At 55.6% G+C, this 69191-nt stretch overlaps 2 protein-coding genes across 3 annotated transcripts; one reads left to right on the top strand and one right to left on the bottom strand.

Annotated features, from left to right (window-relative positions):
* Positions 1–19947: 19947 nt before the first annotated feature.
* Positions 19948–56921, top strand: ACAN (aggrecan). Its single transcript, XM_054713329.1, has 19 exons — positions 19948–20020; positions 22272–22655; positions 24150–24324; positions 25827–25954; positions 27253–27546; positions 29220–29618; positions 30201–30375; positions 31492–31619; positions 33713–34006; positions 36901–37116; positions 37903–38403; positions 38479–38526; positions 38896–41514; positions 47953–48066; positions 51948–52106; positions 53005–53087; positions 54134–54278; positions 55785–55967; positions 56821–56921. The coding sequence occupies exons 1-19, from the start codon at positions 19948–19950 to the stop codon at positions 56919–56921; spliced, it is 6219 nt and encodes a 2072-aa protein (XP_054569304.1).
* Positions 56922–59628: 2707 nt separating this feature from the next.
* Positions 59629–67475, bottom strand: HAPLN3 (hyaluronan and proteoglycan link protein 3). 2 transcript variants are annotated; one of them, XM_054713306.1, is made up of 6 exons: positions 67249–67475; positions 65931–66050; positions 65548–65704; positions 63040–63408; positions 61029–61331; positions 59629–60072 (listed from the first exon to the last, which is right to left on the bottom strand). In XM_054713306.1, exons 3-6 carry the CDS (start codon positions 65672–65674, stop codon positions 59783–59785), a joined length of 1089 nt encoding a protein of 362 aa, XP_054569281.1. In that variant the 5' UTR covers positions 65675–65704; positions 65931–66050; positions 67249–67475; the 3' UTR covers positions 59629–59782. The 2 variants fall into 2 exon arrangements, with proteins under 2 accessions (XP_054569281.1, XP_054569282.1); XM_054713307.1 differs by having other exon boundaries at positions 67360–67475.
* Positions 67476–69191: the final 1716 nt, after the last annotated feature.

Genomic DNA, 69191 nt, shown 5'->3' with positions numbered 1-69191 from the left:
CTGAAACATACCATGTCCATGGAAACCATTCATTCATTCATTCAACTTTCAGCAACACTTGCTACATGCCAGGCACTGTACTAGGTGTGGATAACACAGCAGTGAATCAAGCAATTCTCTCTTCCTGCCCTTTAGCTGTTCCCACTCTCATGGGACAGGCTGTAATCAACTTGACCCTGACCCCTCATTTCTATAAAGCGCTGATTCTCAGCTAGGGAGCTGTTCGCCCCACTCAAGGAACATTTGGCCATGTGTAGAGATATTTTTATTGTCACCAGGCGAGAGGGGCGATACTACTGGCATCTTGTGGGTAGAAACCAGGGATGCTGCTAAATATTTATAATGCATGGCACAGCACCTTCCCCCCCACCACCACCACCACCAACTCTAGAGAATCAGTTGGCCCCAAATGTCAATAATGCCAAGTTGAGAAATCCTGCTTCAAACCTTCATTTAGTTATTGGGCCAGGTCACACAGCAAAGAGTGGGCCACCCAGAAAGAAGAAAAAAAAGCTACCCGGTCTGGGTTGGTTCAGTGGATAGAGCGTCGGCCTGCGGACTGAAGGGTCCCGGGCGTGATTCCGATCAAGGGCACATGCCTGGGTTGTGGGCTCGATCCCCAGTGTGGGGCGTGCAGGAGGCAGCTTATCCATGATTCTCTCATCATTGATGTTTTCTCTCTCTCTCTCTCCCTCTCCCTTCCTCTCTGAAATCAATAAAAATATTTTTAAGAAAGAAAGAAAAAGGCTGACATGACAGTGGTAAAGTAGAAAGACCTTGGACTCTGGCAGGCCCAGATATAGACTGAAATCCCAGCTGTGAGCTCTTGGGCAAGTCATGTACCCTCCCTGAACCTCGGTGTCTCTTCATCTACAAAACGGGGCTCGTGGGATGAGGGAGAGGGTTCAAGATAAAGCAGAGGAAGGACCTGGCAGAAAGTAAGCCTACCAGGAAATAGCAGGGATGACTATTTTTGAAGCTTTTAAAGGTCTCGCGGCGGAAAATTACAGCATCAGCAGGTGTGGACCTGCGATCACAAGGCCAAGGAAGGTTGCTGTCTGGGGCATGGTTGCCATAGCCACGCCATCTGTTTGGGAGGGTGCAGGTCAGCATCTCCTCAGACACACAGCTCCCAGCAAGGGGGTGAGAAGAGGGGGAAGGGTTTGCTCAATGTGTATGCACTGGGAGGAGCACTGGACTTGGAGCCGCATGAGCTGGGCACTGGCTGCTGTGTGACCTGGGGAAGTTGCTGTCCTTCTCTGAGCCTTGGGTTCCTTAGCTGTAAGATGGAGGTGCTCAGGTGAGCCCTCCCAGGTCAAGATCCAGTAGGAAATGACTGTCCGGGAAGGTGCCTTGTGGAGGCATCCATGGAGACTAAGCAGGGACCTTTTGTATCTAGTATGCCCCATACCTAATCCAGTATGTGGCATATACAGTGAATGAATGAATGAATGAATGGTTTCTCTGGGAACTTCATCTGTCATGAATGAATGAATGAATGAATGACCAAATGAATGGGCAAACGAATGGACCGTCACACTATACATTACTTCCTATTCTTGACAAGGGGAGTTCCAACAATACCCAGATGGGCAGTTCTCCACGTTGCCCCTCCTCCAGCACAAGCAAGCCAGAAGAAGCCAGGACCTACCTCTGTGTGTGCCCAGGCCAGGTTACAGCACCAGGCAACAGCACCCTCTACAGGTCACTGCAGACACAGCAGTTACGTTATGACAGCCCCCAAGGTGGGGTCCCCGGGGAGTAAGAGGCACAGGTAGGAGATCAGAACCAAGGAAGGCCAAGCTGCTGAAAAGAGGACCAAATCAGGATCAGGAACCCAAAGACGTATCTCAGTGGAGGCACGTCCTCAGACACCTCCATTTTCCTATCTGTAAAATGGGCCCTTTGCTCCATCACATGGAGGCCTAACTGAAAGCCACTAGCCAAAGGGTTGGATTTGGGAAATTGGTTCTAATTTCCTTAGAATCATGAAGCATTGGAGCAGAAAGGGTCACATTCAGACCAGTAAAAGGACACACCAGGCCTGGCCGGTGGTGCTCAGTGGTTGAGCATTGCCCTGTGAACCAGGAGGTCAGGGTTCCATTCCCGGTCAGGGAACATGCCTGGGTTGCGAGCTCGATCCCCAGTGTGGGGGCGTGCAGGAGGCAGTCAATCAATGATTCTCTCTCATCATTGATGTTTCTCTCTCTCCCTTCCTCTCTGAAATTAATCCTATCTAATAAAGAGAGAATATGCTAATTGACCCTCACTCCGTTGCAAAGATGGAGGCACCCACAGCCAATAAGGAGGGAATATGCTAATTGACTGCCATGCCCTCAAAGATGGCGGCGCCCACAGCCAATAAGGAGGGGAATATGCTAATTGACCACCATGCCCTCAAAGATGACAGTGCCCAGTCCCCTTTGCCATGCACCTGCTTCCGGAGTCCCCCAGTCCTCTCAGCCCCCCAGCCGCCCAGGGCTGGCCGAGGCTTGCGCTGCTGGCAGTGGCAGCAGCAGAGGTGTGATGGGGGTGTCACCTTCCCCTGATCGCCGGGTCACCTCCTGCCCCTGAGGGCTCCCAGAATGTGAGAGAGGGCAGGCCGGACTGAGGGACCCCCCCACTCCAGTGCATGAATTTTCATGCACCGGGCCTCTAGTACAAATATAATTTAAAAACAAAAAAAAACACACCAGATCACTGTGCCATCCCATCAGAACAACTGTGGCTAACCCACTGCCCACCCTGGGCCACCTTCTAGCTCTGTTCCTTCCAGTTCCTTGCTGGTTTGGGGGCTGATTTGGGTAAGAAATCCCTTTATAAGAAAAACATCCAAGGCAAGGGGGAAGCCAGCGTCCCATCTCCCTCAGAAAACTATGGTTTCCGCCCTAACCGGTTTGGCTCAGTGGATAGAGCATTGGCCTGCAGACTCAAGGGTCCCAGGTTCGATTCCAGTCAAGGGCATGTACCTTGGTTGCGGGCACATACCCAGTAGGGGGTGTGCAGGAGGCAGTTGATTGATGTTTCTCTCCCATCGATGTTTCTGACTCTCTCTCCCTCTCCCCTCCTCTCTGTGAAAAATCAATAAAGTATATTTTTTTAAAAAAAAACACAAAACTAGGGCTTCCTTGTCCCGGCCTCCACTCTGGGTCAGATGTAAGGGCCTTTTAACCACCAAAACCTAGACCTTGGTCTGACCTTCCACCATCACTTCCTTCCCCAACCAGGTACTCCCTTCCTCCTCCATCCAATCCCGTCACTTTGACCTCATATCCGGACAGCTCAGGGCAACACCTGGATTTTAGGGTGACTCGGCGATACAGTGGGTGTTGGTTAGCTTTCCAAGACGGAAAAGGGAGCCTGGAGGCCATCATCCCGGGTACCCTTCCGTCCCTAGAACCAGAAGCATGTGAGGAGCTTTTGAAAAGCAGGGGTGCCTGAGCCCAAATGTGCCCCCCCAGGGTGCTTGATTGGGGGCAGGGGTGGGACTCGGCATTCGGAACACCCCAGGTGTTTCAAATGCAGTTCCCTTTCTGAACCCCTCATTGAAAAGCCCAAAGCTATTCCTCTGGGTGCGATTGGTCCTAAGCCCCTCCCTCTAGCCCTGCCTCGGTGGGTCACGCGCCACGTTTCCCTGCAAGCAGAACTCCAGCCACCACCACCAGTGTGTCCTTTTCAGGGAGTGAGAAGGTCAAGCGTCCCTATCTCCTCTCTCCGGCCTGAGACAGGGCTCCTGCTTCCTGAATTAGAGTCGTCCTGGACCCTGGATTCAAGTTCGTTTGTCCCAAGAGGCAGATGAAGCCAGGCCAGGGTTCCCCAACGTGGGTGCGACAGAACATTCCTCGAAGAGACAGGGTCCATAGGCAGGACATGACAAAAGGGTCTCATCCCCAAGGAATAAAACAGGTCCCGTTTCTAGAGGGCGTCTCAGGATGCTGATGGGTATCTATAGCTCCCTCAAGCGTCTCGCATTGAACTTGACCAGGGGACTCCCCTTCCCTAGAGCAGAGTGAGGGGCTCCCTGACCCTAGAGAGATGCCATTCGAGGCAATCAGCCAGATCTGATCCTGCAGCAGGGAGGAGGCTCTGCACCAGGGCCCATGAGCCCTTCAGGGGAAGAGGGACTCCACCAGGTAGGGCTTAAAACCCCACCTCTCAAGCACAGTCACTGCCCCAGCAAGCTCTCACCCTCCCAGTGCAAGGCTGGGCCCAGCCGTTCCTTTTCCACCTCCGACCTGCCCCCTTCCCTTTCAAGGTTGGCCTGCTGGATGCAGGGGGCCTGGGGCCTGACCCCATGTGTTCCATTGTTTCCTGGGTTTCTTTTTTAAGTTTTCTTTTTTTAATTATATTTTATTGATTTCAGAGAGGAAAGGAGAGGGAGGGAGAGATAGAAACATATATATATATAAAAGGCTAATATGCAAAGTGTCCCTGCGGGAGTTCGACCAGGAGACCGAGAGTTCCATCTCTCACTATGACACGTGCTGACCACCAGGGGGGCGACGTGGAATGAAGGAAGGCCCCAGCCGGCAGCCGGAAGGCCCCGATTGGCCCGGATCGCCAGCCAGGCCTAGGGACCCTACCCGTGCATGAATTTTATGCACTGGGCCTCTCTCTAGTCAATGATAAGAGAGAATCATTGATTGGCTGCCTCCTGCACGCCCCCTACTGGGGATCAAGCCCACAACCCTGGGCATGTGCCCTGATTAGGAATCGAACCGTGACCTCCTGGTTCATAGGTCGATGCTCAACCGCTGAGCCACACCGCCCGGGTTCCTGGATATTTTTTTAGTGGGGAGACGGGGAGCACTCTGTGTGGTTTGTGGGGGTGGGGAGTGCTCCTCAGCTGAGTCCTGCCTCTGGACAAGGTCTCTCTCCAAGCCTGGCTACACCCGACCACCCCCACCGCACAACCCTCCACACCCTGCAGAAGGCCTGGGTCCTGACCCATGTGCTCTCCTTGTGCTGGTCCCTGGAAGTCCGTATGAATGGCACACCGTGGGGTGAAGGCCGCCCCCAGAGCTGGGCAAAGAGGTGCCCTGTCTACGCTTGTCTCTGTGCTACCTCCTCAGCACTCCATCCAGGGGCATCACACACCCTCCACCCCGAGGTGCACACAGCCAGCCTGGAGCTTCCTTCATCCCTCCCCTCGGGCCATCCATTCTCCCTGAGGCAGCCTCCCCGGGGGATTCCATCGCTTCCTGAGCCCACGCTGCAGCGGCTTCTGCTGTCAGTTGCTGCGTTCGTGTTTGAGCAGAACAGGTCCCCGTGCCGTGGGGAAGCTGATCGCTTCGATTGTCTTCACATCCACTCCTGAGGGAGAGGGGTGCTGGGTAGAGCCACGGTTGGGGTGGGAGCCGCTTCGTTAGCCGGGGAAGGTCCTAGCACTGGCTTAGCGCCTCGGCCCCCTTCGCCCACCTAGGTCTTCCCACCCACTCTCCTCTCTGCTCACGTCACCTGTCATGGATTTAAGATGGTAAATTTTGCCCAGCCAGCGTGGCTCAGTGGCTGAGCGTTGACCTAGGAACCAGGAGGTCACGGTTCGATTCCCGGTCAGGGCACACGCCCGGGGTTGTGGGCTCCATCCCCAGTGTGGGGTGGGCTGGAGGCAGCCGATCAAGGATTCTTCTCTCCCTCTCCCTTCCTCTCTAAAATCAATTAAAAATATATTTTTTGAAAAAGATGGTAAATTTTGTTATGTCTATTTTACCACAATTTTTTTATTGATTGATTTGAGAGAGAGAGAGAGAGAGAGAGAGAGAGAGAGAGAAACATTGATTTGTTGTTCCACTCATTTATGCACTCATTGGTTGATTCCTGTAACATAAAGGAGCCTCAGGGGTGCCGGGCAGGGGGCAGGGAGTCCCCCATAGGGGTCAGTAAGACTTGTCCCACTATCCTTTCTCCCTGCAAGTACGAACTATGTAGAATGACCAGCCCTGTGACATGCGGCCATCAATGAAGGCCATCTACATCTCCCTTCTCAGCCCTCTGGGACTGCAGAGATAGCGTCCTGGACTCTTAGAATAAAGCCCCGTCCCCTTCATTGGCCCCCAGCCCTCAGGAGCTGGTCTCCCCTGCCCTCAGCACCCATAGTCCACCCTCCCCTCCCCCACCACCCTCAGCCACTGGCTTTCCACTGCATCCCCCCCACCCCCCTCAGGGCCTCACCGGCCAGCATGCTCCTCCCACAGGGCTAGGGCTCTGCATGGCTGGCTCGCTCTGGTCCTTCAGGTCCAGATGTCACCTCCAGGGAGGCAGCTGATCCATGATTCTCTGTTGTCATGGATGTTCCTATCTCTCTTTCCCTCTTCCTTCCTCGCTCTGAAATCAATAAATATATATTTTTTAATAGATTTTATTGATTTTTTTTACAGAGAGGAAGGGAGAGGGATAGAGAGTTAGAAACATCGATGAGAGAGAAACATCGATCAGCTGCCTCCTGCACACGCCCTACTGGGGATGTGCCCGAAACCAAGGTACATGCCCTTGACCGGAATCGAACCTGGGACCCTTGAGTCCGCAGGCCGACGCTCTATCCACTGAGCCAAACCGGCCAGGGCTAAATATATATATATTTATATTTTTTTTTTTTTTTAAAGTTCAAATGTCACCTCCTGGGGAAGGCCTTTCTTGACCACCCAATTTTAAAGAAGATAAACGCCCCAGCGTCCATGGCCCAGCAGCATTTTGTTGCATTTTCTTTGTAGCTTGTCACTCTCTCTCTTTTTTATTATTATTGATTGATTGATTTGAGAGCGAGAGAGAGAGAGAGAAACATCAATTTTGTTGTTCCACTTATTTATGCATTCATTAGTTGATTCTTGTGTGTGCCCGGACTGGGAATTGAACCCGTACCCTTGGCATGGCGGGACAGATCTCTAACCAGCTGAGATACCTGGCCAGGGCTTCCAAAGCTCATTTCATTTCAGATGTTGTGTCCTTGGGATTTACACAGCTTTGGACTTCACTTTGCAAATAGATTCAATCTTGAGATTTTATTTTATTTTTCCCTGGGAAATTTTTTTAATATATATTGATTTTTTACAGAGAGGAAGGGAGAGGGAGAGAGAGTTAGAAACATCGATGAGAGAAACATGGATCAGCTGCCTCCTGCACGCCCCCTACTGGGGATGTGCCCGCAACCAAGGTACATGCCCTTGACCGGAATCGAACCTGGGACCCTTCAGTCCGCAGGCCGACGCTCTGTCCACTGAGCCAAACCGGTTAGGGCTTTCCCTGGGAATTTGATTGAATGGGATTCATATTCAAATATGGGGCACCTTTGCCCAGCCAGTGTGGCTCAGTGGTTGGGTGTCAACCTATGAACCAGGAGGTCACGGTATAATTCCTGGGTCAGGGCATATGCCCAGGTTGTGGGCCCGATCCCCAGTGTGGGGCATGCAGGAGGCAGCCGATCCGAGATTCTCTCTCATCATTGACGTTTCTATCTCCCTCACCCTTTCCCTTCCTCTCTGAAATCAATAAAAATTATATTTTTTTAAAAATGGGGCGCCTTTGGTCAATAAATAAATAAATACAAAAATAATTTCTGCGTCGAAATCAAATGGTCTCATAAAGATGCCCCATACATAGCCCTAGCCGGTTTGGCTCAGTGGATAGAGCGTCGGCCTGCGGACTGAAGGGTCCTGGGTTTGATTCTGGCCAAGGGCACATGCCTGAGCTATGGGCTTGGTCCCCAGTAGGGGGCGTGCAGGAGGCAGCCAATCAATGATTCCCTCTCATCATTGATGTTTCTCTCTATTCCTCTCCCTTCCTCTCTGAAATCAATAAAAATATATTTTTTAAAAAAAGATGCCCCATCTAGTACAGGACAGCGAGCCCAGCCTCCCTTAGCCCCTGGTGCTTCCCCGGGTCATCATGGAGGAGCAGCTGCTCTGAGGAATAAATGTCTATTTTTAGGGTCTCCCACTCTGGGAACCTCAAGTCCTACCCCTTGAGTTCTATCGAGTTCTGGCTCTTCTGGCGTCTGGGAGTGGCTGTCTGTCTTCGGCGCCCTGGGCTGCCGCTGCCTCACGCTGACCTCTGCCTCCATCGTCACCCCGCGTTCTCCCCGAGCGGCCGTGTGTGCACGGGGCTGTCCTTCCGCTCTTCCAGGGACGCCGGTCAGACTGAGGGAAGGGCCCATCCTCCTGGCCTCACCTTCACTTGGTTACATCTGCAGAAGCCCTCTTGCCCAGGAAGGTCCCATTCACAGGAGCTGGGGGTTAGGGCTTCAGCGCATCTTTTGTGAGGGACACAGCTGAACGCATAAACCCTTTGTTGACCGACTACTGTGTTCCAGCCCCAGGCTTCATCTGTGAGATACGCAGCAAATATCTCTACCGGGGGCACAAATGAAATAAATGATGTGTTCCCTCGTGTCAGTGTTTTCATGCTAACCAGGGATAGAATAAGATGGTAAATATTGTTACGTCTATTTTACCACTATTTTTTAATTTATTGATTTGAGGGAGAGAGAGAGAGAAACACTGATTTGTTGATCCACTCATGTATGCATTCATTGGTTGATTCTTTTTTTTTTTAATATATTTTTATTGATTTCAGAGGGGCAGGGAGAGGGAGAGAGAGATAGAAACATCAATGGTGAGAAAGAATCATCATTGATTGGTTGCCTCCTGCACAGCCCCCACTGGGGATCGAGCCCGCAACCCGGGCATGTGCCCTGACCGGGAATCGAACCGTGACCTCCTGGTTCATAGGTGGATGCTCAACCACGGAGCCACACCGGCCGGGCTTAACCCTCATTCTTTTGACCCTAGTTTGCATGTCCTGATCCCAGATATGGGAGAGACGTCCTAGAGAACATCCACTCAGCAACCTCTGGGTCAGGCTTCTCTTTGAGAGCCAATGGGACATACTTGGGGGACCCTGGGCCACGCTGGGAAGTCTGTGTAACAGTGTGATGTAAGGTGTGGGTCATGTGGCAGGATCCTGACCTCTGGAGGCACTGGACTCTGTCAGCCACGTCTGTGTGAGCAGCCCTCCTCACCCCCCGTGAAAACCCTGGCCTGCACGGCTCCGGCGAGCTTCCCGATGACCAGTCCTCTGTGTGTGCTGTAACACCAGGAAGCGCTGTCCTCAGTGCTCCCCTGGGAAAGTAGAACTGGGGGCTCCCGGCCTGGGACCTCCCGGCTTTGCCCTACGCACCTCTTTCCTTGGCAGAGTTTGAGCTGCGTGTCTTTACTGTCATGGACTGTAGCGGTGAGTAGAGCGGCCTTGCTGAGTTCTGTGAGTCCTACAAATGACTGAGCCAGAGGTGGGGCCTGGAGGTGACATGGCACCCTCCCTGCTCTCTCCGCTCAGCTTGTCCTGCCCGGGACGGCTCGGTGCCAGAGGACGGCACGACCTCTTCCCCCTGTGGGCATCCTGCAGGGACGCTGCCTCCCCTGTTGGGCGCTCCCTTCTGGCCTTCATGGGGCGGGAATGACGGCCTCTCATCCCTCCTTTCCTTCCTCCCTCCTTTCCTCTGTCCAAAACCCACCACCACGTGGGAAACGCTGCAGTAGGTGTGGGAAGGATCCATGGATGGGCCCCTGTGATCCACCCTGCGGCTCACGTTGTGGGACAGGCGCTGAGATGCGTGAGTAAATCCTACACCCCCCCCCCCAGAGGGAGGGCCTCTGTCCGTGACAGGATCCCCGAAGGCGAGAGGATGCAGAGTGGCTCCTGTTTGGGGGCACCTGGGAGAGCTTCGAAGAGGAGGTGGCATTTGATCTGAGCCTTGGCAGACAGGGACACGCTGGGCGTTCTGGGAGCAAGGGGTCGCATGAACAGAGGCAGGGAGGAAGGAGCAGATCCCACCCGGGGTAGGATCCAATAAAGGGCAGACTCGGAGCTGGGCCCGATTCTGAGGGGCCCCCACGATTAGGCTAAGGCCGTGGTCGGCAAACTGCGGCTCGCGGGCCACGTGCGGCTCTTTGGCCCCTGGAGGGTGGCTCTTCCACAAAATACCACGGCCTGGGCGAGTCTGTGTTGAAGAAGTGGCGTGAGAAGAAGTTGAAGTTTAAAAAACGTGGCTCTCCAAAGAAATGTCAATCGTTGTCCTGTTGGTATTTGGCTCTGTGGATGAATGAGTTTGCCGACCACTGCCCTAGACGAAGCTCCCGGAGCCTGACCATCTGCCCCCCAAAAGTGTAAGAGACGGGGCCAGTCCCCCCTTGTTGGTTCTCAGTTGCATCCCAGGCGCCTGGCTTCTCCACTTTGCCCAGGAATTCAGCCGTGACCCTGAGCACCCGATGGCCCTTTCTGGCAAATGGTGGTTTCCACCGGGACTCTTAACTCCCAGAAACCTTTGCCAAAGATTGTTTTGTTTTTGTTTTTTTTATTTATTTTAGAGAGAGTGGAAGGGCGGGGGAGAGACAGAGAAAGAGAAACATCGATACATAGATTGGTTGCCCCCTCCCCAATCAACACCCCCACACACACTGAGGTACATGCCCTTGGCCAGAATCGAACCCGGGACCCTTCAGGTCTATGGGCCGACGCTCTATCCACTGAGCCAAACCAGCTAGGGCGCCAAAGGTCATCTTTGAAGCCAGGGAGGCCCCCGAGGAGTCCCGCTGGGTCCCCAGCCCCTTCCCGAATCCCTGCAGGAAGGAGCTCTCTGCCCGGCTGGGCCGGCGGTCAGCGCCGAGTAGGAGAACTCGGCTCTTGGCCCAGGATCCCCGCCCCGGGAAAGGTGCTTGCGCCTGATGGAAAGTTTGGGCTGAAAGACACTCGTTTCCAGAATCCCAGGTCCAATATTTACACAACGTCTGAAATTAATTCGAGAAAATCTCCAAGTGCCCGGGGCTGGCACGGAAGGCTGGGAACAGGAAGGGGCCGGTCCCAGGACCACGGTTTTTTCCACAAAGAGAGCCGGGCAAAGCTAACGTCCCTGGTGAGTGACTCAGGAGCCATTCATCGTGCCACGTAGCCCTCCGCTTTTATTTTTTTATTATTTTTTTTTCTTTTTAAAAATATATTTTATTGATTTTTTTTTACAGAGAGGAAGGGAGAGGGATAGAGAGTTAGAAACATCGATGAGAGAGAAACATCGATCAGCTGCCTCCTGCATGCCCCCTACTTGGGATGTGCCCGCAACCAAGAATCGAACCCAGGGCCTTTCTTTCTGTTTTTTTTTTTAATATATTTTATTGATTTTTTACAGAGAGGAAGGGAGAGGGATAGAGAGCTAGAAACATCGATGCAAGAGAAACATCGACCAGCTGCCTCCTGCACACCCCCTACCGGGGATGTGCCCGCAACCAAGGTACATGCCCTTGACCGGAATCGAACCTGGGACCCTTCAGTCTGCAGACCGATGCTCTATCCACTGAGCCAAACCGGTTTCGACCGAACCCAGGACCTTTCAGTCCGCAGGCTGACGCTCTATCCACTGAGCCAAAGCGGTTTCGGCTATCATATTTTTCTTGATTTCAGAGAGGAAGGGAGAGGGAGAGAGAAATAGACGAGAGAGAATCATGGATCGGCTGCCTCCTGCACGCCCCACACTGGGGATCGAGCCCGCCACCCTGGCCTATGCCCCGACTGGGAATCGAACCGTGACCTCGTGGTTCATAGGTCAGCGCTCAACCACTGAGCCACACCGGCCAGGCCGTCTCTCTCTCTCTCCACTTTAAACTGGTTTTACTGGGAATTTGCCATTGAGAGAAGGGAGAGGTGGGGTTCGTGGCAAAAGGCTGGTGATTTTGAGCTGAATTCCCACCCTGAGGAAGTACTGCCCATGGTTAGCCCGTCGTCCCAGCTCCTGGACTCACCTCACTCACTCCCAGCCCCTTGGACCTGCATCCTTCCTCAGGGGCCAGCATGGCTCTGAGTCTGTGTGGCCCCTGGACGCTGGCTCTGGAGGTACCTACCGCTCCCTGCTCTGCCCATCCTGCCCCCTCCTGGCCCCTGAAACCACGGTAGTAAAGTTTATTCTGGTGGTAAGATGCTCCCTGTTGCCAAAGGGTAGCGCGGGGGTGGCTGTCCACACTCAGGGACAGGAGAGACACTCCGAGAGGGACAGGCTTGTGTCACTGGAAAGGTCAGGGGTTATCACCAGGATCTTACCTTCCAGGCCCCAATTTTATTTGAACCCACGTGCTATGTACACGCAGTCTTGGGGGGCAGGTGCCAAAGTGAGCCCTAGGTTAGCCAAGGTGGGGGTGCTGGTTGTTTGCTATTCTTACAGAGCAAACGACCATCCATGGGGGGCAGCATTTAAATTAGATCTAGGAGATTTATAAGTGTCGAACAGACGGTCAAACCTCAGAGGGAAGGCAGGTGTGGGGGGGGGGGGTAAGAGATCAACCAAAGGACTTGTATGCATGCATATAAGCATAACCCATGGATTGGGACTTTCGGGGGTGAGGCCTGTGGTGGGGCTCTGAAGCCGGCTGGGAGAGGTCATTGGGGGGAAAAGGAGACATTGTAATACTTTCAACAGGAAAGAACTAGTAAATAAACAAGTAAATAATTTTTTAAATAAATAAATTAGATCTAGGAGCCATTAGCCTGGCTGGTATGGCTCAGTGGTTGAGTGTCGACCCATGAACCAAGAGGTCACCAGTTCGAATCCCTGTCAGGGCACCTACCCTGGTTTTGGGCTTAATCCTTAGTAGGGGGCATGCAGGAGGCAGCTAATCAATGTTTATCTCTCATTGATGTTTCTATCTCTCTCTCTCTTCCTCTTCCTTGCTCTCTCTCTCTCTCTCTAAAAAAAAAAAAAATCAACAAAAACATATTTTAAAAAATTAGATCTAGGAGCAATTAATAAAATAGGAGTAAGGAAATCAATTCTATGAAAACAGACACAGAGAGAGGGGAGTGATAAGAGGAGGAAGACCCTAGCCGGTTTGGCTCAGTGGATAGAGCATCAGTCTACGGACTGAAGGGTCCCGGGTTCAATTCCAGTCAAGGGCACATGCCCAGGCTGTGGGCTCGATCCCCAGTAGGGGGCGTGCGGGAGGCAGCCAGTCAATGATTCTTACTCATCATTGATGTTTCTGTATCTCTCTCTCCCTCTCCCTTCCTCTCTGAAATCAATAAAATATATATATTATAAAAAAAAAAAGAGGAGCAAGGGAGAGAGAAGAGAAAGGGGAGGAAATAGAAAAAAGAGGATTGGCATCCATAGAACGGACCTTCACTCTTTTCTTGGGGGGTGAAGCTGCATTATGGTTCCATTTTACAGATGGGAAAACTGAGGGCTTCCATGAGTACCCCTGTGAGCTAGGACAGAGAGAGGATTGGAATCAGCTTCCCGGCTCCCCCTTTCCACACCATCCCACCCTGTCTGCTGAGAACACGTGGAAAGTCACCAGGTGCTGTTGGGGCCACTCTGGCCAGCTGTGCCCTTGATGGGATTTCGTGCGCCCTTCCCTGTGCTGGATTCCAAACCCCATCTCAGGTGCCTAGGCCGCGGCTTTCATGCACAGATGTAGGATGGCCTTGTCTCTGAGACACGAGAGGAGAGACATGTCTGGGAGCGTGGCCGGCAGAGAAGGGACGTGCCGACGGCTGGCGCTGGGGGAATGGGGGACCTTGGTCCTTTCCAATCCCTGCCCCCAAAACTGAAGTCACGGACACAGAGCCACTGGCTACTGGCAAGTCTTACTGGTCGACCAGTCCCAAGCTCCGCCCACTCATCCAATGCATAGATGTCTAATCCCATTTTTTTGTTGTTGTTCCTGGCAAGATGTTGTTCCATGTAAATTAACACAGAAGGGTTTGGGTTTTTCTTCTTCAACTTAAGGCTTAACTTCCAGCTGTAAGGAGGTCACGTCCACATGGCGAAGCTAGCTTATGTTAAACAATAGGCCGTAGCCCTAGCCCAGTGGTCGGCAAACCGCGGCTCTTTGGCCCTTGAGTGTGGCTCTTCCACAAAATACCACGTACCCTAATTAAGTTCATAACAACGTACCTACCTATATAGTTTAAGTTTAAAAAAATGTGGCTCTCAAAAGAAATTTCAACCGTTGTCCTGTTGATATTTGGCTCTGTTGACTAATGAGTTTGCCGGCCACTGCCCTAGGCGGTTTGGCGCAGTAGATACAGCATCAGTCTGCAGACTGAAGGGTCCCGGGTTCGGTTCCAGTCAAGGGCACATGCCCAGGTTCTGGGCTCCATCCCCAGTAGGGGGCGTGCAGGAGGCCCCGATGGTTGATTCGATGATTCGCTTCATCATGGATGTTTCTGTCTCTCTCTCTCTCCCTCTCCCTTCCTCTCTGAAATCAATGGAAATATGTTTAAAAAGAAAACAATAGATGGTAGAAGCATTCAGAACCCAGAGGCAGGACCTGCTAAGGACACAGGAGCCCTGCAGGGTCAGGGCAGGGGGGCGCGGGGGGACACTTCTGTTCACTTCCCGGCAAACATTGGCTGCGTCTGCACTGCCGGGCCGAGTGTGACCTGGAGGCCAACATGGCCCTGCCCTGCCCGGCTCTGAGACGAGCAAACCGGCCTTGGCTTCAGGGTCAGCCTCAGTGACCCCTGGGACTCGTGTAAGACAGCACAGCCACTGGAAAGGGAGGCTGCGTCGCACAGAAAAAGCGGGGTCCCCGGGGCCCTTCCCCCCGGCTTTTTCTTTACTTAGTGCTACTTCCTCCCCGTCGTGCACGGTAAGCCACGGCGTGCGGCTTACCACGGAGCTACATGGTCTGGGCTGAGGTCGCCCCTTCTCGTGTCGCATTCAATCCATCTCAGCTAGAGATGCAAGTCTCTACCGCTTGCTTGGGACGCGGTGCACGGCTGTGTGGACGCGTGCCAGCGCGCCAGCCCCGCACGTGACTGTGCAGCCTCCTGGTGTGACAACCGGGATCCTCCCTTCCCAGGTCCCCAGCACCAAAGGTGTGTGGTGGCTGGTTTGTACCGGCTCTCCAGGGCCCATTTTATTTTATTTTTATGTTATTTATTTTATTTTATTATTTTATTTTACTTTATATTTTATTTTATTTATTTTATTTTATTTTATTTATTATATTATTTTATTTTATATTATATTTTATTTTATTTATTTTATTTAATATTTTATTTATTTTATTTTATCTTATTTTTTATTTTTTTATTTTATTTTTTATTTTTTTATTTTATTTTATTTTTTTTATTTTATTATTTTATTTTATATTTTATTTTATTTATTTTATTTTTTTATTTTATTTATTTTTTATTTTATTTAATATTTTATTTTATTTATTTTATTTTATCTTATTTTTTATTTTTTTATTTCATTTATTTTATTTTTTTTATTTTTTTATTTTTTTTTATTTTATTTTAGTACTAGAGGCCCGGTGCACATTTGTGCACTGCGGGGAGGGGGCCCTCAGCCCGGCCTGCGCCCTCTCACAGTGTGGGACCCCTTGGAGGATGTCCGCCTGCCGGCTTAGGCCCGCTCCCCACAGTCGGACATCCCTCGAGGGGTCCTTAGCGCTGCCGCGGAGGCCAAAGAGGCTCCAGCCACTGCTGCTGCGCTCGCCAGCCGTGAGCCTGACTCCTGGCTGAGTGGCTCTCCTCCCCCTGTGGGAGCGCACTGACCACCAGGGGAAGCTGCTGCGTTGAGCGTTTGCCCCCTGGTGGTCAGTGCGCGTCATAGCGACCAGTCATTCTGCCGTTCGGTCGATTTGCATATTAGCCTTTTATTATATAGGATTTTAAGATATCTTTTCATGGATTCAGAGAGGATGGGAGAGAGAAACATCAGTGTTGAGAGGGAACCATGGATCGGCTGCCACCTACGGGGGATCAAGCCCACAACCCGAGCATATGCCCTGACCTGGAATCGAGCTGTGACCTCCTGGTTCATAGGTGGACGCTCAACCATGAGCCACGCCGGCCGGGCGATCTTGGAAAACCTTGAGAACAGTGAGAGCTGCCCAGCCATGGCACAGGCCACCTTGGGAAGGAATGAACACCTTCCTCTCAATCAGAGGGTGAAGACCTCGGCCACATGGGCAGGATCCCTGGCAGGGAGGTCGTGACTGTGAAACCCCATAGTCATCACTTCTGGAGGAACAGGAAAAAAGCCATTTAGCCCTGGCCAGTGTGGCTCCGTGGATAGAGAGTGGGCCTGCGGACCGAAGAGTCCTGGGTTCGATTCCGGTCAAGTGCACATACCTCGGTTGCAGGCTCCTCCCCGACCCGGGCCCTGGTCAGGGCATGTGCAGGAGGCAACCCATCGATGTGTTTCTCTCCCATCGATGTTTCTCTCTGTCTCTCCCTCTCTCTTCCACTCTCCCTAAAAATCAATGGGAAAATATCCTCGGGTGAGGATTTAAAAAATAAAAAAAACAAAGTCATTGGATCCACTGTGTTACTTGGGAAAAGCAAACGGGACCCCAACAGGTGACAGCTCCATAAAACACAGGCGAATGCCGTTGGAAAGGGGGTTGGGGGCTATGGTGATAAGTGCTCTCTGTTCCGCGATGTTGTTTCTGAAGCAAAGGCTGTTTGCTTCTTTATGGAAAGAACCTAGTCCGGCCCTCATCCCGGGACAAGGAGCCTCCGGACAGCCGCTCACCTCTCTCTCGGTCCCCACCTTCTGAGAGACAAGGCCCCCCCAGGCCTGACATCAGGGAGCGGGGAGGAACCGGGCACTGAGGGGTGCCTGCTGAGCATCAGACCCCCTACGCTGGGGACCGAGCCAGACACAGTCCCTGCCCTCAAGGAGGGCCCCTGACTGCACAGTATCTCACTCAGCCTTTGGGGGTGGGTTCTGGGTCATTAAAGCATCGAGTGGCCCAGCCTGCGCGGCTCAGTGGTTGAGCATTGACCGATGAACCAGGAGCTCACGGTTCGATTCCCGGTCAGGGCACATGCCTAGGTTGGGGGCTCAATCCCCCGGCAGCAGGGGCATGCAGGAGGCAGCCAATCAGTGATTGTCTCATCATTGATGTTTCTATGTTTCTCTCTCTCTCTCTCTCTCTCTCTCTCTCTCTCCCTCTCCTTTTCTCTCCAAAATCAATAAAAAATATATTTTAAAAAGAAAAAATAAAACAGTGAGTGGCTGAGCCAAAACCAGGACCCAGGTCTGGGGGTCTCCCCTGCCCTTTGAGAGGGATTCAATGCAAGTGGGTAAGCCACCCATTCAGTCCCATCATTTTTTTTAACAATCCACAACAAATACATTTATTTGTTTATTTGCTTGTTTTGGGGTTGATTTTTTTAGAGAGAGTAGAAGGGAGGGGGAGAGAGAGAGAGAGAAATATCGATGTGAGACAGATCACTTGGCTGCCTACCCCACATGCCTGGACCAGGGCCAGGGGTGGGGCCCACAACCGAGGTCTGTGCCCTTGACCGGAATTGAACCCGGGACCCTTCAGTCCACGGGCCGACGCTCTATCCGCTGGGCCATACTGGCCAGGTCCAGTCCCATAATTTGATGGAATGAAAGCCAAGTCTCAGGCCAGGTTGGCCATATGGCACAGAGTCTACTGATGAGGTGGGAAAGGGTTTCCCTGTTTCTAACTATGGGTCTCTCTCTCTCTCTCTTCCCCCCTCCCAACAGCCTTCACGCAGCAGCATTCCCTTCCTGCCCCCCAAGCCCTTCTTTCACTTCATTTCAGGCACCCCCTTACCCCTTCCTCCGCCCCAGGTGCACCTTCCCCCCCCCCCACCTCCCGCGGAGAACGGCCTCCCTGTTGGTGGCCTGGCAGAGTCCACGTCCTCCCGTAAAAGCCCGAGTGAGTGAGTCCTGGTGACACTTGGAACCCGGACAGAATGGAATGTCTCCCTATTTTCCTTACAGCGAAGAAAACACACACACAAACACAGGAGCATAGTTAATGGTGATATTTCTATCCCAAAGTTTGTCTTTTAAAAAAAAAAGAAGAAATAAAATTAGTTTTACTGCCCACTCCACACACACACACACACACACACACCCAAATCCCCACCCTTTTCATTGCTGGTCGAGGAGACCGGGGAGGGACACAGAGCGGGCCCAAGGCCCCCCGAGAACCACAGCATCCCGGACAATGCCGGGTTTGTTGGGGGAGAGGGGGGAGAGACACAGCTCCGAAAACATACTCGCCGCGGCCCAGGGAAGGGTGTTCCGAGGGAGGACGGACAGGCGGCCCTTGTGTCTGGCTGGACACGGATCCCTGAGGCTCGGGGAAGGCGGGAGCCCACACGTCTCGCCCCCTCCCCAGCGTGGAGGGGACACCTTACCCTTGGAGCCCCCGGGGGGCTGTTTCCCAGCCGTGACTGGTCACACGGGGCCTGAAGGAGACCACGGTGGCCCCTCACGGAGCCAGAACCTGGAGCCCCAGTTTTTTTGTGTTTTTGTTTTTTTTTTGTGTTTTTTTTTAGGGCAGCATCTAAGGAATAAAGTCCCGAGGAGGAGTGAGGGGCTGTTTCTTAGGCCTTTGGGATTTTCCAGACGTTCCTGCCGTGTGAGGGAGACACACCCCCCGCATCCATCTCAGTGCCCCCCAGAGTACCCGGACCATGAAGGGAAAATCACTCAAACAACAGGCCCGCCTCGCTGGTTGTGCTCAGTGGTTAGCGTAGACCTATGAACCAGGAGGTCATGGTTCGATTCCCAGTCAGAGCACAGGCCCAGGTTGCAGGCTCCATCCCCAGTAGGGGGCGTACAGAAAGCAGCCGACCCATGATTCTCTCTCATCATAGATGTTTCTATCTCTTTCTCTCCCTCTCCTTTCCTCTCTGAAATCAATAAAAATATTTTTTATTTAAAAAAAAAAGCCCTAACCGGTTTGGCTCAGTGGATAGAGCATCAGCCTCAGACTGAAGGGTCCCGGACTCGATTTCCAGTCAATGGCATGTACCTTGGTTGCAGCCTCGATCCCCAGTAGGGGGCGTGCAGGAGGCAGCCGATCCTCTCTCATCACTGATGCTTCTACCTCCCTCTCCCTTCCTCTGAAACCAATAAAAATATTTTTTGAAAAACTAAAAATAAATTTTTAAAAAAAACAGGCCAGACAGGTCGACACCCAAGAAGGTCCCTCAGAGTCCTGTGCCCTGCCCACCACTCCCTGATACGTTCCTGGGATGGGCACCCAGGCTAGATGGGAACCCACCCAGCCCCAGCGGATAGTGGCTGAGCCAACAGCGCCACCTGCTGGGCCCTCAGATTCTGACGGGGAAGCAGGGGCCACAGGCTCAGCTGGGTGTTACTCCATCCTTGTCTTTAGCTGCAGACCGGCCATCCCCTCCAAGGCTTCCTCCCTCCTCCCTGTGGATTGTCTGTGATGCAAACATGTCTGTTTTTTCTAATACACTGAGTGGCCAGATGATGATGATCTCTGAACGCATAATAATCTGGCCACTCAGTGTGTATCCTATATAATAAAAGGCTAATATGCAAATTGTCCCCTCGACCAGGAGTTCGACCAGCAGGCAGGCCAACCGCCCATGTCCCCTCCCCCTGGCCAGGCTGGCCGGACCCCACCCAGGCACGAATTCATGCACCGGGCCTCTAATATATATATACACATACACACTGAGTGGCCAGATTATTATGCGTTCAGAGATCATAATAATCTGGCCACTTAGTGTATATTTTTATTGATTTCAGAGAGGAAGAGAGAGAGAGAGAGAGAAACATCAATGATGAGAGAGAATCATGGATCGGCGGCCTCCTGCATGCCCCCTACTGGGGACTGAGCCCACAACCCCGGCATGTGCCCTTAACCGGAATCAAACCCAGGACCCTTCGGTCCGCAGGCCGACGCTCTATCCACTGAGCCACACCAGCCCGGGCATGTGATGCAAACACGTCTTAAACCGAGACCAACCGCTCACGGACTGGAGAGGAGGGCGGGGCAGGTGCCCACGCGGGTCCGTGCGAGGGGGTGACCAGCAGACAGCCTCGGGCACATGGGAAGTTTCCCATCGTGTGTCCTGCGTCCCGGGACCCTCCTCGGCCTCACTGCGTCTGAACCCCCCCAGTAACGCTCCCGCCTCCCCTCTTGCAGGTGAACTATGACCACTTTACTCCTCGTGTTGGTGACTCTGAGGGTCATCGCCGCCGCCGCCATCTCCATAGAAGTCTCAGGTGAGGACGTGCGCACGCCGGTCCCGTTCCTCCAGCGGGACCGGAGCCTGGGCTCTGGGTCCTGAACCCGGTGCTGCTGGTCCCAGGGACAGAGCCTCCCGCGTCCTGGCCTTTTCCCCGGCCCTCCCCCTTTTCTGTGGAAATTGAGCCTAACCCAGTGGTCGGCAAACTCATTCGTCCACAGAGCCAAATACCAACAGTGCAACGATTGACATTTCTTTGGAGAGCCACATTTTTTAAACTTAAACTTCTTCTAACGCCACTTCTTCAACATAGACTCTCCCAGGCCGTGGTATTTTGTGGAAGAGCCACTCCCAAGGGACCAAAGAGCCGCCTGTGGCTCGCGAGCCGCGGTTTGCCGACCAACTGCACTAAGGAATCCGAGAATTCTGCACTGGAATTCCGGCTTTTCCTTGTGAAATGTGTCCTTGTCCCCTAGGAAGCTAGAACGCGTTCTGTTGAGCGATCTGTCAGCTTGACTTACAATTCTTAAATACTTAGACCTAGGGTCTCCCCGTGTCCTCTTGCTCTGAGGCCCACAGAGACGCAGCCCCTGGCGGGAACCTGCGGGGGGGGGGGGGGGGGGGGCTGCCCACACAGGCCCACGCCCGTTCCCTGGGGGCGGTGGAGAGCTTTCAAAAGGGCCGAGCTGGGCACCACGCTCCTTCTCAGCCTTGCCCCTCTCAAACCACGCTGTGTTGTGGAGCCTTCAAAGGGAGGTTTGTGCGGAGGGGCCTGGTGGTGACGACCCAGGACACGCAACCGTTAGGGCTGGACCCCAAACATTCCTGGCTCCCCCGTTGCTTGCCCTGGTATGTACCTATCACCCACAAGTATCTGAAGCATTTTTACGTTCACCCTGTAGCCTGTGCTGGGGGAGAGGTCCCCTAAAGCGGGGATTCGCCATGAAAGGGGCCGTTTTTCCGAAAGCTGTTTGCAGTCCTGTTCCAGGATGACCTTGACTTCTAACAGGATTTGGTGAACCACAGCAGCTTCCCTAGGAATTCTCTCTATGATTTTTTTAAATATGTTTTTCTTGATTTTAGACAGAGAGAGAGAGAGAGAGAGAGAGAGAGAATGAATCAGTTGCCTCCTTCACGCCCCCTACTGGGGATGGAGCCCGAAACCCAGGCTTGTACCCTGACTGGGAATCGAACCGGCGACCTCTCAGTGCATATGGGATGACGCTCAACCGTCTCAGGCACATGGTCCAGGGCTCTGATTTTTTATGGAGTCCGGTCAGAGCTCACCCCGACCCCCGCCTGCCTCTTTGCAGACCTAAACGTCTGATCTTCTCTGATGCTTCCCCAACAGCAGAAGGGAATGAGTTGCCGGCCGGCAAAGCCGGGACAAAGCCCAAGGCAGGCCTCATCCTGGGAGGCACATCTCTGAAGTTTTGTGGGGGTTTTTTTTTTTTCTTCCCCGTAATAATGTTTCTACCCCCAAATAACTTTTCCCCGAGTCTTGGAGTCAAGCTGTCACTCCAGGAAGTTGGTTCCCGTTTATCCGGTGGCTTGGAATCCCCTAAGGCAGGCGTCCTCAAACGCCTACGGCCCGCGGGGCACATGCGGGTGTTTTTGCCGTTTTGTTTTTTTACTTCAAAATAAGATATGTGCAGTGTGCATAGGAATTTGTTCATAGTTTTTTTTTTTAAACTATAGTCCGGCCCTCCAACCGTCTGAGGGACAGTGAACTGGCCCCCTGTTTAAAAAGTTTGAGGACCCCTGCCCTAAGGCACCTTAGTTTGAGAAACAGAGAGGTGGTCTTTTTTTTTTTTTTTTTTAATATACTTTTATTGATTTCAGAGAGGAAGGGCGAGGGAGAGAGAGATAGAAACATCAATGATGAGAGAGAATCGTGGATCGGCTGCCTCCTGCACGCCCCACACTGGGGATCAAGCCCGCAACCCAGGCATGTGCCCTTGACCGGAATCGAACCCGGGCCCTTCAGTCCACAGGCTGACGCTCTATCCACTGAGCCACACCGGCCGGGTCGGAGAGGCGGTCTTGACCCTGAAGTCGTCCCCCCTTGCCCTCCACGGCAACCCCTTTTCTGGCTCCCTAGTTCCTGTCCTGAGGTGCAGACACCAGGGGTCTTGAGGGATGCTGCTCTGGGAAGGGTGTTGCAAGGATTTCTGGGAATTCCGTATGGCACAGGTGTGTCCCCAACACGGACACACGGGCTCCCTGGGTTCTGCCGGGGAGGCTGGGCGGTCCTGTGTGAGCACTAACCGGTCTGTCTCCCCCCACAGTCCCTGACAACTCGCTGAGTGTCAGCATCCCCGAGCCGTCCCCACTGCGGGTCCTCCTGGGGACCTCCCTCACCATCCCCTGCTACTTCATCGACCCCATGCACCCCGTCACCACCGCCCCCGCCACCGCCCCCCTCACCCCGAGAATCAAGTGGAGCCGCATCTCCAAGGAGAAGGAGACGGTCCTGCTGGTGGCCACGGACGGGCAGGTGCGGGTGCACAGCGCCTACCAGGACAAGGTCTCGCTGCCCAACTACCCGGCCATCCCCAGCGACGCCACCTTGGAAATTCAGAACGTGCGCTCCAACGACTCCGGGATCTACCGCTGTGAGGTCATGCACGGCATCGAGGACAGCGAGGCCACCGTGGAGGTCGTGGTGAAAGGTGAGAGTCCTCCCCTCTGGTCTCCCCTCCCCCCCCACCGACCCCAGGGATCCTGGTTCACCTGCAAAGAGAACCACCTACTGTCCTCCCCACGTGGACCCAGACAGGCTGGCTCTCAAATCCCAGCTCCTCCCCCCGCCCGTTTGCACCTCAGTCAGCTGGACTTGGAGGGGAGTCACCACTTCCTGGCTACAGTCGCATGGAAACGGCCGTTGGTGCTTTGCCACGATCCTGTGATGCCGTGGGCCGTGGGTTCGTACCCATTGTACAGACGGGCTAACTGAGGTTGAGAGACGTGCCTCATGTCTCCCTGGACGTGAGCCAGAGCAGACTCCTGGCTCTTCATCCAGCCGTCTTCTCCCTCCCCCACTGCCCCACCCAGACCCCGACTCTCAGTCCCAGAAGCCAAAGAAAGGGATGAAGATGCCCCGGTGCCCGGTCTCTCCGTGGCCCAGGGAGCATGGTCGTGTCCTTGGTTGGCTTTGATTGGCACCAGGTTTTTCCTGTTGGGAGGCCCTGTCAAAGACAGTCCACTCTCGGGGGGTATCACACACAGGATTCCCACCAGGAATCCGCTGGGCTGAGGGTACCTGGGCCCTAAGAGTCCCTTTCCCCGAAGCAAATGTGGGGCAGGGGGAATATAAGGAGACAGCTTTTAGTTTCATGTAAAGAACTTTCTAGATGACGTCACTAGTCAGCTGAAGCAGACTAAAGTGTGTATGTGCATATAAAATGTAAGTAATCTTAACCCCATTGTGCAGTGCCTTTTAGATGTTCCCCTTTCTATAAAGTCTTCAAATTTTTGCATATGTATTATCTATCTACACTAATAAAAGAGTAAGATGCAAATTGACCGTACCGTCATGACGCCCACCAGCCAATCAGGAGTGAGTATGCAAATTGACCCAACAAAGATGGTGGGTTAATTTGCATAAGCAGGCCCCAGCCGCTCCAGGCCTCTGGGCAGCATGGGAAGGTGGAAAGGCGGCTCTGGGCTGGAGCAAAAAGGCGTCTGGAGTGAAGGCGGTGCCGGCAGCCAGGGGAAGGCAGGCCCATTCTTGCACAAATCTTCGTGCATCGGGCCTCTAGTATGATATAATGCTATGGAAATATATGTATATTATACATGTTTTTCAAGGTGTATCTGATAGCTCTGTATTTTGTTATTGCTGTTGAAAGAAAAAAAAAGTATTTTCCCTCAGAAATGAAAGTTACATAAAAAAAATACTTTTAAAAAATAAAAATGTAAAACAAAGAACTTTCTGATGATCAGAATTATCATAGGTATTCGTAGGTGTGAGGTAGTGAGTTCCCCGTGGCAGGAGGCGTCCCAGCAGAGGCAGAAAGACCACATGTGGAAGGGGGAGTCACGCATCAGCCAGAGGCTGGACCGGCTGACTGTGAGGCCCCTTGGACCACGGCCGTCCTTCTGGGAGGGCTTCGGTTTGGGGAAGCTGTGCCTGACCTGCTCTCCGGCCCCCGTCTGTCCCGCAGGCATCGTGTTCCATTACAGAGCCATCTCCACGCGCTACACCCTGGACTTCGACAGGGCGCAGCGGGCCTGCCTGCAGAACAGCGCCATCATTGCCACGCCCGAGCAGCTGCAGGCCGCCTATGAGGACGGCTTCCACCAGTGCGACGCTGGCTGGCTGGCCGACCAGACTGTCAGGTGAGCCCCCCGCGGAGTGGGGTAGACGATGGGCTGGAACAGTGACCAGCCCCGAGCTGGCGCCCGTGCAACACCATGGCCAGCCGAGGGTGGGGGTGCCTTGGCCAACTCGGCAGCAAGCAGCCGAGGATCAATCCCAGGTCTTCGTTACTGTGTCCTGCGTGGAGGGAGTGGCTGCGAGCAGCTTAGCCCTATAGGAGCATTCTCTCCAAGCAAATGACGTGCACATCATCATCCCTCCAGAACTTAAACTACACTGAGTGGCCAGATGATGATGATCTCTGAACACATAATAATCTGGCCACTCAGTGTCTATCCTATATGATAAAAGGCTAATATGCAAATTGTCCCTTCAACCAGAAGTTCGACCAGCAGGCAGGCCAGCCAACCGCCCATGTCCCCTCCCCCTGGCCAGGCTGGCCGGACCCCACCCGTGCACGAATTCATGCACCGGGCCTCTAATATATATACATACACTGAGTGGCCAGATTATTATGCGTTCAGAGATCATCATAATCTGGCCACTCAGTGTATTTGGCCCGGCCGGTGTGGCTCAGTGTGGAGCACTGACCCATGAACCGAGAGGTCACCGGCTCGATTGCTGGTCAGGACACATGCCCAGGTTGCTGGCTTGATCCCCAGGAGGGGCCGTGCAGGAGGCAACCAGTCGATATTTCTATCCCTCTCCCTTCCCTCTCTTTCTAAAATCAATCAAAGTATTTTTTTTCCCTAGCTGCTTTGGTTCCGTGGCTAGAGCATCAGCCTGCGGACTGAAGGGTCCTGGGTTTGATTCCAGTCAAGGGCACATGCCCGGGTTACGGGCTCGATCCCTAGTGTGGGGCGTGCAGGAGGCAGCCGGTCCATGATTCTTTCTCATCATTGATGTTTCTATCTCTCCCTCTCCCTTCCTCTCAGAAATCAATAAAAATATATTTTTTAAATAATAAAATTAAATGAAATAAAAATCTTTTTTTTTTTAATTTAAAATATTTGCTCTCTGGCCTTTTACAGAAAAGCTTTGCAGGCCCCTGGTAGAATGCGTTTGGTGTCCATAAATATTCAGTAAAGGGGCTGAATCTAATCACCAATAGCTATGAAAATACATAGTTCGGTAAAGTGGACAAAAAACCTATAAAAACAGCCCTGACCGGTTTGGCTCAGTGGTTAGAGCGTCGGACTGCGGACTGAAGGGTCCCAGGTTCGATTCCGGTCAAGGGCATGTGCCTTGGTTGTGGGCACATCCCCAGTGGGGAGTGTGCAGGAGACAGCTGATCGATGTTTCTCTCTCATCGATGTTTCTAACTCTCTATTCCTCTCTGTAAAAAGTCAATAAAATATATTTAAGGGAAAAAGAAAACCTATAAAAACAAATAGTCCACATAGCCAGGCGGACACAGGCAAACGCAACGATGAGTGACCACTCCCTCCCTCACGGGAGGAGCCTACAAGGGCACATTCCCCTCTGTCCCCTCGTGAACCACCCCACCTTGGGTTCCTGGCAGGTACCCCATCCACGTTCCTCGGGAAGGCTGCTACGGGGACAAGGACGAGTTTCCCGGCGTGAGGACCTACGGCATCCGCGACACCAATGAGACCTACGACGTGTACTGCTTCGCGGAGGAGATGGAGGGTGAGGCCACCTGCCCCTTCCCAGGGGCCCCCTCCCTGTCCCCTTCCCCCTGCCACTGGACACTGGGGATCTCACCCAGGGCACCACCCACGTGACCCCCTCTGCCATGGTGGATCGAGGAAGCGGGAGGGAAGAATGGGGACTCCAGTCCTCGGGGACCCCAGGCTCCTGCCACCACCGAGCCCAAGAGTGGTTGTCGCTGACCCCTCCCCTAGGACTTCCCCTCCCAGCCAGGCCCCTCGCTGCTCTGACCAGCCACCACTGTCCCAAGCTAGAATGCGCTGGAGCCTGGCCGGCGTGGCTCAGTGGTTGAGCGTCCACCTATGAACCAGGAGATCACGGTTCGATTCCCGGTCAGGGCACATGCCCTGGGTTGCAGGCTCGATCCCCAGTGTGGGGCGTGCAGGAGGCAGCCGATCCATGATTCTCTCATCATTGATGCTTCGATCCCTCTCTCCCTCTCCCTTCCTCTCTGAATCAATAAAAAATGTATTAAAAAAAAAAAAGCCCTAACCAGTTTGGCTCAGTGGATAGAGTATCGGCCTGTGGACTCAAGGGTCCCAGGTTCGATGGCAGTCAAGGGCATGTACCTTGGTTGCTGGCACATACCCAGTAGGGAGTGTGCAGGAGGCAGCTGATCGATGTTTCTAACTCTCTTTCCCTCTCCCTTCCTCTCTGAATCAATAAAAAATGTATTTTTAAAAAAAGCCCTAACCGGTTTAGCTCAGTGGATAGAGCGTCGGCCTGGGGACTCAAGGGTCCCAGGTTCAATTCCAGTCAAGGGCATGTACATTGGTTGCGGGTACATACCGAGTAGGGGGTGTGCAGGAGGCAGCTGACCGATGTTTCTAACTCTCTATCCCTCTCCCTTCCTCTCTGAATCAATAAAAAAATGTATTAACCCTTTGCACTCGCTTGCTTTTTTCTCGATTCCTTTATTTTAATGCTAACTGTGTCGAGTCACACTCGACATCCGAGTGCAAAAGGTTAAAAAAAAAAAAAAAGCCCTAACCGGTTTAGCTCAGTGGATAGAGCGTCGGCCTGGGGACTCAAGGGTCCCAGGTTCAATTCCAGTCAAGGGCATGTACCTTGATTGCAGGCACATCCCCAGTAGGGAGTGTGCAGGAGGCAGCTGATCGATGTTTCTAACTCTCTATCCCTCTCCCTTCCTCTCTGTAAAAAATTAATAAAATTTTTTTTTAAAAAAAGAATGTTCTGGAGGCACCATGTGGGCCTCCCTGGGGCCACGGGCCAGGGGCGGGAGGGCGGTCCTCACGCTGCCGCCGTGTCCTTCACAGGCGAGGTCTTCTACTCGACGTCCCCAGAGAAGTTCACCTTCCAGGAGGCTGCCAACGAGTGCCGACGGCTGGGCGCCCGGCTGGCCACCACGGGCCAGCTGTACCTGGCCTGGCAGGGCGGCATGGACATGTGCAGCGCCGGCTGGCTGGCCGACCGCAGCGTGCGCTACCCCATCTCCAAGGCCCGGCCCAACTGCGGGGGCAACCTCCTGGGCGTGAGGACCGTGTACCTGCACGCCAACCAGACGGGCTACCCCGACCCCTCATCCCGCTACGACGCCATCTGCTACACAGGTGCGGCGGGGGCTGGTGGCCGGGGGGGGGGGGGGGTCATGCCAGCAAAAGTGGGGCCCGGAGGAAGAGATCTGGGAACGGTGGGGGGTGGTTTTTACCCCTTCAAGGGGTCATTGGGCACCTGAACCTCGTGTTTTAGCAGCACCCATTTCCACAGGTTCCTAGGAGAGCTAAGGTACAGTGGCTCGAGGCTGCGGGGTATCCGGCCTGTCTCATGAGCCCGGGACAGGTTAAAAGCCTGAGTTTTAGAGTCTGTGTTTCCTCAGGTTTGAAGCTCAGCTCTGCTACCTGCTACTGTACAGCGGTGGGAGAGCCAAGGCCTTGAGCCTCAGTCTCCTCATCCGTCGAATGGGGAGATGGTGGCCCCACATGGAAGGTGGTGGGGCCTGACATTGAGACCTTGTGCCCACAGGGGGGGGCACTGTTATCTGCCTTTGCAGTGGGGTTCACTTAAACGGAGGGCCAAAGTGTTACTGAAAAGAGTGAGGGGATCCAGTATCACCCCAATAAATCCAATAAAAAGGGGGAAAATAAATGGATCATGTCAAAAAAAAAAAAAAAAGAGTGGGGGAGAGTTTTGGCGGGGACCATATTTTGAAAATTTAGACAAAAAAATTTTTATCTTATATTGTACATAATCTAGGTAATAATTACTATTAAATGGTAATTCTTGGAGGGGCAAAAAAAAAAAAAAATGAATGATACAGAGTTGCCTCCGTTTTATGGCAGCCGGGACGTAGCTCACTTCATGTGGCCCTCCACAGCCCAATCTTCCATGCAAAGCATTATTTTTGCAAAAATGATTAGGGTTTCTTTCCCCCAAAGCCTCTCTCGACCTTTCCATATCCTAACCACCATTTTTTGAAGTCACCGCACCCTCACGGATGGTCTCTTCATGAATGATGAGCTGGCTCGTTTCTGCCAGAAGCAGTAGTTCTCTCGTGTTTCATCCGTTTCACGAGCTCCTGCATCTTCCACAAGATTTCCCAGTTTTCCCTTTACAGCATTTCACGTTGTCCCCATTGGCTGGTCCGCAAGGTGCTCAGCCAATAGGTGAGCAGGCGGCTGGCATTGACCCGGAAGAGATGCTGGAGCCGTGAGATGATTGGTTAATATCTTGTGCGATGACAGCTTTGCATTATTTTGCAATCTGGAAACTGCGTGGTCTCCTATACTATATAATGAAAGCATAATATGCTAAGTGTCCGACCATTCGGTCAACCGCTCGACCAGTCGCTATGACGTGCACTGACCACCAGGGGGCAGATGCTCCGACTGGTAGATTAGCTTGCTGCTGGGGTCCGGCCATTCGGGACTGGGTGAGAGGGCCAGACACGCCCTGGAGCCCTCCTGCGGTCCCTCTCTGGCTGGAAGCCAACCTCCCACATCCCTCCCTGGCTGGCTGGCCCCCATCGGCCCCATCGGGACTGGGCGAGATGGCCCCGATCGCCAGCCAGGCTGAGGGACCCTACCTGTGCACGAATTCGTGCACTGGGCCTCTAGTCATGAGTAGTCACATAGACAAGGACCCCAGAATGGGCTCAGCAAGGTGCCAGGCACACAGTGGGTGCTTTCCTTCCCTAGCGGAGAAGGAGGTGGCGCCGACGCTCACCTCCCGCCTCTCTCAGCCCCAGGATGAGCGGCTGACGCTTGCCTTTGTCCCTGCGCCCCAGGTGAAGACTTTATAGACATCCCGGAGAACTTCTTCGGGGTGGGTGGCGAAGAGGACATCACCGTGCAGACCGTGACCTGGCCCGACGTGGAGCTGCCCTTGCCCCGGAACATCACGGAGGGCGAAGCCCGGGGCAACGTGATCCTCACGGTGAAGCCCATCTTCGGCGGCTCCCCCACGGCCCCGGAGCCCGAGGAACCCCTCACCTTGGCCCCCGACGTAGAGGCCACCGCCTTCCCTGAGGCTGAGAACGGGACTGGAGAGGCCTCCAGGCCGCCCTGGGCCTTTCCCGGGGCGTCCACGCCGGGCCAGGGCCCCTTCACCGGCGAGGACCTGGTCGTGCAGGTGACCGCAGCCCCGGGTGAAGCCCAGGTGCCCGGGCAGCCACGATTGCCAGGGGGTAAGTGCCCACTCCTCAGGGCGGGCTGGAGGGGGGCCAGGTGGAAAGAACTTGGCCTGGGGGTGTCTACCTTCAGTGGGACCTGGGACACACCTCCCCTCTATGATTCGGTCCTTCTTATTTGTCAGATAAAGAAATAGGCCAGCCCTAGCCGGTTTGGCTCAGTGGATAGAGCATCGGCCTGTGGACGGAAGGGTCCCAGGTTCGATTCCAGTCAAGGGCATGTGCCCGGGTTGTGGGCTCCATCCCCAGGAGGGGGCGTGCAGGAGACAGCCGATCAATGATTGTCTCTCATCATTGATGCTTCTCTCTCTCTCGCTCTCCATTCCTCTCTGAAATCAATACAAACATTTTTAAAAAATAAAATAGAATTCGAATGTCACTGTCCACATGGCCTGGGGATAGGATCGGAAGGAGGGAAGGAAGGAGGGGGTGAAGGAAGGCCATTCCTCAAGAAGCCAGGGCTCCCTCCACGCCCACGAAGCCTTGAGAACCGGGCATTGTGGGCATCGGCATTGTGGCACCCGGTCCGTGCCCTGACCCTGCTCTGTCTCTCCTTCTCTCCCTGTCCTCCCCACCCAGGGGTCGTGTTCCACTACCGCCCCGGCTCTGCCCGCTACTCCCTGACCTTCGAGGAGGCACAGCAGGCCTGCCTGCGCACCGGGGCGGTCATCGCCTCGCCCGAGCAGCTCCAGGCCGCCTACGAAGCAGGCTACGAGCAGTGTGACGCCGGCTGGCTGCAGGACCAGACCGTGAGGTGAGGGACCGGCCGGGCTCCCCTCCCAGCCCCTACCCAACCTGGAGAGGTCAGGCGAGGGGAGCCAGAGGCTGGCCCTGCACCCAGGGCAGAGAGGGCACCGGCTACACGGCAGGTTACCGTACTTTTCCGGCGTATAAGACGACTGGACGTATGAGATTTTCCTGGGTTAAAAAGTCGTTTTATACGCCGGAAAATACGGTATATTGGACTATATTGATGGGATTAGATATAATGGATTAGATATATTGGACTACCGTATTTTACGGCGTATAAGACGACTTTTTAACCCAGGAAAATCTTATACGCCCAGTCAGTCGTCTTATACGCCGGAAAATACGGTAATTAACTAATCAGTGACTCCTGCCTGCTCCCTTAATTGCTCCCCCCAGAATCGAAGCGTATTCAGAGAGGGTGGCATTAAGTCCTAGGTCAGCAGCAGCCTGGGGACTGAAGGGACCTCGGTTCGATTCTGGTCAAGGGCACATGCCCGGGTTGCGGGCTCGATCCCCAGTAGGGGGCGTGCAGGAGGCAGCCAATCAGTGATTCACTCTCATTATTGATGTTTCCATGTCTCTCTCCCTTTCCCTTCCTCTCTGAAATCAGTAAAAATATGTATTTGTTTTTTTAAGTCCTAGGTCAGTGGTCGGCAAACTGCGGCTCGCGAGCCACACGCGGCTCTTTGGCCCCTTGAGTGTGGCTCTTCCACAAAATACCACGGCCTGGGCGAGTCTATTTTGAAAAAGTGGCATTAGGAGAAGTTTAAGTTTAAAAAATTTGGCTCTCCAAAGAAATTTCAATCGTTGTCCTGTTGATATTTGGCTCTGTTGACCAATGAGTTTGCCGACCACTGTGTTATTTCCCCCATCCTCAAGCCCCCCAGTCCCTTCCAGCTTGACCCAATGCTATTCCATACAGTGAGCTCCCTTCTGAAGCCAGGAATCCCCCAGGGGTCCCCCAAACCTTGCGCCTAGTATAAGGGGCTTCTTCATGGTTTGAATCCCTCCAAAAACCAAAGACCCTCCCTGCCCGAGTCCCCAGCTGGCCTGCCAGCCTGACCCAGCATCCCCCAACCCTGAACAGGCCCTCATCTGCCCCTCCCTCCCTCCTTTGCAGATACCCCATTGTGAGCCCGAGGACCCCGTGTGTGGGCGACAAGGACAGCAGCCCGGGGGTCCGGACCTACGGTGTGCGCCCACCGTCAGAAACCTATGATGTCTACTGCTACGTGGACAAGCTCGAAGGTACAGGCCTCATTCTCACATTTTTGGGCCCCAGATGGGCAGGGGGCTGTTGGGGAGACACAAAAAAGGAGGGTGAAATCCATCATCCGCTCACCCCCACATTTGTCTGTGGATAAATGAATCCATTTTTTTAAATATCTACCTACCATCTGCCTCCTGGAGAGTCCCAATGCCCATGAACAAACCAAAGGCTCTGAGAAGTCCTGCAGTGTTAAAAAAAAAAAAAAAAAAAAAAGGCCTAGCTTGTTTGGCTCAATGGATAGAACATCAGCCTGCGCGGACTGAAGGGTCCCGAGTTCAATTCCAGTCAAGGGCACATGCCCTGGTTGCGGACTCATCCCCAGTAGGGGGCGTGTAGAAGGTAGCCGATCTATGATTCTCTCTCATCATTGATGTTTCTATCTCTCTCTCCCGCTTCCTCTCCGAAATCAATAAAAATATATTTAAAAACAGCCGAAACCGGTTTGGCTCAGTGGATAGAGCGTCGGCCTGCGGACTCAAGGGTCCCAGGTTCGATTCCGGTCGGGGGCATGTACCTTGGTTGCGGGCACATCCCCAGTGGGGGTTGTGCAGGAGGCAGCTGATCGATGTCTCTCTATCATCGATGTTTCTAACTCTCTATCCCTCTCTCTTCCTCTCTGTAAAAAATCAATAAAATATATTTAAAAAAAATATATATATATATATATATATATATTTAAAAACAAAACAAAACTCCCTAACTCTGCTTAAACAAACATTGCCCAAGCTTATTTAACCACCGATCCTTTACTTTTGTTTTCTCTCATTTGTTTTAATTTCAATTCAAATCACCCAATTACTATTCCACGGAACCCAGTTTTGAAAATGCTGGTGTTCTGGAAAGATTTCAGCATTGCCACTCACTGGTCCCAGGATCTGAGTAAATTTTTTAACCTTTCTAGGCCTAAGTTTCCTCATCTGTAAAACAGGGCTGACTTATGCTCGTATCGGAGGCTCTCTGGAGTATTAAATGAGATATGTTCTGAAAAGTGGCATAGTAGGTATTTAGTAAAAGTGAACGTCCTTTTCCCACATCAGACACGGCCCCCAGGAACAGCTCATGGGTGCTGGGGTCCAACCCCCAACAGTGGTTACAGGACCCGACTGCCATGCTCCATGAGTTCACGGGGCAGGGTGCATACAGATCCCAGGTGTTCACAGAGCTCGCTGACAAGTGCTGTGGTGTAGGGACCACAGCGGAGTGTGAGGGTGCCCCAGAGACTCCTCTCTGAGCGGGGGAAGGCAGTACCTGGGTGTGACTGGAGAATTTTAAAAGGGTCCAATGCCCTTGCCATTTTGGCTCAGTGGATAGAGCATCGACCCATGGACTGAAGGGTCCTGGGTTCAATTCCGGTCAAGGGCATGTACGTTGGTTGCAGGCTCAATCCCCGGCCCCCATGCAGGAGGCAACCGATCGATGTGTCTCTCTCACATCAATGTTTCTGTCTCTGTCTCTCTCCCTCCCTTCCATTCTCTCTAAAAGTTAGTGGGGGAAAATATCCTCAGGTAAGGATTAATAAAAAAACCTATATATATAAAAGCCTAAGCAATAGCCGGTAGCTATGATGAGCACTGACCACCAGGGGGCAGACACTCAATGCAGGAGCTTCCAAGCAACAGCAACTTGCAGAGTGCCCTCCCACACTCTGGGACCCCGCGGGGGATGTCGGACTGCCAGTTTCGGCCTGATCCCCACAGTCCAGGCCGCGGGGACCCCACCGGTGCACGAATTCTCTAGTCAATAAATAAGCTAGGAAGGAGGCAGGAGGGGGAATGTAAGTGACCAACCCTTCCCAGTTTGGCTGCAACATTGCTGGTTTCAGCACTGAAAGTCCCAACTCCGAGGACACCCCAGTGGTCACCTATTTCCCAGTGTCCCGGGAGATCTAAGGGGAGGGTGGTCAGAAACTTGGACTGGACAGGGCGTTTAACCGGTGCCTGCCGTGGCAGGTGTCCCACCCCTGCTGGGGGGGGCAAGGGGGTGGGCCGAGGGAGCCCTGCCCGTGGGTGAGCAGGGGCCGCCCTGGCTGTGGGCGTGAAGGGTCACCCCTGTCGCCTGCCTCTGCCCCCAGGGGAGGTGTTCTTCGTCACACGCCCGGAGCAGTTCACCTTCCAGGAAGCCCTGGAGTTCTGTGAATCCCACAACGCCACGCTGGCCTCCACCGGCCAGCTCTACGCCGCCTGGAGCCTCGGCCTGGACAAGTGCTACGCCGGCTGGCTCGCCGACCGCAGCCTCCGCTACCCAATCGTCACCCCTCGGCCGGCCTGCGGCGGGGACAAGCCAGGCGTGAGGACCGTCTACCTCTACCCCAACCAGACAGGCCTCCTGGACCCGCTGTCCCGGCACCACGCCTTCTGCTTCCGAGGTAGATGTTCTCGCCTCTCCTCCAGCCCCCACTTCTGCCTGGGGGCGGGGGTGACTCCCCGGGGGCTGAGCCCTGCTGGCCCCTGTCCACTGTCCCTGTCCGTCAAAACAAAGAAAACATCAGTCTGAATGGGGGAGGGGCAGCTAGCATGACTTTAGGCTTTGACCCCCCAGGCAACTGCATCCTTCTTTTTTTTTTTTTAATATATTTTATTGATTTTTTACAGAGAGGAAGGGAGAGGGATAGAGAGTTAGAAACATCGATGAGATAGAAACATCAATCAGCTGCCTCCTGCACACCCCCTACTGGGGATGTGCCTGAAACCAAGGTACATGCCCTTGACTGGAATCGAACCTGGGACCCTTCAGTCTGCAGGCCGATGCTCTATCCACTGAGCCAAACCGGCCAGGGCAACTGCATCCTTCTAAGGCAAGCCTGTCAAACTCACAGGCTCACACGGGCCCAATAAACAAAGGTGTACGTGTGTGTGGCCGCAAAACAACAAAAGCTCCCATTTTCATAGAAACGTAGGTTTATTTCGATAGAGACGTGCTGAATGCAAAGGGCTGAGATACATGAGTCATCGTTAGCATAAAATCATAGAACATTTTAATAAAAATTAGTATTTTTTTCTCTCGAACGTTAACTTACCAGACACTGAATAATGGCACAAATGAATAAGCGTAACGCAAATAAGCCTATTTTTCTTGTTCTCCGAAAGCGACATATTTCCCGTAGCGCACACCAAACACGTCAGTCCAAGACGGATGACGTGGCCGTCGGCCGCTAAAATATTCGCTGCTGGTGTTAGTGGAGGGGAATGGTGCGCCTGCGCGTAAGGCGCGTCAGGGAAATGAATGAAACACGATGAGAGTCACCAGTCACGAGCGAACGTTGTAGTTCGTTATTAGTAATTATGTATAACAGGATACTGTGAAAATTAAGTTACAAATTTTTTATTGAAATGTTTCTTACATACCGTCATATTGGCCAGGCCACAAAAATATTTGTCGTGGGTTGCATGCGGCCCGCGGGCCGAGAGTTTGACATGCTTGTTCTGAGGTTTCCCAGAGACAAGCAGAGAGAAGTGAGTAAGAAAACCCGGGCTCTGAATTCAGGCAGACCTGAATTTTAATTTTGGCTCTGCTGCTTAGTAGCTGTGTGACCCTGGGCAAGTCACTTGGCTTCTCGGTTCCTCTGCTTCATCTATAAAGTCATGATAGAGCTGAGGATGAACTGAGATCGTGCACAGAAAACACTTGACAGAATGCCTGGGACATAGTAAATGCTCAATAAATAGTAGCTTTGCAATTATAAATAATTTGTACACAAATCAAATTCTCTCCTGCTTGAAAGTATTTTCAGGATGAGTTTAGTCAAATTATTCTATTGACTAAACATCAACAACTTATTTTTTTTTTAATATGTTTTCATTGATTTCAGAGAGGAAGGGAGAGGGAGAGAGAGCTAGAAATATCAATGATGAGAGAGAATCATTGATCGGCTGCCTCCTGCACGCCCCCTACTGGGAATCGAGCCCACAACCCAGGCATGTGCCCTGACTGGGAATCGAACCGTGACCCCCTGGTTCATAGGTCAACACTCAACCACTGAGCCACGCCGGCCGGGCAGCAATTCATGCTTTTAATGGACCCATGCCGCTGAGGGCACGCTGCCAGATACGTGGTTGGGTTCAGAGATCTCCCACTTAAAAGCCACTGACTCTGGGCAAGTCACTTAATTCTGTGTCTTAGTTTCCTCATGTGTAAGTGACATATAGTATCTATCTCATATGGTGATTATGGGATAAAATGCTCTCGTATACAAAACACCTTTAAACCATGCCTGGCATCCTATACACTGAGTGGCCAGATTATTATGATCTCTGAATGCATAATAATCTGGCCACTCAACATATATATATATATATATACATATATATATATATATATATATATATATATGTATATATATATATATATATATATATTAGAGGCCTGGTGCATGAATTCATCCATGGGTGGGGTCCGGCCAGCCTGGCCAGGGGGAGGGGACATGGGCAGTTGGCCGGCCTGCCTGCTGGTCAAACTTCTGGTGGAGGGGACAATTTGCATATTAGCCTTTTATTATATAGGATATACACTGAGTGGCCAGATTATTATGCGTTCAGAGATCATCATAATCTGGCCACTCAGTGTATAATAAAAGGATAATATGCAAATTGTCGCCTCAACCGGGAATTCAACCAGGAGTACGACCAAAGGGGTGGGGCCAGCTCACCAACCTCCCACGGCCCCTCCCCCCAGCCAGCCCAGCCCAATGGGCCCCGATCAGGGCAGGCCAGCTGGACCCCACCATTGCATGAATTCTTGCACCAGGCCTCTAGTGTATAACAAATTATGTAGGAGAGATGCCCCCTACCACCCTGAAATAAAGTGTCAGTGGCATGTGCATATTGATAGTGTAATTGTTGCAAAACAGCTCTTATTAATTGAGGAGGTCAAAGTGATCTCTCTGGCCCGGCCACAGGGGCTCAGTGGTTGAACATTGACCTATGAACCAGGAGGTCACGGTTCAATTCCCAGGCGGGGCACATGCCCGGGTTGCAGGCCCGATCCTGGATCCTGCAGGAGGCAGCCAATCAATGATTCTCTCTCATCGTTGATGTTTCTCTCTCTCTCTCTCCCTCTCCTTTCTTCTCTGAAATCAATAGAAAAAATATATTTTTTTTAAGTGATCTCTCTGGATTGCTGGGTGGAGGTGGGGGTTGAGGCCCAGAAAGGCTCTGGCACAGGCCTGGCTCGCCTCAGACTCCCCTGGTTGCCCTCAAGAAGGGGCAGCGGGGGTGGGGGGAGCCTGGTAAAGAGGAACCCTCACCACCACATCTCCTCTAGGTGTCTCGGCCACGCCCTCTCCCGGAGAAGATCGGGGTGGCACGCCCACACCACCCTCAGACGTGGAGGACTGGATCACTCCCCAAGTGGGACCTGGCGTGGCTGCTGTTCCCTCGGGGGAGGAGACCACTGCCGTGCCAGATTTCACCATGGAGCCAGAAAACCACACGGAGTGGGAACCAGCCTACACCCCAGCGGGCACCTTGCCGCTGCCAGGTCGGTGTGGCCTTCCCTGCCTCGGGGGGCTGGGTTCGGATGAATGATTCTCACACTCAATAAAGCAGCAGCTTCGTGGGGGTGCTGGGCCCGCCCCCGAGTCTGATGCCGTGGGGCTGGGGTGGGGTCTGAGAATTGGCTTTTCTATCAAGCTGTCCGGTGATGCTGGTGCTTCTGGTCCAGGGACCACACTTTGAGAACCGTGGGTTTAGATACGATGAGATGATGATGTGCAGGTACGTGAAGGGTGACCTTGATTGCCCTCCGTGAGAGCCAGGCCCCCACACCCAGTGGGTTGTGTGGACGGCACCCCCTAAAATCTCACAAAGCACAGCCTGAGGGTGCTGGGGAGTTTCTTGGTCTCCCTCTTTCCCTCCCTTTCTCCTTTCCTTCCAGAGATACGGTGCAAGGTTCCATTAGAAAACGTCTGAACACATCTCTGAGCTCTTGAAAGAAAAAAAATTTTTTTTCTTAATATTTTTATTGATTTCAGAGAAGAAGGGAGAGGGAGAGAGAGATGGAAATATCAATGATGAGAGAGAATCATGGATCGGCTGCCTCCTGCACGCCCCACACTGGGGATCAAGCCCGTAACTCGGGCATGTGCCCTTGACCGGAATCGAACCCCCTTCAGTCCACAGGCCGACGCTCTACCCACTGAGCCAAACCAGCCAGGGCAAAGAAAAATTTTACTGTGAAGGGAATGGAATTGGGCTTCTCTGCATGAGCTTAAAATGGGCAGAGTTACTAAATCCCCACCTTGTCTTCCTTCCTCTCGTCCTCCAGGGGTCCCTCCTACATGGCCTCCCACTAGCACAGCCACAGAGGAGAGCACAGAAGGCCCTTCTGCCACAGAAGTGCCCTTGGCCTCGGAGGAGCCATCCCCCTCAGAAGAGCCATCCCCCTCGGAGGAGCCATCCCCCTCGGAAGAGCCATTCCCCTCCCAGGAGCCGCTGTTCACACCTTCACCCCCAGTGCCCAGTGGGATGGAGCTGCCGGGCTCCGGGGAGGCATCCGGGGCACCGGAAGTCAGTGGTGACTTCTCAGCCAGTGGAGAAGCTTCAGGACACCCGGGCGCCAGTGGGCAGCCCTCGGAAGACTTTGACTCCAGGGGTGTCACCTCGGCAGCGGGCTCAGGCCTGCCCGTGGGAAGTGGACTGGCCTCGGGGGATGAAGATGGAATTACATGGTCCAACACTTCTCAAGTTGGTGGGCTGCCTTCTGGGGGTGAGGGTCTGGAAGGCTCTGCCTCCGGAGTAGAGGACCTGAGTGGACTTCCTTCTGGAGGTGAGACTCTTCCAGAAACTACTGCCTCTGGAGTAGACCTGGGTGGTCTTCCTTCTGGAGGTGAGACTCTTCCAGAAACTACTGCCTCTGGAGTAGAGGACCTCAGTGGACTTCCTTCTGGAGGTGAGACTCTTCCAGAAACTACTGCCTCTGGAGTAGAGGACCTCAGTGGACTTCCTTCTGGAGGTGAGACTCTTCCAGAAACTACTGCCTCTGGAGTAGACGACCTCAGTGGACTTCCTTCTGGAGGTGAGACTCTTCCAGAAACTACTGTCTCTGGAGTAGACCTGGGTGGTCTTCCTTCTGGAGGTGAGACTCTTCCAGAAACTACTGCCTCTGGAGTAGACCTGGGTGGTCTTCCTTCTGGAGGTGAGACTCTTCCAGAAACTACTGCCTCTGGAGTAGAGGACCTCAGTGGACTTCCTTCTGGAGGTGAGACTCTTCCAGAAACTACTGCCTCTGGAGTAGACCTGGGTGGACTTCCTTCTGGAGGTGAGACTCTTCCAGAAACTACTGCCTCTGGAGTAGAGGACCTCAGTGGACTTCCTTCTGGAGGTGAGACTCTTCCAGAAACTACTGCCTCTGGAGTAGAGGACCTCAGTGGACTTCCTTCTGGAGGTGAGACTCTTCCAGAAACTACTGCCTCTGGAGTAGAGGACCTCAGTGGACTTCCTTCTGGAGGTGAGACTCTTCCAGAAACTACTGCCTCTGGAGTAGAGGACCTCAGTGGACTTCCTTCTGGAGGTGAGACTCTTCCAGAAACTACTGCCTCTGGAGTAGAGGACCTCAGTGGATTTCCTTCTGGAGGTGAGACTCTTCCAGAAACTACTGCCTCTGGAGTAGAGGACCTGGGTGGACTTCCGTCTGGAAGAGACGGTCTGGAGACCTCTGCTTCTGGAGTAGGGGAGGACCTCAGTGGACTTCCTTCTGGAGGAGAGGGCCTAGAGACCTCTGGTTCTGGACCTGAGGACCTCAGCGGGTTGCCTTCTGGAAAAGAAGACTGGACCGGGTCAGCTTCTGGAGACCTGGACCTTGGCACAAGACCTTCTGAAACTCTCGGGAGCGGGCAAGCTCCAGAAGCAAGTGGCCTTCCCTCGGGATTTAGCGGCGAGTATTCTGGAATGGACCTCGGAAGCGGCCCCTCCTCCGGCTTGCCGGACTCCAGTGGGCTCCCGTCTGGGCTCCCGACCGTCTCCCTGGTGGATACCACGCTGGTGGAAGTGGTCACAGCCCCCACGCCGGGGCAGCTGGAAGGCCGGGGCACCCTCGGCGAGAGCGGTGCTGGCGAGATATCTGGGCTGCCCTTCGGCGAGTTGGACATCAGCAGGGGAGCGAGTGGGTTCCCTTCGGGAGCTGAACTCAGTGGCCAGCCGTCTGGATCTCCTGAAATCAGCGGGGAAACATCTGGATCCTTGGGTGTCAGTGGGCAGCCATCCGGATTCCCTGACATCAGTGGGGGAACATCCGGGCTCTTTGAGCTCAGCGGGCAGCCCTCGGGGTTTCCGGAGGAAACATCTGGAATGGCCGAGCTCAGCGGGCAGTCCTCCGGGCAGCCGGGGGTCAGCGGAGAAGCTTCTGGAGATCTCGGCAGCGGCCGCCCGTTTGGCATGATCGACCTGAGCGGAGAAACATCTGGCGTCCCTGACCTCAGTGGGCAGCCCTCGGGGTGGCCAGGGTTCAGCGGGGCCCCCTCCGGAACCCCTGACCTGGTTTCTGGCGCCGCGAGTGGCAGCGGCGATGCGTCCGGCGTCACGTTCGTGGACAGCCCTTTCGTGGAGGTGACCCCAACTCCGTTTAGAGGAGGAGAAGAAGGTTTAGGGTCCGTGGAGCTCAGCGGCCTCCCTTCCGGGGAGACGGATCTCTCGGGCACCTCCGGGATGGTGGACGTCAGCGGACAGGCGTCTGGGGCCACTGACGCCGCCAGCGGGTGGACACCGCAGCCTCCGGAACTCAGCGGCCTGCCCAGCGGGGCCGCCGAGCTCAGCGGGGAAGCCTCCGGAGCCGAGGTGGGGAGCAGCCTGCCCTCGGGAGCCTATGACGGCAGCGGGCCGCCGCGGGGCTTCCCCACCGTCTCGCTGGTGGACAGGCCTTTGGTGGAATCTGTCACCCAGCCTCCGACGGCCCAGGAGGCAGGAGAGGGGCCTTCGGGCGTTCTGGAACTCAGCGGCGCCCATTCCGGAGCGCCCGACGTGTCCGGAGACCATTCTGGACTGCCGGACCTCAGCGGGCTGCCGTCCGGGCTGGGGGAGCCCCGTGGCGAGCCTTCGAGCACCCCGTATTTCAGTGGGGACTTTTCCGGCACCACGGATGTAAGTGGGGAGTCGTCTGCCGCAGCGAGCACCAGCGGGGACGCCTCGGGGCTGCCGGACGTCACGTTAATCACTTCTGAATTCGTGGAGGGTGTCACTGAACCAACCGTTTCCCAGGAACTCGGCCAGAGACCCCCTTTGACACACACACCCCAGATTTTTGAGGCCAGCGGAGAAGCCTCGACATCGGGGGACCTCAGTGGAGCCACGCCAAGCTTCCCCGGGTCAGGGGTCGAAGCGTCATCCGTCCCAGAATCCAGCAGCGAAACACCTGCCTATCCGGAGGCCGGGGTGGGGGCGTCTGCTGCTCCTGAGGCCAGCGGGGTGGCTTCGGGGACCCCTGATCTGGGTGAAACCACCTCCGCCTTCCACGAAGCTGACCTGGAGGGAGCCTCAGGCCTGGGGGTGAGCGGCAGCCCCTCCCCCTTCCAGGAAGGGCCCACGGAGGGCTCCACCCCGTCGGGAATGAGCGGAGAGCCGACCACCACCTACGATGTGGCCACGGAGACCTCGGGCTGGCCTTCGGCCACCCCCGTGGCTTCTGGAGACGGGACGGAAGTCAGCGGAGACCTGTCTGGTCACGCCTCGGGGCTGGGTGTTGTCGTCGGCACCAGCGTCCCGGAGTTTGAATGGACCCAGCAGACCCAGCGCCCTGCAGAGGCGCAGCTAGAAATGGAGTCCTCGAGCCCCGTGCACTCGGGAGAAGAGGCCCAAACAGCCGAAACAGCCATCTCCCCGACAGACGCGTCTTCCACCCCAACTTCGGCGGAAGGGACGGAAGGATCGGAGGCAACCGCTTCAGGTATGGTTGGCATCTTTTATTCCTTTCGATGTGTTTGGGTAATTCAGATGGTAGCCTAGTAGGAGGCCGGGTAGATTCAAGGTTCTGAGCACAGCTCCCCCAGAGATGCGCTGGGCAGCCTCAGGCAAGTTTCTCAACCTCTCTGATCCTCACCCGTGAAATGGGACGAGTACCAGGAGAGATTAAAACAGCATGTAACTATGTATAAAACAAGCACTGAGCATCAGAGTAGGCACCCAGGACACACTCATAGAGATTAGTGGTTGTGCCCTAGCCAGTTTGGTTCAGCGGAAAGAGCGTCGGCCTGCGGGCTGAAGGGTCCCAGGTTCATTTCTGGTCAAGGGCGTGTACCTTGGTTGCAGGCTTGATCTCGGGCCCTGGTTGGAGCATGTGCAGAGGCAGCCAATGGGTGTGTGTCTCTCTCACATCGATGTTTCTCTCTGTGTCTCTCTCTCTCCCAATCTCTCTAAAAATCAATGGGAAAAGATCCTCAGGTGATATTTTCAACAAAAGATCAGTGATTGTTACCAGTAAGTTACATCTTGAGAACATTCATGTGTGACCCTGATTACTTGTCGTGGGCACGGAGAGAGAGAGGGAACGATGACTATGGATCGAGCGTGTCAGACTCGCGGCTGGCGGGCCGCAGGCCTCGGTGAAGCAAGTTTGACGTGCTTGAATAGTGCTGGAAATTACGCTCCTGCCCCCTTCCCATGAGTGGGTGTGGGATGAGAGAACGAACCCCTTCCCCTGGTGGCCTTTATGCCCAAATACTTGCTTGGTGCAGGGTTCAAACCAGCACCATTTAAGGAACAATGAGGTGTCATTGGGGCCGAGTCCTGACTTTAGCCCGTGTCCCCACCCCGACCCCAGTCCAAGGGGCTCTCCTCTGGACTGTGAGTGACGGTCTCACCTCAGCAGCATCCCAGCACCGGGCACCAGCAGCGGAGCCTTCACCCCCCCTTTTTGCTTTGGGGTCCCTTGCACATCGCTGTGTGCCCAGGGCTCTTTCCTGGTCAGAGAGCCCAGCCCCCAGGCGCCAGGGCCAAAGTGTCCAGGAGGCCCCCCCAGAAACACGCTGACCCCAAGTCAGCCTCGTGAGCTTGGGGGACCTCGTGCCCCAACCTCGAGGTCTCGGAGGCTGCGCTGCACCCCAGGCGGCCGGCTGCTTGGTGCTCAGCCTCTCCCCGGGGGTTGCAGCCGGAGCCAGGTCCTGCGCCGAGGATCCTTGTGGCCCTGGGACCTGCCAGGAGACGGAGGGACACGTCCTATGCCTGTGTCCCCCTGGCCACCCGGGCGAGCGCTGCGATGTAGGTGAGACCCTCATGGCACGGGGAATGCAGGCGGGGAGGGTGGGGACCACCAAGGTCACCTGACGCTCAGGCTGCTCAGACTACCTGGGGCTAGAAGCCACGTCTTTCTAGGGCAGTGGTCGGCAAACCGCGGCTCGCGAGCCACATGCGGCTCTTTGGTCCCTTGAGTGTGGCTCTTCCACAAAATACCACGGCCTGGGCGAGTCTATTTTGAAGATGTGGCATTAGAAGAAGTTTAAGTTTAAAAAATGTGGCTCTCCAAAGAAATCTCCATCGTTGTCCTGTTGGTATTTGGCTCTGTGGACTGATGAGTTTGCCGACCACTGGTTAGGAGAAAAAAGTCAAGCTAAGTAATTAAACGGAGAAGTAGTTAGTGTAGCCGATGGTGGTTTGAGGAGCGGAATGCGAAAAGTGCGTCAATTGTTTTTTTCCTTTTTAAATATATTTTTATTGATGTCAGAGAGGAAGGATAGGGAGAGAGATAGAGAGAGAGAGAGAGAGAAACATCAATGATGAGAGAGAATCACTGATCGGCTGCCTCCTGCACGCATCACCCTGGGGATGGAGCCTGCAACCCGGGCATGTGCCCTTGCCCGGAATCGAACCCGGGACCCTTCAGTCCTCAGTCCAATGCTCTATCCGCTGAGCCACACCGGCTAGGACATGTGCTTGAATTTTGAAGATAAAAGTTGAGACTTCAAAGAAATGCTGAATGAGGGTGCGTATTGGGGATAGCCGGTCACGCCCCGCGGTCCCTGTGGGGACACTCGGAAGGGCTATGGCGCATCATGGGGGGGGCAGACCTCTCCAAGGAAAGGCCCCTACCTACGAGGGTCTGGGCGAGGTTTGGGTCCCCCTCGTGCCCTGCAGGAAATGACACAGAGCTTGCCGCCCAGCCCCGGGACTCACGGCTGCAGGTCAGGCGTGATCCAGCAGCTCCCTCGTAGTATCTTTTGACACCTCTCCGTTCTTAGCAGCCCCTTCCCCAACCTGACACTTAAAGCAAAAGTGTGGCACTGGTCTCAGAAGTCACAGCTCACGTCCCCAAACCCCTGAAATTAGAAATAGGTGGCAGTGGACCTTAACGAACCTTGTGGAAGGACATCCTTTCTCTAATCATGTCTTTTCTTTTTTTTTACTAGAGGCCCGGTGCACGAATTCGTGCACGGGTGGGGTCCCTCGGCCTGGCCGGCGATCAGGGCCGATCGGGGCCAATCCGGGCCAGCCGGCCGGGGGGGCGGGGAGGGACCACGGGAGGTTGGCCAGCCACGTGAGGTTGGCTGTGGGAGTGCACTGACCCCCAGGGGGCATCTGCTTTGAGCATCTGCCCCCTGGTGGTCAGTGCACATCATAGCAACCGGTCGTTTGGTTGACTGGTCGTAATGGTCACTTAGGCTTTTATATATAGATAGATAGGTAGATAGATATATATTTTTTTAATATATTTTATTGATTTTTTACAGAGAGGAAGAGAGAGGGATAGAGAGTTAGAAACATCGATCAGCTGCCTCTTGCACACCCCTTACTGGGGATATGCCCGCAACCAAGGTACATGCCCTTGACCGGAATCGAACCTGGGACCCTTGAGTCCGCAGGCCGATGCTCTATCCACTGAGCCAAACCGGTTTCGGCAATAGATAGATATTTTTAATTGACTTCAGAGAGGAAGAGAGAGAGAGAGAAAAAAGAAGAGAGAGAGAGAAACATCCATGATGAGAGAGAATCATGGATCGGCTGCCTCCTGCACGCCCCCCGCCCCCCCTCCTGGGGATGGAGCCCACGACCCGGGCGTGTGCCCTGACCGGGAATCGAACCGTGGCCTCCTGGTTCCTAGGTCGATGCTCAACCCCTGAGCCACACGGGCCGGGCTCGAATCATGTCTTTTAAAAGGGCTTTCTTCCCAGACAGCTCTGTGAGTAGCTTGGTCACTTCGTCTGTCCCCTTGCCCGTAACATGGCGCGTTGACGTTCCTGCCACAGGCCTGGTGGGGGGATGACGTGTGGGAGACGTAGCACCTGGCTCAGGGGAGATCCCTGAGAGACCTTGGGTCCCACTCTTCCCTCTCTTCCTCCATGTAATCTGCCCGTGGCCCAAAGCCCTGCCCGTGGCCCAAAGCCCTTCCCGTCCCCACCCGCCGCCACCTTGTCCGGGGTCCCCCACTCTGCGCTCGCTCACAGCGGGGCCGGCCCCACTCCCTCTCATGGTTCCAGAAGATGAGCAATGTCCTAACTGCCCTTCACGGAAAGAGGGGGCCATGCCGGGCCAGGGTGGCCAAGAAGAGCCCGCCTGGGGCCGTCATCCCTCTTTCTGCTGCCGGGGATGCTGACTCACAGCCTCCCTGAACCCCCCAAGAAACCCCCAGGCTGTGTGGGCTCCAGGACGGTTGCCCTTCCTTCCCGCCTCCTGTGTGAACCCAGGGCCCTGCTCTGAGCCCTGGAGCCGCTTCCTTGAGTTTTGCAGTCCCCCCGACTTTCTCAGATGTGTCCTGGCCGCACACAGAAGGCAAAACAAAACTGCTCCCTGAAACTTCAGGCCACATGGGAGTGTGGGGCGGGCGGGGGGGGGGGGGTGATAGAAGCCGCTGGAACACCTGGGAGCCACCTGGCCGGGCCTCCCCGGGGCCACTGCCCCTCCTGCCCCCTCCTCCGTGGTCTGGGCACAGGCCCCGGGGCTGACATCTGCCTCTTCGGCCCACAAGCCAACCCCTGCCCCCCCGCTCCCGGCCCCGCTCTGTACAACTGCTTTAGCGCCTACGTTTGCTTAATCCCCGCCCCCTCGCCCAGTGCTCCCCATCTCCCGCAATGACGCCGCTAGTGGACAGAGGAGAGCGGTCGCCCCCAGCTTCCGCCGGCCCACCAGCCTGACCTATTGCTGCTCCTGCTGCTGCTGGGAACCCAAGTGCATGCTGGGATTGCCGTCGGTTCCTCATGCATTTGGGTTTTGCTTGGAACAGTTCCCAGACTCGGAACTGTCGGGGTGCCTGGTCCCCGAGAATGAAGTTAAGAAGTTCGCGGCAAGAGAGAGAGGCACCTGCTGGCCACCCATTCATTGCGCAGGCCCAGCCCTCCTCCAGGCGCCACCCACGAGGCGGCGGGGAGAAGGGTCCAGAAGGAAGTGCGTCTGCCTTCCAATCGGAGGACTGGCTGCAAGGCGTAGTCTGCCCTTGGGAGAGGCGAGAACTAATCCCTGCTCACCTAGAGGCCCCGCCTAGACACGGCGGGTCCTGAAACTTGTATGAGCACAGACGCACGAACCAAGGCCGAGCCGCGTAGCTGGATCCCCCGTGAGCCCGAGGGACCCGTTCGTGGCAGACTTGCATCGATCTCCTGGGACGAGGAGGGTCCCGGTTCCTTGCAACATGTTCCCAGGGGAAGCAGCCCCGGAGAGACCCAGCAGAAGCCCTTGGGAGTACAAACACCAAGGTCGCCGGCGTCTCAGAAAGACGAGATTAGGAGGAGATGCAGTGCCTACCTTGGCCAGTGGAGAAAAACTCGGGGCAGAGGCCAACGGCGCGCGGATTCAAGTCCTGCGAAGAAGTTGGGTCAGGAAGAACCACTTGGACCGGAAGAACAGAAGGGAAGAGAGGGCCTGGCAAGGAGAGGCTGATGGGGACCTGCCTGGGTCCCACGTGCTGGGGTTGGTGGGCGGCCGCCTACTGAGTGCCTCGCCGCCCGACTGGCTTCAAACGAGGGTCCCCCACCGGCCAGGAGGGGGCCCCTCTGAAGTGGTGCGTCACTGGAGCCCTTAAACACAAACAAGATGGCCTGGGGCAGTGGTCGGCAAACTCATTCGTCCACAGAGCCAAATACCAACAGGACAACGATTGACATTTCTTTGGAGAGCCACATTTTTTTTTTAATATATTTTTATTGATTTTTTACAGAGAGCAAGGGAGAGGGATAGAGAGCTAGAAACATCAATGAGAGAGAAACATCGACCAGCTGCCTCCTGCACACCCCCTACCAGGGATGTGCCCGCAACCAATGTACATGCCCTTGACCGGAATCGAACCTGGGACCCTTCAGTCCGAAGGCCGACGCTCTATCCACTGAGCCAAACCGGTTTCGGCAAGAGAGCCACATTTTTTAAACTTAAACTTCTTCGAACGCCACTTCTTCAACATAGACTCGCCCAGGCCGTGGTGTTTTGTGGAAGAGCCACACTCCAGGGGCCAAAGAGCGGCATGTGGCTCGCGAGCCGCGGTTTGCCGACCACGGGCCTGGGGGAAGGTTGAGCTGGGTTTCTGGCTCTCCCCCCCCACCCCCAGCTCCCCAAGAGAACAAGGCTCAGAAGATGCTCCAAAGTCTTACTTACGAAAGACAAGAATGGAGTCTGCAGCCCACAGATGTCCACGGCCCCCACGCACACATCCCATCCTGCCACTTTCTCGTGGTTTCTCACTCTGCACACCTCTCATTCACTCAAGCATCACAAGGCCTTGCTTTGCTCCCCTGGCGCCCAACGACAGAGGAAGCGAGGGTAAAGGAAGACTTAGCCACGCTTCAAGAACTTGACCTTCAGTGTCCTTGCTCAACGCCAGGCCAGACCCCATGGCTTCTTTTTTTTTTTTATTGATTTCAGAGAAGGGAGAGGGAGAGAGAGAAAGAAACATCAGTGATGAGAGCGAATCACGGATCGGCTGCCTCCTGCACGCCATCTCCTGGGGATTGAGCCTGCAACCCGGGCATGTGCCCTGAATGGGAATCGAACCGTGACCTCCTGGTGCGTAGGTCGACGTTCAACCACTGAGCCACGCTGGCCGGGCCCCACGGCTTCTGGAAAGAGTCTCAAGAGAAGGCATCTTGGAGGTACTCATCGCTCACTCTCCCCAAGAGGCATTTGGCTTTAGAAGCGCCGACTCTCTCACGCGCTTGGAAATCTGGCTCCACGCTCAGCTTGCCCGTCAAGAACCACGTGCATCCAGGGGACCCCTTGCTGGATCTTGGGCTCGGCTCCAGACGGCGGCGACAGCAGCAGCAGCAGCAGCAACGGTTCTCAGGACACCCAGCCACCCCTCCCCGGGCTCAGGAGAGCCGCAGGGCCGGCCGCCCGGAAAGAGGCCCCCGGGCTCGCGAAGCCGGCGTGGCCGGCGGGCGTCCTAACGGTGGCCCTTGGTTTCTTGCAGACATTGATGAGTGCCTCTCAAGCCCTTGTGTGAATGGAGCCACCTGCGTGGACGCCATCGACTCTTTCACATGCTTATGCCTTCCCAGCTACCGAGGGGACCTGTGTGAGATCGGTACGGCCGGCCGTCTCGGCTTCAGCTAATGTCGCTAACCGCTGCGCCCCCTCCTCCTCCCCCCTCACCCTCCCCTGCTAACCACAGGCTCCGGGCCCTGACCGGGGCCCCCACGGTCCATCCAAGAGAGCCGGTGCGGGAACCATGGCGAGACGTCCACCCCAACTCACCCCCACGCTTTCTGTTGCTGTCCCCTCCTCTGGGGCAGCGGCTGATCTGAGCACAGGAGAGACGGGCCTGGCCGGGCCGGCCTGCACTTTGGAATGTGGGGCTCTGGGTGGCCTTTATTTTATTTTAATATATTTTTATTGATTTCAGAGAGGGAGAGAGAGAGAGAGAGAGAAACATCAATGGTGAGAGAGAATCATTGACCGGCTGCCTCCTGCACGCCCCACATTGGGGATCGAGCCCACAATCTGGGCATGTGCCCTGACCGGGAATCGAACCGTGACCTCTTGGTTCACAGGTCGACACTCAACCACTGAGCCACGCCGGCCGGGCTTATTTTAATATATTTTTATTGATCTCAGAGAGGAAGGAAGAGAGAGAGATAGAAACATCAACAGTGAGAGAGAATCATGGATCGGCTGCCTCCTGCACGCCCCACACTGGGGATTGAGCCCGCAACCCTGGGCATGTGCCCTGACCGGGAATCGAACTGTGACCTCCTGGTTCATAGGTCAATGCTCAGCCGCTGAGCCACGCTGGCTGGGCTCTGGGAGACTTTTAAAACACTCAATTTTTCCCTAGCTAGGTTGGCTCAGTGGGTAGAGCATCAGCCTGTGAACTGAAGGGTCCCGGGTTTCATTCTGGTCAAGGGCACATGCCCAGGTTGCAGGCTCGATCCCCAGTAGGGGGCGTGCAGGAGGCAGCCAATCCATGATTCTCTCTCATCGTTGATGTTTCTCTCTCTCTCTCCCCCTCTCCCTTCCTCTCTGAAAGCAACAAAAATATGTTTTAAATAAATACTAAGTAAGTAACACGCTAACCTCCTCAGGGCTTCCAGGCCCACGGGTGATGCCACCGTCAAGGTCGGTGCACACCTCAGACTAAGAGGGCAGAGCCCATTCCGCGCGTTGGCCTTTAAGGAAGCCGTGGGCGGGAGTAACTGATTCTCGCTCAGGTGGACAGCCAGGGATCTTGCTCGCGTGGGCATGCGCCTGAGCCTGGGTCTGCTGCTGTATGGCCCGTGGGACCTCGGGGGCCCCTCCGTGGCATTGGGAGCCACTGGGCCTCACAGGCCAAGCTGCCTTCTTCCCCTTCTTCTCCGGCAAGAGCTGCGGTTTGCCTGCCTGAGAGCTCCCGCGTCACCCGCATGCCCCGGTCATGCATGAGCAGGGACGGCTGCTGTCACCCTCTCCTCTTCACCATGGTGGCCGATGCCACGACAATGCCACTCCGGCCCACACTTCCTTCTTTCCTTCCTTCCTTCCTCCCCCTGCATAAGGCAAAGGGCTGGCTAGGGAGAACAGAGCCTCAGCGCAAGGGGCGAGAGCTGAGTTTCATCTCTTGGGCCTTGCCTGTCCCTCTGCTTCTGCACGTGTGCCAGGCTCTGCCAGGGGAGCTGCGTGCCAGGCCGAGCCCCCCCGCCCCGCTCCCTCACCAGGGCCCCCTATCCTGGCTCTCAGGGCCGTCCCAGCTCAGAATGGGGGAGATGAGAATTATGGTTGCTCATAGCAATGGGGCCCATAGAGAACTGGAAGTGTTCAGGGGCTTAAAACCATTTTCTTTTAACCTATTTTTATGGATTTCAGAGAGGAGAGAGAGAGAGAGAAACATCCATGATGAGAGAGAATCATGGATCGGCTGCCTCCTGCACGCCCCCTCCTGGGGATCAAGCCCGCAACCCAGGCATGTGCCCTGACCGGGACTCGAGCTGTGACCTCCTAGTTCATAGGTCAACGCTCAACCCCTGAGCCACGCCGGCTGCGCAAAAACCACGTTTAATGCGCTCTCAGGGTGGACGTCCCAGAAGCGTGCAGAAAGCAGCGGGAGCTCCTGGGCAGTCTCCCTTCGGTCCTAAGCCGTGTGGGGGGGCAGTAGGATCGCATGTTCCCCGGAGGCATTGCCAAGGTCGGGGGAACGTAAGGCGTCTGCCAGGAAAGGCCCGCGTCCTCCTCCCTGCAGCCTCCCATCCCCCCCTTTCACCCCAAGTCCCCAAGACATCGGTGCATGGCGTCCCGGCTGGGGTGGGAGAAGAGAGGTATAAGGATTTTCTCCACAGGATGCCATCGTATTTGTCATCGGAGAGAAGGGTCTGGAAGGTCCATACGGACCACAGCTCTCGGGCGCCAGGCTGGGAGAGGGGGGGTGTCCTGTGGGCGTGGAGGCGGGGCCCTCCCAGGACTTTGGATGGAGCCAGAGCCGCCCAGCTGGGCCCTGGGGGCGGGCACCCAGCTAAGCAGGGCAGCATTTCCTGTCCCGTTCCATCCTGAGCCCACACCACCCCCAGGCCCTCATGCCTGGGCTCTGGTCCCCCTGCTTCCCCCACTCCCAGCCCCCCTGGAACGCTGTGGCTGCTTCCTCCTCCCCGCCCCCCCCCCCAGGCCTCCATCCTGCATGCATGGCCCTGCCTCTCCAGGATCAGCTGCTTGTTTCAGCTGGACCCTCAAACACTGAGGTGGCCCAAGAATGGACCCCACAGCCAGCCCTGGAGTGGCGTGGGCGCTGCACCTGCTCTGAGGCCTCCACGCCTTCTTTCCAGACCTTTCCCCGGGGGGCATTGCCCTCGGGGAGCAGCGGCACCCTCCTCAGCCCCCCTGCTGCTCCGCCTCTTACTTCTCAGCCTGCTGGCCTCCCACTCTCTCCGCTCTTCCCACCGGCCACGCCTGCACCCCTCCATCCTGAGTCTCCTTCCCCTCGGAACTGGTCCTCTCTCCCTGGGAGGCTGCCCAGGGCCGCGGGGCATGTTCACCTGGGGGACCCCGGGCAAAAGGGAAGACGGGGTCTCGGAATTCCCTCCGCCCGGCGGCGCTGTGCCCGGCTCTCTCGGAGCGGAAGGGGGAGCCCTCACGGGCAGCATCCGCCAGTTTCCGAGGGAGAACACTCCCATCCGGGGCCCATTGAAAGCGGCCACGGTGATGTGGCCGGAGGCAGAGTTGGGAAGACACATGCATCAAGGCTCTCCCATGCCTGAGAGCCAGCGTCAGCACCCCCTGCCCCCTCCCCCCTCTGCCTGTCCATCCCCCAGGCTGCCCCGGGAGCTCCACACCAGCCCCTCCTCCAGAACTCAGAGCCCGTGACCCACAGAGCTTTGGGGGGGGACGAGGAGACGCTCTTCCCCGCCCCTCACCTGCCACCGAGAGAGAAAACCAAAAGCCGGGACCCCTGGGTTGCCTGCTTGGCCCTTTAAGAGGGAGACACCATGTGCTGAGCTAGAGCCAGCTCGGACGGACGGACGGACGGACGGACGGACGGACGGACGGACTCGCAGCTCTGCGTCCTCTTTGGACCCAAAGCAGACTTATTTCTGCTCCTCTGTCCCCACCCCCAGGCTCCCCTCATGCCCCCAGCTCTGCCTCCTGCTGCCACCGCCTTCACACACCTCCCCGCCATCCCCTCTCTCCCCAGAGACCCTCAGAGCCTCAAGGCTTCCCTCCACCCCCAGAGCAAGCAGTGACAGGAGAGAAGCTGGGGGGGCGCCCGAAAGAGGGAAGGATCCCTGGCTTTTCTCAGAGGGCGGGAACCTGCACGCAGGGCCCAGGAGGGGGCCAGGCCTCCCTGGCTTCCACCCTGAGCCCCCATCCAGCTGGGCCTCTCCCCGCCTTTGAAGGGGTGACATCAAAGGCAGGGTGAACCCAGGCATTGATGCCAGGAGGCTGGCGGCCTCGGCCCCTCCCGTCAAGTCCCTCCTTCCCCCCCTCCCCCCACCTGTGTTGCAGACCAGGCGCTGTGCGAGGAGGGCTGGACCAAGTTCCAGGGCCACTGCTACCGCCACTTCCCGGAGCGCGAGAGCTGGGTGGACGCCGAGAGCCGCTGCCGCCAGCAGCAGGCGCACCTGAGCAGCATCGTCACCCCCGAGGAGCAGGAGTTCGTCAACAGTGAGTGCGCTGGGGTCTCCGGCCCCAGGGGAAAGGGGCTGGGAGCCAGCAAACTGGGACCCAGCGAGGCTGAAGGGGTGGGGGCTGGGGTGGGGGGCAGGGAGGGCGGAAAGGGCTTCCCCCAGCCTGAGAGAGGACAGAGGAGTCTTTGGGGCCACTGGCTCCTGCTGCACCCAGGACAGCCCAGCATCTCTCAGAGTCAGCCCCCTGCCCTGGCCGGTGTGGCTCCGTGGATAGAGCATCTGCCTGCGGACTGAAGGGTCCCAGGTTCGATTCCGGTCAAGGGCACATGCCCGGGTTTCAGGCTCAATCCCCAGTGGGGGGCGTGCAAGAGGCAGCCGATCAATGATTCTCTCTCATCATTGATGTTTGTCTCTCTCTCCCTCTCCCTTCCTCCCGGAAATTAATAAAAATGTACTTTAAGCCCTAACCGGTTTGGCTCAGTGGATAGAATGTTGGCCTATGGACTCCAGGGTCCCAGGTTCAATTCCGGTCAAGGGCCTGGACCTTGGTTGCGGGCACATCCCCCAGTAGGAGGTGTGCAGGAGGCAGCTGATCGATGTTTCTCTCTCATCGATGTTTCTAACTCTCTATCCCTCTCCCTTCCTCTCTGTAAAAAAAAAAAAATCAATAAAATAAACATTTTTTTAAATGTACTTTAAAAAGAAAAATCAGCCCCAGAGTAACCCCTTGGCTGTCACCAGCCCATGCCAGCTGGGGGCGGTGGTGGTAGGCACTCCCCGCATGCGTGTGCCCTTGTCCGGACCTCGGAAGCAGGTGGCATGCTCCTGGGAGGGCACCCACGTCCCGCCACCCCTGTCCCCGCTGCCTCTGTGAGCTCCGGTGTCTGAGACATCCCCGGGGTGCTTCCACCCCAACGCCCGTGTCCTCTCCGCAGGCAATGCTCAGAACTACCAGTGGATCGGCCTGAACGACAGGAGCATCGAAGGGGACTTCCGCTGGTCAGATGGACACTCCCTGGTGGGTTCTGCCAGGGGCCCGGCAGTGTGGGCGGCCCCGAGGAGCGGGGGATAGAGACCCCAGAGAGAGACGCATTCCAGCCACATCCAGAGCAGCTGCTGCTCCAGGCACTCAGGGCGGGGGCGGGGCGGGGGGGAAGGAGGGGTAGTGTCTCGCTCATCTCGGCCTTCCACCACCAGCCCAGGGCTGGACGCGGTGAGCGAATGACCCCATGAGGGAAGGAGGAGGGCAGTGAATGAATGAAGGCAAACCGCCCCGAGAGACGTATGGAAGCTTTAGAGGGCGCCTTGGCCCACAAAGGACTCGCGTGGACTCAGGCCACAGACAGACAGACAGACAGCACCGTAGTCGCCAGATGAACGACACACATAGTACATGCTCTGCCCTCGGGGAGTTCAAGTTGCTCAGGCGTCCCAGAAGGCTTCCCGGCCCGGCCGGTGTGGCTCAGTGGTTGAGCATCAACCTATGAACCAGGGGGTCACGGTTCGACCCCCAGTCAGGGCACATGCCCAGGTTGCGGGCTGGATCCCCAGGAGGGGGCTGTGCAGGAGGCAGCTGAGCCATGATTCTCTCCCATCATTGATGTTTCTGTCTCTCTCTCCCTCTCCCTTCCTCTCTAAAACCAATAAAAAATATATATATATATCTTTTTTTTTTTAAAGCCCTAGCCAGTTTGGCTCAGTGGATGGAGCATCAGCCTGTGGACCAAAGGGTCCTGGGTTTGAATCCGGTCAAGGGCATGTACCTTGGTTGCAGGCTCCTCCTAGGTGTGCAGGCCCTGGTCCGGGCACAAGCAGGAGGCAACCAATCGATGTGTCTCTCTCACATCGATGTTTCTCTGTGTCTCCCCCTCCCTCCCACTCTCTAAAAATCAATGGAAAAATATCCTCGGGTGAGGATTAACGAGAGAGAGAGAGAGAGAGAAGAGAGAGAGAGAGAGAGGAGATGCCGCTGGGGCGTGACGGGAGAGAGAGTGGGGGGGTCAGGCCAACCAAGCCACGTGGCTTCTGTGCCCGCCTCACCCCCTCCCCCGCTCCCACCCACAGCAATTTGAGAACTGGCGCCCCAACCAGCCGGACAACTTCTTCGCCTCCGGGGAGGACTGCGTGGTGATGATCTGGCACGAGAAGGGCGAGTGGAACGACGTGCCCTGCAATTACCACCTGCCCTTCACGTGTAAGAAGGGCACAGGTAAGCCGGCCAGGGAGGGCCCAGGCGGGAGGAAGCAGGACTTCGGGGTCCAGCCCTGGCCGGTGTGGCTCCGTGGACAGAGCGTCAGCCTGCGGACGGGAGGGTCCCGGCTTCGATTCCCGTCGAGGGCACGTATACCCTGGTGGCTCCATCCCCGGGCCTGGTCGAGGCGCGTTTAGGTGGCAACCAATCGATGTGTCTCTCTCACCTCGATGTTTCTCTCTCTGTATGTCTCTCCCCCTCCCTTCCACTCTCTCTCAAAATCAATGGGAAGCCATGGCCAGTTTGGCTCAGTGGATAGAGCGTCGGCCTGCGGACTGAAAGGTCCCAGGTTCGATTCCGGTCAAGGGCATGTACCTGGGTTGCGGGCACATCCCCAGTGGGGGGTGTGCAGGAGGCAGCTGACCGATGTTTCTCTCTCATCAATGTTTCTAGCTCTCTATCCCTCTCCCTTCCTCTCTGTAAAAAATCAATAAAATACATTTTTTAAAAAAAACACAAGAGCCCCCCTAAGTCCCCCTCTGACTTGCAGAAGACCAAAGAAAACCAAGCAACACTTTAAAAGAAAAGCAGTGACACTCTTTAATATGCCGGTTGACTCAGGGAAAAACTTCCCAAATCTGAGTGAAGAAACATGCAGGAGTCTTCTCTTTAGATCTCCCTCCCTGGGGGTCTTTGCCCCGCAAATATGGATTATGCTTCCGGTCCTTTTCGCGGGGTTTGCAAGAAGGCCCCCAGGTGTTGGGGGTGTCCAGGCCATATCGGATGGTCTGGCCTGGCGCCAGCATTAATAACCACCCCCACTGGGGCCAGTGCACTGTTCACAGTGTTAGGGCCTCTGTACCAGGTTCTGCAAGACCAGATTCTGGGAAGGAGGCAGTGACTTCATTATAGGTTATCAAGAACGTACACTGAGCCGAAACCGGTGTGGCTCAGCGGATAGAGCGTCGGCCTGCGGACGGAAGGGTCCCGGGTTCGATTCCGGTCAAGGGCATGTGCCTTGGTTGCGGGCGCGTCCCCAGTGGGGGGCGTGCAAGAGGCAGCTGACTGATGTTCCTCTCTCATCGATGTTTCTAACTCTCTATCCCTCTCTCTTCCTCTCTATAAAAAAATCAATAAAAATATATTTAAAGCCGAAACCGGTTTGGCTCAGTGGATAGAGCGTCAGCCTGTGGACTGAAGGGTCCCAGGTTCGATTCCGGTCAAAGGCACGTACCTTGGTTGAGGCCACATCCCCAGTGGGAGGTGTGCAGGAGGCAGCTGGTTGATGTTTCTCTCTCTTTAATGTTTCTAACTCTCTATCCCTCTCCCTTCCTCTCTGTAAAAAATCAATAAAATATAGAAAATATATATTTTTTTTTAAAAAAGAAAAAAGAACGTACACAGAGCTTGCTGGCCTGGATTCAGATCGCTAGCCCCCCACACACACACACACACATATCAGGGTTACGTTGGCATTAGCCCTTTTTAGCCTTCTCGTGACGGGTGTCTGCCCCCCCCCCCCAGTGGCCTGCGGAGAGCCCCCCGTGGTGGAGCACGCCAGGACGTTCGGCCAGAAGAAGGAGCGCTACGAGATCAGCGCGCTGGTGCGGTACCAGTGCACCGAGGGCTTCGTCCAGCGCCACGTGCCCACCATCCGGTGCCTGCCCAGCGGGCACTGGGAGGAGCCTCGCATCACCTGCACAGACCGTGAGCGCCGCCCCCCCCCCCCTGGCCGCCGGGCGCCGCGCGGCAGCCCGCCCCCGTGTCCCCCTTCCTGGCCCCGGAGCACCAAAGTGCTGGCCCTCTCCTGGGGGGACCCCACACCCTCACGGGCAGCACCGTCTGTGGGCAAGGGCACCAGTCCCCGCCCCCCCTGCCCGGCCCCAGGGACAGAGGAGAAAGCAGGCAGCCTGCTCCCCTTTTCAACCCCAGCCGGAGCCCCTTAGCCCAAGTGGGTTCAAGAAAACTCAGAAGGGCCCTAGCTGGTTTAGCTCAGTGGGTAGAGCATCGACCTGCGGACTGAAGGGTCCCAGGTTCGATTCCGGTCAAGGGCATGTACCTTGGTTGCGGGCACATCCCCAGTAGGGGGTGTGTAGGAGGCAGCTGATTGGTTTTTCTCTCTCATCGATGTTTCTAACTCTCTATCCCTCTCCCTTCCTCTCTAAAAAAATCAATAAAATATATTTTTTTTTAAAAAAAAGAAAGAAAGAACATTCAGACAGGCCCTAGCTGGTTTGGCTCAGTGGGTAGAGCATCAGCCTGCGGACTGAAGGGTCCCGGGTTCGATTCCTGATCAGGGCACACGCCCGGGTTGTGGGCTCGATCCCCCAGTAGGCGGCGTGCAGGAGGCAGCCGATCCATGATTCTCTCTCATCATGGATGTTTCTCTCTCTCTCTCCCTCTGCCTTCCTCTCTCTGAAATCAATAAAAATATGTTTAAAAGAAAAAGAAAACTCAGAAGGTAGAAAAAAACCTTCCCTAGCCTCGGCCTCTGCAGGGAGCGGGCGGGCAGGACAGGGAGGGGCCGGGCCGGGCCCCGTTTTTCCGGGGGTTCACCCAGGCTGTTCCCTCTCCCTTCCCCCAGCCGCCACCTACAAGCGCCGACTACAGAAGCGGAGCTCCCGGGCCCCCCGGAGGAGGCGCCCCAGCACCGCCCACTGAGGCGCCCAGGCCGCGCCCTGGATGCTGAGCCCAGAGCCTTGCAGGCCGACGCCCCCTCGGATGGTGTCCTCTTCTCGTCGCTTTCTGCCGTCTTAAGGAATTCCATGAAAGAAGGAACAAGTGAAATCCCACAGTGTGTATGCACCCACCCCCACCCACCCCCCCCCCAACGGCCAAAAACACGCATTTGACTCCCCCCACCCACCCACCCACCCCCCCCCAAAAAAAAAACCATGCCAAAGCAAAGCAGACGTATTGTAACCCGTGGACCGAGTGTAGAGATTTCTCGATTCTCCCGTTGTGCCTTTCCGGGGACCAGTGCAGGGACAGGGAGCAGGGAGGGGTTAAGTTAAATAAAGAAGATTATTTTCTGTTTGCTGACTTTATCCAAGAGCAGTGCAATCAATCGTTGGTTCTTTGACCTCCAGGGAGAGCTAGGGAGGAGGGAGGAGGGGCAGGAGGAGCTGGGAGGGCAGAGGCCCAGGCCGTGAAGAACCGGGAGCCACAGCTGAATGTATGGGACGAACCGAGGGCTGAGGGCAGCTCCGTCCCTGCGGGGAGCCCGCAGGAGGGAGCCAGCCGGGACCCTCCAAGGGTCCCTCTTCCGTCCGTCCGTCCGTCCGTCCGCCCGGCGTCCCCTCACCTGGTCTGCCACCCTAGCCCGTGTCATCTCTCTCGGCAGGGCTGGGTGGGGGCACCTCCCCCTTCCCAGTGGGAGCGCCCCCCGCCCCTCCCCCTCCCTCCCCCGCCCCCGGGACCGTGCAGGCACCAGGGTTCCGCGCACCTATTTATATTTTTGAAAATTGAAGATTATGATAATTATAATAATAAAGACATTGGAAGAGATCTATTTCTTTCCCCTTCTTTTTTTTTTTTTTTTTTAATTGAAAGAGGTAACCGTGGTCTAGGGTCTACTGAAGGGGGCCTTAGGACGGGTAGCGCGGGGGGGGGGGGGGGGGGGGGGGCGGGGGACCGGTCAAATAACCCCAAACGGGTGGGAATCCTATCTGTTCAGAGAGCCTGGGACAGTCTCTGCTTTAATTTTGCAAGAGCACAGGTGGGATGGATGGAGAGAGAGAGAGAGAGAGAGAGAGAGAGAGAGAGAGAGAGAGAGAGAGTGTGTGTGTGTGTGTGTGTGTGTGTGTGAGAGAGAGAGAGAGAGAGAGAGAGAGAGAGAGAGAGAGAGACAGTGGATGGGTCACTTCCCATAGTTGGTCCTTTAAAAAAAAAAAAAAAAAACTAGCCGAAACCGGTTTGGCTCAGTGGATAGAGCATCGGCCTGCGGACTGAAGGGTCCCAGGTTCGATTCCAGTCAAGGGCATGTACCTTGGTTGCGGGCACATCCCCAGTAGGAGGTGTGCAGGAGGCAGCTGATCGATGTTTCTCTCATCACACATCCCCAGTGGGGGGTGTGCAGGAGGCAGCTGATCGATGTTTCTCTCTCATCGATGTTTCTGACTCTCTATCCCTCTCCTTTCCTCTCTGTAAAAAATCAATAAAATATATATTTTTTAAAAAAAAGAAAAAAAACTTATTTTTTATTTATTTTTATTTTGTATTGATTTCAGAGAGGAAGGAAGAGGGAGAGAGAGAGAAACATCAATGATGAGAGGGAATCGTGGATCAGCTGCCTCCTGCACATCCCCCACTCTGGATCAAGCCCCCTGACGGGGAATCGAACCGTGACCTCCTGGTTCATAGGTCGACGCTCAACCACTGAGCCACACCGGCCGGGCGCATCGCTGGTCCTTTGATGTCACACTTTGCTCCCATGGAGGAGCCGGTTTGGTGGAACGCGTAGAACGTGACGCAGAGCGGGACAGAGGAGGGCTGGAGGAGGAGGGAGGGCGTCACAGCACCATGAATTGTCCCCAGAAAAAGCACACGCACCGAATTGGGGGGGAACTGAGAACAAAACACAGACTCTGAACTAAGAGAGGGGAACTGAGGGGGGGCCATCCCTCCCGTCCCTGGGACCTCACTCAGGAGCCGGGGGCCCCGTCCAGCCCTAGCCCCTCACAGGGACAGGAGTCTGCAAAGGTCAAAGCCCAGCTCAGAGCCCCTGGATGCGCCCCCCCCCCGACCCCCCAGGCTGAGGCGGAGGGAGAGGGGCAGCCCCCATGCCCTGGTCCCTGCGTCACTGCCCACTCTGGGCATCAGAGTCCTCAGAGCCACAGACCTCAAATGTCCCAGAGAAAAGGGGTACAGGGAGCCTTGGGGTGTCCACCTGAGCAAAGGGAGGATTTGGGATCTGTTGGCTTTTACAAAAACAGTAATTTTTTTAAAAATATATTTTATTGATTTTTTTTACAGAGGAAGGGAGAGGGACAGAGAGCTAGAAACATCGATGAGAGAGAAACATCGATCAGCTGCCTCCTGCACACCCCCCTACTGGGGATGTGCCCACAACCAAGGTACATGCCCTTGACCCGAATCGAACCTGGGACCCTTTCAGTCTGCAGGCTGACGCTCTATCCACTGAGCCAAGCCGGTTAGGGCAGTAATTTATTTATTTTTTTTTTAATTTAAGTTGAGCCCAGCCAGCATGGCTCAGTTGCTTGAGTGTTGACCCAGGAACCAAGAGGTCATGGTTCGATTCCCAGTCAGGGCACATGCCCGGGTTGCAGGCTCCATCCCCAGCAGGTGGCGTGCAGGAGGCAGCCGATCCATGATTCTCTCTCATTGTTGATGTTTCTCTCTCTCTCTCTCTCTCTCTCCCTCTCCCTTCCTCTCTGGAATAAAAAAAAATTTTTTTTTAATTTAAGTTGAGAAGTATAAAAACAATAGGGAACATGATCCACTTAGTAAAGACGGCTGTGAGGGGGCGGGGTGTGCAGGCAGGCACAGAGCTGGGGCCGGCTCTAGCGAGGGGGACGGTAACAGTAGACACCATAGTTGCGGCTCTGAGGGTCTGGGAAGCCGAAGCTTCGGACCCCGGGCTCCAGGGGCCCGCAGGCGGGACGTGGGTGAGCCACGGGGTAGCGGGCACTGCCATCGGCCAGCCAGCCGGCGTCGCAGCGGTCCAGGCCGCGGAACTTCCAGGCGGCAAAGAGCTGGCCCACCGTGGCGATCTGGGCGCCGTCTTCCCGGCAGGCCGCCTTGGCCTCTGAGAGGGTCAGCTTCTCGGGGTGCTCCAGGTAGTACACGTGCCCTGTGGGAAAGTGGGGTGTGAGGGCTGGGCAGCGGAGGGGACAGCCGGACCTGCAGCACCGTCTGCCGTCCAGACATCACTCACTCCCCAGACCCCAAAGATCTGTCTACTCTCTGAGCCCAGGGAGCCCCCGTGGGCTCTGACCTCTCTGGGCCTCAGTTTCCTCATCTGTAAAAGGAGGGTATTGCCCTAGCCCCGTGGTCGGCAAACTGCGGCTCGCGAGCCACATGCGGCTCTTTGGCCCCTTGCGTGTGGCTCTTCCACAACATACCACGGCCTGCGCGAGTCTGTTTTGAAGAAGTGGCGTTCGAAGAAGTTTAAGTTTAAAAAATGTGGCTCTCCAAAGAAATGTCAATCGTTGTCCTGTTGATATTTGGCTCTGTGGACTAATGAGTTTGCCGACCACTGGGCTAGGGCAATAAAAATACATTTATATATATATATATATATATATACACACACACACACACACACACACACACACAGTATTTGCAATTGCAGTTAGGACTTGTCTGGAAAGTCCAGTCTACACACGCCCCCTTTCTCAAGATCCTTCATGCAATCACATCTGCAAAGTTCATTTTGCCATATAAGGCCACACTCGGGGATTAGGATCTAGATATTTTGGGGAGCCATTCTTTAGCCTACACACCCCTTTCCTCTGGAATTTATTGTGCTGCCCAAGCACTGCTTGAATGAGATTCAAGGAAACTTCTTAATCTTCACACACTTGGGGCCTTAAGATGTTTACTTTGCTCGTGATTCCATGGGTAGGCAGTTTGGCCTGGATCACTCACGTGCCTGCAAAGCCACAGTGGACACGGGGAGGGGTGCAGCACTGTGGCCATTCTCGCCAGGTAGAGGTGCCTCAGGGCGGGCAGAGGGCCCCCCCCCGCCCCCCGCAGAGCCCAGGTGCTCCCCGCCACCCACAGGCGGTGCTGGGCCACCCCACTCACCCCTGAGGGCAGGGGCGAAGCAGAACACGTCATAGCGGTGCAAGCGGCGGTGGCGGGGCCCGTAGCTGCGCACGCCGGGCGCCAGGCCCAGGCCGCCGCAGGGCCCCCGGGCCAGCGTGATGGGGTACTGCACCGAGGCGTCCTGCAGCCAGCCCGCGTTGCACCAGTGCAGGCCCTCCTCCCAGGCCCGGAACAGCTGCTCGAAGGAGGCCACGGCCGCCTCCTGGGCCTCGCAGGCCTGCTGGGCCTCCTGGAAGTTGAGCTGGTAGCGCCCCTGGGGGGGCTGGTAGGGAAACACCACACCTGGGGAGGAAGGGAAGAGGGCTTGGAGGGGTGGGCCGGAGCCCCGCTGGCGAGAGACCCCAGTCCCCTGCACCCACACCTCCATGGGGACAGATGCTCCCCCGCCCCAAGACACACACAGACCCTCGGAGAAGCCCAGCAAAACTGTCCCCAAGCCCAAGGCAGACGCATCATGACACCTCCTTCCAGAGACAGCCAGCCAACAGCAGCTCTCAGCACACACCTACTGTGTGTTCAAGCAGCCACTGTCACCCTAACTGGTTTGGTTCAGTGGATAGAGCGTCGGCCTGCAGATTGAAGAGTCCCAGGTTCGATTCCGGTCAAGGGCATGTACCTTGGTTGCAGGCACATCCCCAGTAGGGAGGTGTGCGGGAGGCAGCTGATGGATGTTTCTCTCTCATCGATGTTTCTAACTCTCTATCCCTCTCCCTTCCTCTGTAAAAAATCAATAAAATATATATTTTTTAAATAAAATAAAGCAGCCACTGTCAACTTTTTCTGTCTCCTGGCACACATAAACTAGTTACTAAATTTCTGCGGCACACCAAAAACTATATTCCATTTTTTACTGATCTGACCAAAAAATTACGTATAATTTTGATTGATTTGCTACTAATAATAATAGTAATTGCCTACGCTTTTTGCTCCAAAGTGACTTTTTGAAAAATCAGGTACCTAGCGTGGCTGGTGTGGCTCAGCGGTTGAGCATTGACCTAGGAACCAGGAGGACACGGTTCGATTCCCGGTCAGGGCACATGCCCGGGTTGTGGACTTGATCCTCAGTGTGGGGCGTGCAGGAGGCAGATGATCCATGATTCTCTCTCATCATTGATGTTTCTAACTCTCTCTCCCTCTCCCTTCCTCTCTGAAATCAATAAAAATACATTTTTCTTTGCCCTAACCGGTTTGGCTCAGTGGATAGAGCATCGGCCTGTGGACTGAAGGGTCCCAGGTTCGATTCCGATCAAGGGCATATACCTTGGTTGCGGACACATCCCCAGTAGGGGGTATGCAGGAGGCAGCTGATCGATGTTTCTCTCTCATCGATGTTTCTAACTCTCTATCCCTCTCCCATCCTCTCTGTAAAAAATCAATAAAATATATTCTAAAAAATATATATATATATATATATATATATATATATATATTAATGTTTATCTGGTCCTAGCCGGTTTGGCTCAGTGGATAGAGCGTTGGCCTGCGGGCTGAAGGGTCCCGGGTTTGATTCCTGTCAAGGACACATGCCCGGGTTGTGGGCTCGATCCCCAGTAGGGGTCATGCAGGAGGCAGCCGATCAATGATTCTCTCTCATCATTGATGTTTCTCTTTCTTCCTCTGTATCAATAAAAATATATATTTTTAAAAAAAATGTTTATCTGGCCGAAACCGGTTTGGCTCAGTGGATAGGGCGTCGGCCTGCGGACTCAAGGGTCCTGGGTTCGATTCCGGTCAAGGCATATACCTTGGTTGCAGGCACATCCCCAGTAGGGGGTGTGCAAGAGGCAGCTGATCGATGTTTCTCTCTCATCGATGTTTCTGGCTCTCTATCCCTCTCTCTTCCTCTCTGTAAAAAATCAATAAAATATATTTAAAAAAAAAAAAATAAAAAAAAATGTTTATCTGCCTAAAGCACCAAGGTTCGGCTGCTTTCTCAGGACCTCCCCCCCCCCCCGCCCCCCGCATCACGCAGCCCCCCTCGGGGCCTCACCCCGCAGCTCCAGCTCCACCACGCCGCTCTCGTCCTCCAGCCCGTCGATGACCTCACAGCGGTAGCGCCCGGAGTCCTCCAGCCGCAGGTCCCGGATCTCCAGCGACACGTCCCGCGCCCCCGCCTGCCGCAGGTGCACGCGGCCCCGGTAGGCCCCGAAGGCGCGGTGCCGCGGCCCGATGGCCACCAGCACGTCCCGCTCCGGGGCCCCGTTCTCCGACAGCTTCCACCACTTGATGCGCACGGGCCTCTGGGAGGCCAGGGCCGGCGCGTAGTGGTACCGGCAGGGCAGGGTCGCGTTGGCCCCCCGGTGGGAAAACAGGGGGTCCTCAGCCGTCTCCACCACCAGCTTCACGCCATTGAAGAGGCCTGGGGGAGAGGCGGGGACCCCGCTGCAGATCATCTGCACCCCCGCAAGGGTCACCCCATCCTTGTCCCAGCTCCCACCCCCCTCACCCCGCCCCCCCATGTGGCACATGGCGAGAATGGCCACAGTGCTGCACCCCTCCCCGTGTCCACTGTGGCTTTGCAGGCACGTGAGAGATCCAGGCCAAACTGCCGACCCGTGGAATCGCGAGCAAAGTAAACATCTTAAGGCCCCAAGTGTGTGATGATTCAGAAGTTTCCTTAAACCTCATTCAAGCAGTGCTTGGGCAGCACAATAAATTCCAGAGGAAAGGGGTGTGTAGGCTAAAGAATGGCTCCCCAAAATATCTACGTCCTGATCCCCGAGTGCGGCCTTATATGGCAACATGAACGTTGCAGATGCGATTGCATGAAGGATCTTGAGAAAGGGGGCGTGTGTAGACTGGAGTTTCCAGAGGAGTCCTCACTGCAATAGCAAGTACTGTATCTTTTTTTTTTTTTTTAATGTGTTTTTATTGATTTCAGACAGGAAGGGAGAGGGAGAGAGAGAGAGGGAGAGGGAGAGAGAGAGAGGGAGAGAAACATCAATGATTCGAGAGAATCATCCATTGGCTGCCTCCTGCACGCCCCCCACTGGGGATGGAGCCCACAACCCAGCCATGTGCCCTGACCAGCAATCAAACCCTGACCTCCAGGTTCATAGGTCGACGCTCAACCACTGAGCCACACCAGCTGGGGTTCAGTGTGGCTTCTTAAGATTTGTGTGCCCTGCCGAGACCGGTTTGGCTCAGTGGATAGAGCGTCGGCCTGCGGACTCGAGGGTCCCAGGTTCGATTCCGGTCGGGGGCATGTACCTTGGTTGCAGGCGCATCCCCGTGGGGGGTGTGCAGGAGGCAGCTGATCGATGTTTCTCTCTCATCGATGTTTCTAACTCTCTATCCCTCTCTCTTCCTCTCTGTAAAAAATCAATAAAATATATTTAAAAAAAAAAAAAAGATTTGTGTGCCCTGGGCACCTGGCTTGACCCTCTGAGCCTTGGTGTCCTCAACTACGCGATGGAATAACACCTAGCGCCTGCCTTCAGGGCTGCGAGGACAGCTAGCTTCCATTTGGCCCGGTCAGTGCCTGTGCGCTCTGGCTGGTAAACATTTTTATCCTCACCTTTGCCTGCAACAGTTTTTGTGACGATTACATGACATAGTATATAAGGGACCATGAAGCGTGCCTGACGCATAGTAGGTGCGCTAACTAAAAAGTCACCTGCCCAAAGCCACGTAGCTAGTTAAGTGGCAAAATTAAGATGCAAACTCACATCTGTCTAACCCCAAAGCCCCTTCACACTGGGGAGGCCAGGAGAAATGACCTTTTTAGAAATAGATAGGTATATATTTTTATTGATTTCAGAGAGGAAGGGATGGGGGGGAGAGAGAGAGAAATCAATGATGAGAGAGAATCATGGATCAGCTGCCTCCTGCATGATCCCTACTGGGGATCAAGCCTGCAACCCGGGCACGTGCCCTGGCCGGGAATCATAGGTTGATTCTTTTTAGGCTGGATCTTGACAAATTGGCAGGACTTTGGGGAAGTACAAAAAAGCAGAAGTGACCGTCCTTAAGTGCATCTGAGGGGCTCCCAGCACAGAGTCACTGCACCGTCTCTTCTGCTGGTCTCAGGAACTCGGCGGGTGCCAAACCACCATGGCTCAGTGGTTGAGCGTCGACCTCCGAACCAGGAGGTCACGGTTCGATTCCCGGTCAAGGGCACATGCCCGGGTTGCAGGCTTGATCCCGTGTGGGGCGTGCAGGAGGCAGCCGATCCATGATTCTCTCTCCTCATGGATGTCTCTATCATGGTCCCCAGCAGGGGGCGTGCAGGAGGCAGCCGGTCCATGATTCTCTCTCCTCATGGATGTCTCTCTCTCTCTCTCCCTCTCCCTTCCTCTCTAGAAATCAATAAAAATATATATTTTTTTTTTAAAGAAAGAAACGGCACTGGTCTGCTGCAAGGACCCAGGCTGGGAAAAGGCTGCTGGCCCCATGCCCAGTCCCCCATCCCAGCCTGGAACCTCCACGTCACAGCACAGTCCGGGGAGGTCTTGCTCATCCTGAGGAGCAAAAAGGCCGGGCCCAGGATGCCACCCACCTCCGCCGAGGCCCGGGTCCCAGCCGTGGGCACTGCTGGAGTAGTAGAAGCCGTTGTAGAAGGGCAGGCCGGGGACGCACGGCGGCAGCGGGAGCAGCAGGACCAGGAGGAGCAGGCGGCGGCCCATGGCGGCAGCGCCGGCGTGTCCCGGGCAAGGCTGTGGCCGGGCAAATGGGGAGGAAGAGAAAAGCGAGCCGATGAAAGGGGCCCCTCTTCCGAGGGCCGGGACCCCTGGGCTCCAGCACCCACTCATTCTCCCGCCTCCTAAGGGAACTGAGGAGCGCCGTCCACGCCCTGCGCACTGTGCTCCGAGCCTGGGCCTTATTAGCTGTGGGATTCTGGGCAGGTTCCCTCGCTTGTGAAACGGAGACCGCAAAACTCACCTGGGGCCCTAGCCGGTATGGCTCAGTGGATAGAGCGTCGGCCTGCAGACCAGCGGGTCCGGGGTTCGATTCCGGTCAAGGGCACATTCCTTGGTTGCAGGCTCCTCCCCAGCCCCGGCCCTGGTCAGGGTGCGTGCAGGAGGCAAAGCAATCAATGTGTTTCTCTCACGTCGATGTTTCTCTCTGTCTCTCCCTCTCTCTTCCACCCTCTCTAAAAATCAATATCCTCAGATGAGGATGAACAACAACAAAAGAAGACTAAGGCAGAGAGCGCTAGAATACTGCCTGGTAGAGAGGAAGCGCCCCAAAATATCAGTTATTATTGACAAAGAGAAGTCTGACATTACCTCAGGGGCTCTTTCTCCTCTCTCCTTGCCTGGGAGGGAAGCAGCCACCACTGTCTTCTCTTTCCAGCTGGGGAAACTGAGGCCAAGGCTTTCTCTCTGGTGAGCAGGTAGAGCTCAGAGAAAACTCAGGTCTCCTGATGGCCGGGCCTTGGCTTTTGCCCAACACGGCTTTGCCTGGGGACCCCTCCACACGCCAGAATAAACTGAACCCCGACTTGGAAGGCAGATAGATGGAGCCCACCAGAGTGCAAGTCCCCCAGACACCAGCAGGGGGCAGCATTGCCCTGCGGGTCTCCAGCATCCCGCCGCCGGGAGGAATCTGCCTTCGGTGCCCCCTGTTTCGACAAGGCTTAGAAATGCCTTGGAAACCTACGGCCCCGGGAAAGTGGGAGCCGGGGGGTGATTCTTACCAGCCTTCCCAGCCCCGGGGCCCGTGCAGGGGCCCGGGAGAGGGGCCGGGGCGCCTCTCCGTCACCTCCCCTTGCGGCGGGGAGCAGAGGCACACCCGAGGGTCAGCGCTGGCCACCGCCGTCCACATGGGGTCAGAGCTGGGTGAGTCCCAGGCCCCTGCTGTTTCCTTCCTGGGCGCTCACCGGCCCCAAATTCCCCCCTCCGCCCTCCCTGCCCTTTGGGGTCTCAGGGCAGAAACCCCAGGGAACTGAGGCCTGAAACCGACGGACATCCTTTGCGTTTGCCCTGGGGCTGCAGGTCCGCCCGCCCGCCCGCCCGCGGGGTGTCTCCACCCGCACCCCCGGGGTTCTCGTGGCCCCGGACTGAGCGTTCGGCAGCTGCCCCGAGGCTGCAGGGCCTGGACAGGACGGGGTGGGAAGGAGTCGGGCGGCCCCCCGTGGGGACGGGGATGGACCCGGGAGGCGGACCCGGAGGCCCCGGGGTGCGCCCTGATGGTGGCCCTTTGGGGCGCGCACGCGGGTCCCGCCGCGCAGTCGGCTTGCGCCCCGCGCGGCTCTCACCTCCCTGGCGCCCCGAGCGCCCCGCGCCGGTGTTCACAGCCCAGCAGCCCGGCCCCTGCCCCGGAGGCGTGGGGGCCACAGGAGACCCCAATCCCCGAGGGAGGAACGCACCGTCCCCCGCGGCTCCTCGACGGCCCGCGCGCTCAGGGGTGCGCGCTATCCGGGTCCGAGGACACAGGCGGATCGGGGGACCCTGCGTGGCCAGAAAGGAAGCGGCTGCGGACAAACCCCCGCGCTCCCGCCGGGCCTGCCCCTTAAAGGAATACACTCCCCTTTCCCTCCAAGGGCCGGGCCCAAAGGAAGGGGGTGGCCTGCGCTCCAGACTCCGCTGGGGACCACTCCGCACGGCGGGGCTGCTGGCCGGGATGGGAAGGGTGCGTCCGGAGCTGAGGCCGTCACGTCTTGGGGAAGGTGAGTGGGGGGTGGAGGAGCATTTGTAGAGGGGGGGGTCCCATGAGGACGCTCTGGCTGACCCCAAACAGTGCGACTAAGCGGGGCGTAGGACCCCCCTTGGCCCTCGCCCTCCCCCGCGCAGCCCTCTGCAGGTGGGCTTTGCCCGCCCCCACCTTCTGGAGGGTGTTTTTTCCTGTCCCGACCAGCAGGGGGCGTGGGCTGACAGTTTGCTTCCTAAACACACCAAGACCGCTTGCGTGCACACGCATGCATGCATGCCTGCCTGTGTGTTGAGGGGCCAGGGCCGGGAGCGCATCCGAGCAGAGCTGCAGCCACTGGGGAGGGGAGGCCAGGCCTGATGGGCAAAAGGGAGCCAATGACAGCTCCTCTGCGAGGAAGGGATGGCTGACCAGTGTGCAGGATGGGTTGGAGGGGAGGTCCATAGAACACAGGTACCCATCAGGACACTCTTGCAAGCTTCTCTGACAAAGACGCCCAGGGTCTGAGGCTCCCGCGATGGGCCCCCCTTTGCATGGGTACACTCCCTCCCCTAGTCCCCGGGTGGCCATGGAGCCGGCCCTGTTATTGCTGAGGCCCGGAGATCTCATTATTGAACGTTCCTCGGGGCCAGGCTGTCCAGCTTCAGACCTGCGGCTCCTAATCCCTTCACGATGTTTAAACAAGGACCAGCCCTAGCCGGTTTGGCTCAGTGGATAGAGCATCGGCCTGCAAACGGAAGGGTCCTGGGTTCGATTCCGGTCAAGGGCACATACTTTGGTTGCAGGCTCTGGCCCGCCCCCGGTCGGGGCACGCGCAGGAGGCAGCCATTCGATGGTCTCTCACATCGATGTTTCTGTCTCTCCCTCTCCTTTCCACTCTCTCTAAAATGTCAATCCTCAGGTGAGGATTCACCAAAAAAATAAATAAAATAAAAATAAACAAGGACCCTAAAGGAGACCAGACTCCTGGGAGAGGCAGGCCCACAGGCCCGGGTGCTGACAGCCACGGGTGTGGGGAGAGGGAAGGCCCGTTTGGTGACAGCAAAGTGAGTTTCCCGCCCCAGGGAGGGGCAGGGCTGACCAGCCGGTGGGAGTTCAGAGCTGGCTCTGGGGCCCGCAGACAGGACAGGAATAAAGTAAATTCGTGGAGGTGGCTTGTGAGTGGGGGGAGGCTGCCCCCGGGAGAGGAGCCGAGAACAGAAGGGGCCTGGCCCTTGGAGGGAAAGGGGCGTGTATTCCTTTAAGGGGACTGCACAGCCCAGGGTCCCCATCCAAGGCTCGGAGGGACCTCAACGGTGGCTTAGGCCCATGGTCGGCAAACCGCGGCTCGCGAGCCACGTGCGGCTCTTTGGCCCCTTGAGTGTGGCTCTTCCACAAAAAGACCACGGCCTGGGCGAGTCTATGTTGAAGAAGAGGCGTAAGAAGAAGTTGAAGTTTAAAAAATGTGGCTCTCCAAAGAAATGTCCATCGTTGTACCGTTGGTATTTGGCTCTGTGGACTGATGAGTTTGCCGACCCCTGGTTAGGCTCTTCTGGAGCCGTGGTGGCTTTC

Source organism: Eptesicus fuscus, chromosome 25, assembly GCF_027574615.1.
Source record: "Eptesicus fuscus isolate TK198812 chromosome 25, DD_ASM_mEF_20220401, whole genome shotgun sequence".
Lineage (NCBI taxonomy): Eukaryota > Metazoa > Chordata > Mammalia > Chiroptera > Vespertilionidae > Eptesicus > Eptesicus fuscus.
Note: the sequence above shows the minus strand (reverse complement) of the source record. Positions and strands in the feature narration are given on the sequence as shown.

What these genes read in the sequence shown, in the direction of transcription:
- ACAN (XM_054713329.1), top strand. Translation starts at nt 19,948, where the DNA reads ATGACCACTTTACTCCTCGTGTTGGTGACTCTGAGGGTCATCGCCGCC. An exon ending in CGTGGAGGTCGTGGTGAAAG is followed by an intron (nt 22,656 to 24,149) that starts GTGAGAGTCCTC and finishes TCTGTCCCGCAG; the next exon opens with GCATCGTGTTCCATTACAGA. An exon ending in ATCGGAGGCAACCGCTTCAG is followed by an intron (nt 41,515 to 47,952) that starts GTATGGTTGGCA and finishes GGTTTCTTGCAG; the next exon opens with ACATTGATGAGTGCCTCTCA.
- HAPLN3 (XM_054713306.1), bottom strand. Translation starts at nt 65,674, where the DNA reads ATGGGCCGCCGCCTGCTCCTCCTGGTCCTGCTGCTCCCGCTGCCGCCG. An exon ending in GGACCCGGGCCTCGGCGGAG is followed by an intron (nt 63,409 to 65,547) that starts GTGGGTGGCATC and finishes CCTCTCCCCCAG; the next exon opens with GCCTCTTCAATGGCGTGAAG. An exon ending in GGTGGAGCTGGAGCTGCGGG is followed by an intron (nt 61,332 to 63,039) that starts GTGAGGCCCCGA and finishes CTTCCTCCCCAG; the next exon opens with GTGTGGTGTTTCCCTACCAG.